Source organism: Prunus avium, chromosome 3 (assembly GCF_965620075.1).
Source record: "Prunus avium chromosome 3, drPruAviu1.hap1.1, whole genome shotgun sequence".
NCBI classification, from domain to species: Eukaryota; Viridiplantae; Streptophyta; class Magnoliopsida; order Rosales; family Rosaceae; genus Prunus; species Prunus avium.
In genome coordinates this window covers 37684643-37752299 of record NC_142286.1, presented here as the reverse complement: position 1 = coordinate 37752299, position 67657 = coordinate 37684643, and the positions used below count along the sequence as shown (strand labels likewise).

Genomic DNA, 67657 nt, shown 5'->3' with positions numbered 1-67657 from the left:
CTTTGATACGAATCATTTTCCCAATTAATTTCACCTTAATCGTTTGTGGGATAGGAAACTTAACAATTCTACAAATGAAAGTTCAACAATACACACTGAGGGTTCACCCAACATTACAATTGCAGAAAAGCAATATCATCTTTAAAACACTACAATCGCGACCAAGAAGCAAATCTTTATTAGAGTTCAGATAGGGTTTTGACGTACCAGAATGAGATCAAATAGGGTTGACTGGTAATTGCGCTCGGCGCCGATCTTGAACTCAACAAGATAGCGATCGTAATGCTCTTCATCTTGAACCAGAAGACCTTGGAGTTGCCGGTGAAGGCTGGAGGGATGAGCAGCTTGAGAATTCCATCGCTGGTGAAGGTTGTGGTCGTCGTTGCTGCGGGGAGAGAGAGAGAGAGAGAGATCTAATCTGATTATAAAAAAAGAGTGCTGCTAAACGAACCCTAAAATTAACTGAGTACACCCTACAATCTAAGTACACCCTAATGTTTAAATTAAAATGTAAAATTAACTAAGTACACCCTATTTAACTACCAAAAATACCCATGGTACACCCTCTTTAATTTTTAATCTTTTAAAGTATTTAAAATAAACAAATAAAGTAAAATAATAATAAAATAATATTTTAACAAAACTCTCTCTCTCTCTCTCTCCTGCTTCTTCTTCTTCTTCCTCTTTTATCTCTCTCCTGTGCGACCACCACCACCTGGTTTGTGTTATTGATTGTTTAAGTTTTATGCATACAAAAATCAACTGGGATCAATACACTTCTCATGGATTCCGAGTTGTATGTTAAAAATTAAGTCAATTTGTTTGAAGGCATGGGTTCAAAAGCTCAAGTAGTAAAATAAAGATTTTAATTCTTAATTAAATATATTGTCTTCAATCTTTCGAGAGAGGTGTGGGTTTTCAATCTAATTTAGGGAGATTTGGTAGTTTGGGAATTTGGGGACAGCATATCTCAACTCGTCTCAGAGTGGGGTGGGTCGGGAAGGAGAGAGAGCTTTTTTTCTCTTTTTAAAATTTTATTTTATTTTTTGGTTTTAGATTAAAATTAAAGAGTTGACCATAGTTATAACAATGGACATGCGTCAAGTCTTAAGGATGGTGTACATATTGGGGTACACAATTCAATATATCCTTTTTGGTCATTTTATATTAGGGTAAATTAGTAATTCAATAAATAGTTTGATAGTAGGGTGTACTCAGTTAATTTTAGGGTTCGTTTAGCAGCACTCTAAAAAAAAAGGGAAACCAATGAATCTTTTAAACAAAAAGGGTATAATTGTCTTTTTAATGACTAATGTAAGGTGGGTCAACAAATCTGGTCTTCCTCTTTGGCCTAATCCAAAATAACAATTCTTTTCTAGGTATTAAAACCCAAACCAAAATATCAAATGTCTTAAATACTAATAAGTAAAGTTATCTATGTCTAATACCTAATTTTCCTTAATAATTAAAACATAACTACTAAATAAAGTAATTAAAAAAGAGAAATTCATATTATGATATTTCAAGGGTATATCAGTGCGGCTATACGTTTAAAATATTGTGTTTAAGGAGCCTTACCAAAAGAAATTTATGTCCAAAGTGCTAAATTGAATCAATAAACCTGTAATCATGAAAATACTCTAGTAATTCGCTGACTCACTTGAGAAGTTATTTTATTGTTTGTGTACAGATCCACGTGACATGTTGAAGTGATTTATCAAAATTTTCTCAAATTATTATAAGTCATGCACAATAGTTATAAAATCCAAACTTTACACAAAAAAGAAGGAACAATAAGATTAAAAAAATGGTAGCCAAAGGTGGTTGATGTGGTAGATCCAAAGATTCATACGAAGATGAATCCGTTCTCTTAGAAAGTTTTGAAATGTACTTGTAACAACTAAACTTGGAACATTTGAAGAATAAGTTACGATGCATAGAGTCCAAACAGGGATGTGAGGCCACTGTGGGTAGAGCCAGTTTGCAGGAATTTACAACCACATGAAGAGAGAAATCATTGTTCATATATAGATCTCTGAACATTGGCATGCCCCCAAAAGGTTTTCTCAAACACATGTAGAGAAATCGTCCTTGTCCTTGAAGGATTCATAGACAGAGTCCATCAAACATAAGAAAAAGGACTCGAATGATTCTGGCAAGAAAATCATATATAGGAATTGCTTCTCTATATATGAATATGATACTAATGATTCGATGTAGTAAAGAGACGAAAAGTTTCACTAAGTTTCAATTCTTGTTTTCAATTTTCTTTTCCAATTGTGTTGGGTGTAGTATTGATGTTGTAATTAATCATCTAATAAACGACTGCCAAGACAGGTCAAATCATATTAGTGAACACAAACTCTACTGTTTCCGATGGCATTAGACATGAGAGATAGAAGAGCAAGAACTACGGTATGAACTCCGATTTTTGTTTTCTTTTTTCATATGGTTAATTGAATCCATATATATTTGTTTCAATGTTGTTATTTGTGATCTTATATACGAAGTAAAGTTCATAGTATAGATATTGGTCTCATACGGGCTTTTGGCTATCCTTGAATGATTTAGGTCAATATAACGTCTGAATTTTAACTTGCATAATACTTGATCTTTTAAAAATATACTAAAAATTAAAATTTGTTGCATTCTATGAGTAACTATCAAACTTGTCTTAAAAAACTCTAAACCCTAAATATTTCTATGTCTCTCTTTGATGTTCTATCGTTGTTTCTCACGATCAGGTGAATCGACATGCCGTGATTGACAAACTTGACCTTTATAAAGAAGACGTAGCTGTTAGATTTAAGGAATTTCAAGTATCAGTCAAGACGACACTATCAACGAAACAAATACGTAAATTCTTAAAAGCTAATGGCCAAGACTTGTCTGGCTCTAATGATGCTCTTCTCCGAAGATGGTTAGGTCGATTTTTAATTCCTAGACACGATGATGAAGTAACTAAGTTTCTTTGTGACTTGTTTAATTTTACAACTTATAATTGTTTGTTGCAGCCAAGACTTGTTGTTCTATGGACCATTAGGGAAATGCCCAGTTTGCAATGGCAATAATTTGAAGTTCACTGGATATTATTGTGAGTGTGCCACTTGCATCTATCGCTCAAGGTATCCACCAATGAAACGAGGGCCCATCAAGTACCCTATTAGCATCATATGAAGCAAATGAACCCTCATTTCAACCCTCATTTCGACCCTCCTTATGTGGTGAATATACTTCAAATCTCATCCATATATTCATCCCCTATTCTTCACATTTGATTATATGTCTGATCAAATTATGAGTTCCCTCTGTGTGGTGTTTATATATATAACTTTGTGTGTGTGTGTGTGTTTTTTTGTGCAGGAAGATCAAGGGTTCTTCGGCCGTTTATGGCCTGAATTTATTCCCCAACATGATCCATATCGCCCGGTGGGTATAACATACTCTAACATCTTTGCTTGCATATGTAATCCACCTGAATTAATAATTTGGAATGAAATGAGATGATTTATTATTTATATTGGTTTATTGCAGGCGGGTAACCGAGTGGAAATGACACTAACTACATATCAAGACGAGGTGGAGATCAATGGCCTGAGGATGAAGAAGAGAACTTTTTGGATCTATGTAATGGTACTTGTGCTAACGGGTTTCTTTGTGGTCAAACTTTGGTCCAAATTGTCCACAGAATGAAGATACCCCAAAACTCTTCGTATATATCACTAAACAAGTTGAACCTATTGACAATCTTGGTTCAAGTTTATTAAAATATATTGATTTTTCCTTGCACTATTTTACTATTTTCAATTTTTCCAAGGCGATAGAAATGAATAAATTATAGCTTTTCCCAAATTTGATGTTTGCTCATGTACGAAATTGTTTTACACACCTAAAAAAATCCTTGGGATTGAATTGAACACACACTTTTTGAGCATTTTCAAGTTTCTTTTTGAATTTTGAAGACACATTTGTTTCGTATTGGGGTGTGTGTGAGTTGATTACTCTTGTGAATGGAGGTTTCATTTGTTTCATCTTGTATTTCAATATCTCAAGAAAAGCAACTGATCTTTTACCAAAGTTGAAAGCACTATATAGAACATAGAGGTGAAGTGATTTTGGCAGCGCGGAGATATCAAGGCTCAGAAAAAAGCTGTTGCACGCTTGGAGATGGAATTATGTAAAACCTAGAAAGATAACGAGATGGATCATAAACTTGCACAAAAACAAATGGAAAACGACATGCAATACGTGATGGAACGGTCAGAATGACTCAGCTGAATGAGATCGACGGGTGCGATAGAGTAAGTTCTGTCCGGGTTTGCGCAACCCGATGGGTCGACGTGCGGATTCTTATCCGGGTCTGATCCTCCTCAGCGTTGCGTCAGTGTCTTGCTCCAATCACGTCATGCCACGTCAGATGCAAAAATATTGACTCCAAGGAGTTTCGAACCCTTGGCCTCTTCGGTGCGAGTGAAAAAGACTCACACCACTGAAGTAACAAACACTCTTGTGCTTTTTTATGAATAAAATAATCAGTATATTTATTTGCTTTCTAGTTATTTTAAAATACCCCAACACATCTTCATCTTTTATGCCTTTTTCTCCTTTAACCTATCTAGGGGTGTAAATTGGATTGGAAAATCCGATTCCGACTGTAAATAACATTAGAAATTTAGTAAAAAACCCAAAAAAAACAATCTCCTCTCAAACACACCCAAAATATTTTTAAAATGGCAGAAGAGCCCCTTATTTTAAACATTAAAGACATGCAAGTCCTAAGCCTCTCTCCTTCACCAAAGACCGAAGCAACATGTGAAATCCTTGTCTTTTTTCCACCAGCAGCACAGTAACAGTGTCAGCAGTAGCAACAACAATGCAGCACTAAGCACAACAGGAGCAAAAGTTTTTGATGAAATCTATAACCAGATAGCATTATAAATTGAAGCAAAAGACAACGACAATGCATACTGGAATAGCTTAGGAGAATAAGAGCTACACAATATAGATAACATGTTGGAAGCTTATACTCCACGTGAAGCCCTCACGATAAAAGAAGCATCAACATCATCATCTCACGTGAAGAGACCATCTCAAGCAAAAAGATGTAGCATCAGTCCAAAGTAAGGGAATCCAAACTCCTTGGCTCCATACGGCATCATCTGAAAAGAAGAAATAGAAAGGTTCCATAGGCAATATAAAAATGAGTAAGGGCATTATTGTCCAAACACTAGAATTTTGGGCCTATTTATAAATAGTTGTCTCATTTTGGGTTTATTTATAAGTTTCCCAAATAACATAGGATATAAATCCAAACTACTATAGGAAATAAATCTCAATTACAATAGGACTAAGGCCCCATTTGGGATTGTTTTTTTTCGCCAAAAACCTCCTTCACTTTAAAGTTAAGCAGTTTAAGGTGTTTGGAAAAAAGAAAATATCCCGATTATTTTAAAAGAAATGGCCTTTTGACAGTAGCTTTTAAAAGCAGGCTCTGGGTTGTTTTTCAAAGCTGCTTTCAAAAGAAGTAGAGATGAACATTTAATGAATTTTTTTAATTCCCAAAATACCATCATTCGTTTTGTTGGCATCAAATCTGAACAGATAGAGATGAGTGCAACTTACAAGTGGGATGGACGATCGAGAGATCGATTGGATGTTGGATGCCGATTCTTCCTGTCCTTGGATGCCGATCCTGAATAGAAAGAAGTCGGGACTCGTAAGGTCTATGGAACCGGTGTGGAACCAGCCTAAGACCCTCCGATGCCGAGGTGAGTTTGTTGTTTTAAGAGCTCTTGCTGTTGACCATATAGAAGTATAAAAGTCAAGCTGAAAAGTCTTACCCCTTTGTTGATGCTGAAGGGGTGTATTTATAGAGGGCATTTGGGATGCTTGTGGTGTTCATTTCCGATGTGGGACTCGTGGGAGGGCCCTGTGAGGTTGACACGAGTCCTTAGATATTTTGGGCGGGTGCTTCAAGGCTGATTATGTACAATCGGTATGGGGTGCCGATTGTAGACGAGCTGGGCCTGTATCGGTTGTTTGCAGCTTTGAGACAATGTCATCGGTAGCCGATGCCGATTGTTCGAGGCCTTGGGTACTTGGGTGAGCTTCTCTGATCCACGTGTCGTTGTATGAGTGGAGGGTCAGATATGGTACAAACAGTAGTCCCCCAAGTTGCCGATTGAGAAGCTTCTCGGTTGGGGACTTGAATATGTCTTCGGCATTCTGACCCGGGCTCGATGGTCTCATTGTTGCCGATGGTGGTATGTAGTCCCCCAAGTGCCCGAGCGAGCGAGCTTGGAAAGAGACGGCATGATGTGCCGATGGCCGAAGGCTGAAGCTGATGGCTGAAGCTGATGGCCGAAGGCGGATGGCCGAAGGCTGATGGCCGAAGCTGATGGCCGAAGCTGATGGCCGAAGGCTGATGGCCGAAGGCTGATGGCCGAAGCTGATGGCCGACGCTGATGGCTTTGAGAAAAGGCGCTGGAGAAGTGTCTCCTAGAAGGTGCCGTTCGGCATGGCTGAAGCTGATGGCCGTTGGCTGATGGCCGAAGGCTGAAGTTGATGGCCGAAGCTGATGGCCGAAGGCTGATGGCCGAAGCTGATGGCCGAAGGCTGATGGCCGAAGCTGATGGCTTTGAGAAAAGGCGCTGGAGAAGTGTCTCCTAGAAGGTGCCGTTCGGCATGGCTGAAGCTGATGCTGAAGGCTGATGGCCGAAGGCTGAAGCTGATGGCCGATGGCCGAAGGCTGAAGCTGATGGCTGAAGCTGATGGCCGAAGCTGATGGCCGAAGCTGATGGCTTTGAGAAAAGGCGCTGGAGAAGTGTCTCCTAGAAGGTGCCGTTCGGCATGGCTGAAGCTGATGCTGAAGGCTGATGCTGAATCATTGGGGGGATGTGAAGACATCGCACGCGCCGAATGATGATGGGTGCCGAAGGCCAAAGGCAGATGCCGAATCATTGGGGGGATGTGAAGACATCGCACGCGCCGAATGATGATGGGTGCCGAAGGCCAAAGGCAGATGCTGAATCATTGGGGGGATGTGAAGACATCGCACGCGCCAAATGATGATGGGTGCCGAAGGCCGATGGTAAATGCCGAATCATTGGGGGGATGTGAAAACATCGCACGCGCCGAATGATGATGGGTGCCGAAGGCCAAAGGCAGATGCCGAATCATTGGGGGGATGTGAAGACATCGCACACGCCGAATGATGCAAAGGCGCCGTAGGCCGAAGGCAGATACCGAATCATTGGGGGGATGTGAAGACATCGCACACGCCGAATGATGCAAGGGCGCCGTAAGCCGAAGGCAGATACCGAATCATTGGGGGGATGTGAAGACATCGCACGCGCCGAATGATGCAAGGGCGCCGAAGGCCGAAGGCAGATACCGAATCATTGGGGGGATGTGAAGACATCGCACGCGCCGAATGATGCAAGGGCGCCGAAGGCCGAAGGCAGATACCGAATCATTGGGGGGATGTGAAGACATCGCACACGCCGAATGATGCAAAGGCGCCGTAGGCCGAAGGCAGATGCCGGATCATTGGGGGGATGTGAAGACATCGCACGCGCCGAATGATGCAAAGGCGCCGAAGGCCGATGGCAGATACCGAATCATTGGGGGGATGTGAAGACATCGCACACGCCGAATGATGCAAGGGCGCCGAAGGCCGAAGGCAGATACCGAATCATTGGGGGGATGTGAAGACATCGCACACGCCGAATGATGCAAAGGCGCCGTAGGCCGAAGGCAGATGCCGGATCATTGGGGGGATGTGAAGACATCGCACGCGCCGAATGATGCAAGGGCGCCGAAGGCCGATTGTAGGAGGTGCCGAGGGCATGGCTCAAAAGGGTGCCGAGAGCACTCGTGAAGGAGAACGACATAGCGTTTTGTGTCGTTTCCCACAGACGGCGCCAATCTGTTGGCATCAAATCTGAACAGATAGAGATGAGTGCAACTTACAAGTGGGATGGACGATCGAGAGATCGATTGGATGTTGGATGCCGATTCTTCCTGTCCTTGGATGCCGATCCTGAATAGAAAGAAGTCGGGACTCGTAAGGTCTATGGAACCGGTGTGGAACCAGCCTAAGACCCTCCGATGCCGAAGTAAGTTTGTTGTTTTAAGAGCTCTTGCTGTTGACCATATAGAAGTATAAAAGTCAAGCTGAAAAGTCTTACCCCTTTGTTGATGGTGAAGGGGTGTATTTATAGAGGGCATTTGGGATGCTTGTGGTGTTCATTTCCGATGTGGGACTCGTGGGAGGGCCCTGTGAGGTTGACACGAGTCCTTAGATATTTTGGGCGGGTGCTTCAAGGCTGATTATGTACAATCGGTATGGGGTGCCGATTGTAGACGAGCTGGGCCTGTATCGGTTGTTTGCAGCTTTGAGACAATGTCATCGGTAGCCGATGCCGATTGTTCGAGGCCTTGGGTACTTGGGTGAGCTTCTCTGATCCACGTGTCGTTGTATGAGTGGAGGGTCAGATATGGTACAAACACGTTTTAAAAAATGACACCACCTCCACTTTCACATCCAACTCCACCACTTGCACCACCACATTCACTACCTCCACAACCACCGCCACCACATCCTCTTCCTCCTCATCCTCCACCACCACCACCACAACCACCACCTCCTCCTTCACCTCCACCTCCACCTCCACCTCCACCTCCACCTCCACAACGACCGCCACCACCACCACCACCACCACAACCACCACCTCCTCCAAAACCTCCAAAATCCACCACCACCTCCACAACCAACATCACCACCACCTCCACCACCACCACCACCACATCCTCCTCCTCATCCTCCGCCACCACCACCTCATCCACCACCTCCACCACCACCTCCTCCTCCACCACCACCACCACCTCCTCCTCCAAAACCTCCAAATCCACCACCACCTCCACAACCAACATCACCACCACCTCCACCACCACCTCCTCCTCCTCCAAAACCTCCAAATCCACCACCACCTCCACAACCAACACCACCACCACCACCATGCTGCCACTGCCACCACCACCACCACCTCCACAATCGCCATCCCCACCACCACCAACTCCACCTTCATCACCACCACCACCTCCACTCCATCACTACAACTACCACCATGCTGCCACTGCCACCACCACCACCTCCACAACCGCCATCCCCACAACCACCAACTCCACCTTCATCACTACCACCACCTCCACTCCATCACTACAACTACCACCACATGATTAGTACATAACACTTTTAACATCATGTCTATTTTAGTCATTATTCATAGTTACAACAATTTTATATTAAAATTTACCAAACGCTTTTACACTGCTTTTTGTACTAACAGCACTTTAAAAATATTGTTTACCAAACATGGAGCTGTTTTACTTTACAGCTAATTATTTTCAAAGCACAGCAGAAACAACTTTTTTTAAAAGTAACAGCAATCCCAAACTAGGCCTAAATGAATAAGTAAGTAATCAAAATCCTAACATATGAAGGAATCAAAATCCTAACTAAATACGGACTCGTCAACATGTGCCGTCCAAGCTCGAGGGAGTAAACTGCGTTGAAGCTATGGCCTTTATTTTATGGAAAAGAAAAAACCCAGTCGATTGATTTTGATATATAAATATGAAGTTTCCCAGCAATCGCTTGAACAAACTGGAAGATTTGTTTTATAGTTGGGTCATGAATAAATTCTAAAAAGCTTCTCCAGAATCCCAATCCCATCCCATGTGCTGATATGCTTTTGCTTTCATTTTTCTCACGCCAATTGTAGCTAGAATTTCAAACCCATTCAACCTATAATTTAACAAGCACTTGGTTTGGCTTATTTAATTGTCAGTTTCAGGTCATGCATATCTCAACCATCTGAAAAAAATGAAATGAAATAAAAAAGTGGACAGACAATATACAATTAATTATATATAATGAAAGAGACATCTTAGTTTATTAAACAACGGGCTAATTTAATTGTGCATGCATATATCCACTTTCTTTTTCTGCAATATGCTCGTGCATGTCACGCGCTCTGTGCACTTTCATATTAGCAGAACAGATCCACTTCCTTCATCTTTTATTCATTTTGTTGCGCACTTATATTAGTTATTGGGGAGAATTTAGCTTCATGTCGTTTTGCTGTAATGCTGCTTCTTGTCTTAACGTTTTGTGGTTTGGTTCTAGCTGATTCTTTCAAGTTTCAAGACCAAAACATGGGATCCGATTATGCATCACTTAAAATACGGATGAGGAGCAGATGTGAGTTAGGGAGTTGGTTAAGACAATGTATCGATCCGACCTCTTGTACACGAGTTCGATTTCTCCTTTTTGTACATTTAAAATTGTTAGACTATCTCGTTGTTTAGAAGGAAAAAAAAATGGATAAGAGAATATACCATTCGTTCTTACCATAATTTGTACCGTGATATGCTAAATCTCCAAAAAGCTTTAAGTAAAAGTTAATCAAAGACCAAACTTTAAATAATCACATATTTATATTAATACTTGTCATCTAAACTTTTACACACTTGTCACCGAAGCAATGCACTTTGCTATACAAACATCACTGCATTTACTCATGCTACAAAATATTTAGGGCTGTTTGATAACCATTTCAATTTTAGTTTTTATTTTTTATTTTTTTGTGCTAGAGTATAGAGGAAAAAGAGGGAGAATGGAAGTAAGAATGAGAGTGGAGATGGGATTGAGAGGGAAAATGAGAGGAGAGAATGGGAGAGAGGAGTAACAAAAGTGAAAACAAAAATTTATTTCAAATTGTTTTCACTTTCAAGTTTTTGTTTTCACTTTTGTTACTCCTCCCTCTCATCGTCTCTCTCAATCTCATCCTTACTTCCATTCTCACTCTCATTTTCCTCTATACTCTAACACAAAAAATGAAAATGAAAAACTAAAATTGAAATGATTATCAAACATGGTTTTAAGTATTGTCCATCTATAAGCTACTCTAATTTCAAAAGTTCAAAGCTAAAACGCATCATATATAGTGTTGTTCCACTCTAGAGAGACCAGTAAAGAACGCATCATATATTCTAATTATTAGTTGCAACGATTCATTTGTTATACAAAATTTAAAAAGTAGAAGAAAATTAAATTTGGATTGTTTTTTCTGAAAGCAATCCATCATGCGCCACGTTGCAATGAAATTGCCATGGCAACATCTTTTATTACATAGATTATTACGTGAGTTCTAAGCCTCAAGTATCCTAATTATAGGTGGAGAATTCTTTTCATGGAAATTGATTGTCACTCAAATTACTTTTCCTTCTCCCTTTTACAAATCTGCGCAGCTGATATGAATCTTAGCTTGCTTGCACTATCCTTTTCGTGTTTGGTGTAAAAATCATAAAAATTAAAAATTAAATAAGATTAAATAATAAAAAAAAGTGGCAAAAGCATCTCCATCTCCATCTCCATCTCCATATATTCAAGTTAGGTTCATGTCACTTACAATTTACAATTAGGGTTCAAGTCTTATCCATCTCTTCACGGCTCTAATAAACTACACAACTTTTAGAAAAAGCTCAGCACTGCTTATAACAAAATGTAGGTGCCCTATTGCTCAACAAAGAGTATATGATTCAGTGCCCCACCCTCCAAAAATATATATATTTCTTATATATAGCTAGGGCTATATATCTATCAACCTTGAACCCCCCAGGTCAATGAATGGTGGATCTCTCTCTCTCTCTCTCTCTCTCTCTCTCTCTCTCTCTCTCTCTTATAAAGCAGGTATGATATAAAGTTTTCTTATTAAGTTTGGTGCAAGCATTGACGTAGAGGTGTTGCTATTTCATTAAGGCCTCCAAAAACAGGTAAAATCAGACTTGTGACTGTGACTGTGTGAGTGAGGCATAGTAAAAGAGCAGAAGAAAAGGTAGGGAAACAAAAGCAGCTGTATGAAGCTGTAAACCATATAATTATGCACAAGAGGCAGACAATCTGTTTGGTTGGGTCATATCCAATTGTCATATTAATAAACATGAGTTACATGTGTGCCCATGTGGCCCACGCCAATACATGCAACATTGAAATACATTATAATCCTTTTATTTCATCAATAAAATGAAGACTTTGTATTCTTAGTTAATCATAATTACATGTTGAATCAATCCTTAATTACATGTTAACACACGTGATGCTGCGGTTTCCCCTGCCTGAGCTTAGACCAAGATGATCAAATTCCATGGAAATGTGTTGACTCATAAACGCAAGGAAGTCAACATCATTAAACTACTACGATCCCACTAATTATAAAATTATAAAAAATAATGAGATTGGAGTTGTAAAACTATGGGACTTACAATTCGAGGGGTAGAATATATATTCAATATATCCCGGGCCCGTTTATGGAAAGAGTTTTCAAACAGTAATGTCGTTTTTTTATTCAACAATTGTCGTTATTTTTATGTAAAAAAATGTACATACGTCATAGATGATACATACATCGAATAAAGAAGATTAAACCAAGGAAGTAATAGAGGTATATATTTTTTCTGTTAGGAAATATTATTTTGGTAACCTTTTCATAAAAGGGATAGATAACATTTTACTACTACGAAAAAATATTTATTTGTCACTAAAGTAATAGAAAATGCTAATAAGTATTTATCTTAAAACTAAAAATAAAAAGATGAATATGGTAAGCCGAATCCTAGCAATGCGTAATTAGCAATAGGAGGCTAATATTAACAGCGAATTCATATTTCAAAGGAAGAATATTTTCTAGAAAATATGAATCTTGTAAACAGGAAACAGAGAGCGACAACCAGAAGAAGACACGAAACAAAAACAGAGGAACAGAGGAAGTAATTAATGATTAATTAAAAAGAATCTGTGAATCCGGATTTTTATGAAGGAAGGAGACAGACGTGGAAGTAAGTTAATGACAAGTATATTGGCAACCTCTGCTCCATTCTCTCTCTCTCTCTCTTTCTCTGAGTCTCTGCTTTTTGGCCACCGAAATCTCGGACGCTATTTGCTAAACTCAAGGACAATAATACGAACAGCAAGCAAGAAGGAAAGAAGGAAAGAAAGAGCTCAAGCCCACCACCAACCCCTTCTCTCTGAAAAACACTTGTACTAATTTTATTTATAAATCAAAACCCTTCCTCATCATCCTCCTTATCATTTATCTCCTTCTTGTTCTTCCATTGATATTTAAAGGGTTTTTACTTATTATTATTTTTAAGTTATCCAAGCTTCAAAAGGAAGAGCAGCGAGTTCTAACATCAGACCCGGATCCGACATTGTCGGACCCATCCGCCCCATCTCATTCTCACTCTGCTTTTGCCCCATACTGGGTTTGGCTCTGTTTCTTGTTTCAGAGAGAGGGAGTTGAAGATACCATTCTGGCAATAAGGTAAGGCTGCGGCTTTTGACGATCTCTATCTATTTTTTGGTCATTGATTGCGTTAGATTTTCTGGCTTTTTGTCCAAAGTTTCCAATATTTAGTTTCATCTGTAAAGGCTCTCACTTTCCATATACTGCCTACATTTTTTTCTCAAAATTTTTTTGGGGACGTTTGCTTATCACAAGTTAGTAAATTTCATGGGATTCGTAATGGGATTGTGCTCTTTGGTTTCGAATTCATTTAGTTCTGTGATGCTAACTCTTTGTTGTCTGTTTTGATTTGTTTCATTTTCGTTCGTTGAGTTTTGTGTGTTCCTTGTTGTATTTCTTTCATTGCTTCTTCTTTCAAACGAAATGTCATATTTTTACACTTTTTATTGTCCTATTGATGGGAACGAATTCCTTTTCTCTTTTTAAAAACATTTAATTGTTATTATGGTTGCTTGCAATCCTATTCATTTGTCTTCTTTTACATCGTTGGAAGTGGGCCCTCTGCCGTTTCTTCTACCGTTTGCAATTTTAATATCTCTTTGGAAGTTAAAACAGGAGCTTCCTTGAAACTCAAAGGGTGCTATTCTTCTCTCTCTCCCCCCCTTCCCTTTATATTTATGTGTCTGTCAGTTTGGAAATTTATGAAAGAGATTGAGAATTGTTTTCTGGGTATGTAATTCTGAATATTTTTTTATATAGAATTTAAGCTCTGAAATTTCTGTCTTTCTTATTTATATAGCAGTGAGCTAATAGAATTTGCTTGATATGATATTGCTTAGTTAGCAGGGATATTCTTTTGAATTTTTCTGTTTCATATAACTTGTGAAATTTTCTCTGTTATTATTTATGTTCCAATTCTCAGATTAGATCAATTGTTTCAATGTTACTATTATGTGTCTTTTACTGTTTGCCTTTATTCAAATGAAATGTGAGCTAACAATGAAGATGTATTACTATAGTAGGATCCTAACTACTTGATCTAATATCATAGTAACATTTCATGACATATTAAGTTGGTAGCTGTTTATCTAAGAATTTATAATGATATTTTGAGTATAGTGATGAATAAGGGGGGAAAATATTGTTCAAGCCTCATCATATTCCTGAAGGTCATCAATTAAAATCACATTTGGAGTTTTCTTTTCTCATCCCTCCTTATTGAGTGATAGAAGTCTTCTGCAAAGAGGAGTTGTTAGATTTTACGGCCAAATGTGTCTTCTTATCTTAAACAGTGGCATTGATGGTATTTGTTTCTCTTACATCCTCACACCTATTATTTCTGCTTCTTCATGGAGCTAGAGAAGAAAAAAGATGACTTTTGTAGCCAATAGCAAGTACAGAGACTAAGGTTTGTTGAGTTGTTCTTGAGGTGGTTGTACTATCTTTTTGTTTTCTGGTCATGTTTATGTTCTAGTGAGCCAGAACTAAAGATTTGGGGCTTAAGATAGATAAGTGGCTTATCTATGGGACTGGGAAAGAGACAGCTCACTTTGTTTGAGAAAGTTTGAATCAGACATTTGATTTTTATGATGATTGCACAAATTTCATCTACAACTTGATTGAATAACTAGTGTAGTGCTTCAAGTTACCAGTCGTTTCTAACCAAGGTGCTTTCTGATAGTGTCACCATACTCATTAAACATAGAGACCTCTGTGTGTCATCCGTTTGATTCTAATAATTTCCAAGTGTTAAGTTGGTTAACTGGCCGAGCATTTGAGCCATCAATTACTGAAACAGTCTCATGATGAAAGAATTGATTGCGTTCTCATGATTATTTGTGATCATAGAAACTGCTTTTCAGAAATCCTTTATTCTTCTCTGATGTATTTTGTTTCAGTTATTCATTGTAGGCACACAAGTAGGAGGACTCGATGAAGGCATCGTTGTAGTTGGGACTTGCATGATTTAAAAGCTACAATGGGTGGTTGCATGTCAACCCCATCCAAAACAATTAAATCACGGAAAAAACACAGTCAACGGGTCATCAAACGCCATAGAAAGGCAACCTGCTCTGCTTCAGATGGTACCAAGAAAAGAAATACCAGTTTCAACAAAATATATAGTGATGCAGGAGCTCGCGTGAGTGACTATGCTGTCAGTGAGTTTGTTCATGTGGACTTTGAGAATGGTGCAACAACTACTCACAGAAGATCTAAGGTTTCTAATTCAACATTCCATCTCACCCAGCTACAATGGAACCACAGTCAATATGATGCAAATGGTGTGTGCTCTCTTTCATCAGATTTCAACTATCTTTCAATTTCAACCAATAGTGCTGACAAGAAAATTCATAGCTCTTGAATCTCATATTTTGAAAGTTATTCGTTTGCAGTAATTTGCCAAGAGGAAGCTTGGTTTGACTCAGTGAGTATTTTGGAGTCTGATTCGGATGATGATTTTATCAGTATACATGGAGGTATTGGCCATCAGCCTGTACCTACATATTACAGAATGAAAGCCTAGTGGTCTTGTTTGATTGCAAAACGTCATTTCTACTGAAGTAATTTTTCTTGAGTTGCTTATTGGAAAAGGATTTTGTTTTGTTTTCTTAATTTTCTTCTTTTATTCTACAGATGGTTTTCCATTAGCAAGCAATCCAATTGGGAATATCTCAAGTGGCCAAGTACTTCAGTACGAAAGATCTGCTCGCTTTGTTGATAATGGGTGTAAGTATGAAGAATACCAAAGCTATATGAAAATAGATGGAGGTAAATCAGATAAAATCACAGGCAAAGATGAACGCAGGGAATCAAATCGGTTTTCACTTATTAGTACCCAGGGCTATGAGCTTTCACGCTTAGGGAAGGGTGATGAAGTTTGTAGTAAGAGGAAGAATATATTAGATCACTCTTATGGAAGCTTTAAAGGACTTAGAGAGGATGGACGTGATTCTAATGAAAAAATTCAAGACAATGCCCTGAAATCCGGCTTATCTCGATTGGCACCTTCTGTAAGTTTCAACGATAAGATTCTAAGTGCACAGAGTTTGGTTCCGCAGTCCCAGAGAAAGCCATCAGCAGTGTTCAGGCTTTCTTTTAAAAGGAGATCCTGTGATGCAGAAGAAACCATTGAAGAATGTAAGTATTCAAATAGTTCAATTTTCTTTGAATAGAAAGAAAACTTAGGATATTGGGATTGATGTACATGTATATTACTGAACATTTCAATGATATATCCACAGGTCAATCAAAAAGGTTTCTGTATCGGCCTAGACCAGGATATATCATTCCATGTTGTAGAGTAGAGAAGCCGACTTCAGGATCTTGGTCTGAGATTCCACCCTCAACTTTTAAACTCCGTGGCGAGAACTATTTCAAGTATGACTTTGGTTTTTTCTTTTGTCAAAACCAGCCTGAACTAAATTTAGACATTTGCAACTAATTACTCTGTTTTGCCTTACTAATGATAATATTATTTTCTGTTGGTCTACCATCTAGAGATAAACGAAAGTCACCTGCTTCGAACTACAGTCCATATACTCCAATAGGTGTTGATGTGTTTGTATGCCCCAAAAAGATACATCACATTGCCCAGCATCTTGAGCTTCCCAATGTGAAAGCAAACGGAAAAGTGCCTCCACTCCTCATTGTAAACATACAGGTATTTTTTTTTAGAATTGATTTATCTTGTTATGTTTTGTTTGTTATATTTTTGGCAATATCTAATGATATTGCTCTGCGCCTGTTGCAGTTGCCTAGTTATCCTGCTGCAATGTTTCTTGGTGATAGTGATGGAGAGGGGATGAGTCTTGTAATGTATTTCAAAGTTTCTGAGAATTTTGATAAAGACATCTCTCCTCAATTCCAGGACAGCATCAAGGTAACTTCATTTTGTATGCAACTTCATCCATTTGGATAGGCATGTACTTTATTCTGATTTACTCTCCTTGATGGAAATGTGATCTTATGTTCTATTGGAACACTCACTCTCTTGATATATTTGAATGATGCTTCAGAAAATGGTTGATGATGAGACGGAAAAAGTTAAAGGATTTGCAAAGGACTCCACTGTACCTTTTAGAGAAAGACTAAAGATCTTGGCTGGGGTGGTAAATCCTGAGGATCTCGGTCTGAGTTCTACTGAGAAGAAGCTTGTACATGCATATAATGACAAACCAGTTCTTTCACGCCCCCAGCACAATTTTTACAAGGTAAACATTGAACATTTATGTTGCTGAGTGTTAAGATGATGAAGCCTAAAAACCATGTTGTTTGACTTTATCAAGCTCTCTCACATGCAGGGTCCTAACTACTTTGAGATTGATCTGGACATTCATAGCTTCAGCTACATATCAAGGAAGGGTCTCGAATCGTTTCGAGAACGTCTAAAAAACGGAATACTGGATTTCGGTTTAACTATCCAGGTAACCAGAAATCTTGTTATATTTTTCTCTTGGTTTGGCAGAAAACTGTGTTCATGATCTGACTATCGGGTTTGCTTGTTGTAGGCACAAAAACAGGAAGAGTTGCCAGAGCAAGTGCTGTGTTGTATGAGACTGAACAAGATAGATTTTGTAGATCATGGCCAAATTCCCGGTCTAGTGACCCTTGATGATGAATGAATCATGATCAAGATGCATGCAGGGCATGACGTGAAATTGGTGATCAAGAGATGCCCCTTCTGTAAATCAAAGAAAAGAAGATCTTTATACCCCATGAAAGTGTTCCTTTATACCCGTTTCTATAATCATGATTAGCGTTGTACAATTAAATTAAAGGGTATATTACTGGTGATAATCTGCTTAGGATTTAGGAGTGTTACTTACTAGGACTAGGTTTAATATCGGAATCACTTGTACTACTCTATAATTTCTCCAATATAATAATGTGGTTACATATCAACGGAGATGGTACTTATATTGCATTTTATCTTATATTCGGAAAAATAAAATCACATTCCAAATTTGAATTCAGGACAAAACACGATGGTGACCAAAAATACATTTTTATCCTATGTTATATGGTTCATATAGTTCATACATACCCAACCAGATCACCGATAAATAATTGAACAAATGCATAAGAAATCATATTATAATTTCTTGATAATTTTCGTTTGGTTTTTAAGAATATAATTTCTTGATCTTTTTATTTATCTCACATGTTTTAAAATTTAAATTACCATTTTCCACCCCATTACAATTTCAGTTGATAAAAACTCATAAATTAGAAACATTTAAAAAAATAAGAAAAAACATTTTTATCTTGCAATATGCAAGGGCATATAAGGAAATTTGATTGATTTATTTATTTCCGAAAAAGAAAAAACAGAGATTAGGGTTATGAGGGTATAAATAAAAGAGCGGAAGACGCAGGCAGAAGAAAAGTGCCCGAGGCCGAGCGCTCCCCTCTTAAGGAAGAGGCGGCGTGGTATTCCACGGGAGAGGTTTTAATCGTGGCGCACGTTAGTGCGTTGGGCACACATTAACAACCAACTTCTTACTTTAAGGGTTGCGTTTGGGGCTCCATGGCCGCTCTGCTGCTCTAGTTTTTGCAGCATCAGCGATCTGTTTGCCCTACATTATTTCTTCGCCTTTTTTTCTTTTTCAAAACCAAATTTCTGGCTTCTGAATCTATAAACATTATTTAAATTTGTTTTTTTTTAATTCCCTCTTTGTTTTTGTTTTCCCCTATGCGATCTGAGTTCATCGACCATGGTCTCATATTTTAATTGCCCATAAATTATTTCTCTTTTTTATTTTTATTTGTTTTGGCTTGAGTTTCCTTTTTATTTTTCGTAATTTCTTCACCCATTTATGAATAGCTTTTTTTAATTATGAATTTGAGTATAGAAAAATTGTCCATCCGTAATTAATAATTTTTTAAAAAATATTGTTGATGATAAATTAAGATAAATGTGGAAATAAGAATCACAAATAACACCTATAAAACTTAATAATATTTTAAAACTTTTCTGTTGATAATGTGCCACTATGGTTAGGTTACCCAAAAAAAAAAATCAAATTGAAAAAATAATTAATTAATTAATTTAACACCTATAAAGGGCGAAATGGTCAGCTAAGTGATCAGAGGCGAGCTGTGTAGCTTATGAAAAAGTGATTTGGGTTGCCAAACGTTTGCTGCATTGTGTATGGTGTTGTTGTACATCTGTATAAATTTTATGCCTTTTCTCTGTTTATGATGATACAAAGGGTTTGAGGTGCCCAGCAGAAATTTGTCATTTGAGCTCCAATTATACTCGAGGGTTGATGATGAACTTGATTCAACAAGCATTGCCAGCTCTTGCACCATTTCTCTGCACATATATAAGTTCCATGCACGACACATTCGCCTTTTCCGTGGCATACGCTGCATAATAAAACTATTTGTACCACATTTGCCAGCTACGTATCTCGTATCTCATAAAGCCACTTGTAATGCCTGGGGTTCTACCTCTGAAACAAATATGACGAGTAATGTGATAAGTAATATGGTACATGTGTACCTCTTTAAGCTCTACCATGATCAAGACTTGTCTGCGTACCTCTTTCAAACCTTGATCTGCGAGCTGCATGGCGTATATGGCTTTCATTCCTCCGCAAGTGTTCATCCACTCTACACGGTTGGGAAAATAGCGGCCCCGAATACTCAATTACATGCTTCTCTTCATCAATGGAATCCTAATACATTGTTAAAGGATAAGTCATAAAAAGAGCGTTTTGGGTAAATCGTATCAAAGATGATGACTGTGTCCTTGGTCCTTACCATGTCGTTTCCTGTATCTTCTGATTCATCTGCCCTGCAAAGTTCAGATGTATCGAAAGTTCTGAGCTTCCGCATTGCAATCTTGGAAGTTCCATTCCCTTGTCTGGTAAAGTCAAATGCACTCTTTGCAAAATTTGTATCCAGTGCACTGAATTGGCTTTTAGACCCATCTGAAACTGCGGATTTTGTACCATCCTCATTTCGCCTTTTTGCCCATGTAAAGCCACTTGCTGCTGAGATTTGTGCACCAGAAGATAATGTACTATCTCCCTGGGATGTGTTCAACTCGCAATTCTCTGAAACTGTATCGAACGACGGTTTTAGAGACTCTCGGCGCAGAAGACCTCCTTTTGCCCTCAAGATAAGTGGGTTGCTACGAGCAGATTGAGTATTATCATCTTGCTCATCCTGCACAGTCAAGGATAAATCATTCAGTTAAAACTGGCTTGCTTCTTGCTTCTTCCTTCTATAACACAAAAACACAGATACACATGCATGAATAGAGATAGAGAAACACCTCTTTTGGTGCTAACTTAGCGGAATTATTTGACTCTTGCAAGGTCTTACGAACTCTCCTTGGCTTCCTTGATGTCTCTCGAGCTCGAATACCAGGCCTTTTCCTGACAACACAAGTTATTCAACACAATTAAGTTGTCAGAGAATGTAGAAATGCAGTCATCTAAGTACCCCATAATTAACTGCAGCATTAAAGCATTGTCTTAATGTATGAAGTATTATACATTTGAATCCGGTTCTCAGTAAACTTCATGACTCAAAACAGAAATACCTGAGTCCTATAGATAGATCTGAACCACAACCTCAATTGAAATGTTTATGAATGAAGAATTTACCTTTGCGAGTCTTCACGACTTTTGGCATCCATTTCTTTGGTAGGAGGATACTTAGGCAAATGAGAGGGATCACATGCATAAGGCCTTGTTCTGAAGTACTGGAGGAAAATATCCATGATAAAGAATTGAATCAGCAAAGTTAGAACTTCTGTTAGCTTTAAGAATGTCTCTTTAAACAATGTCCAAAGGATTTGCCATGTACAACTACTTAGGAAAGCTAACTTGTGCCAATGTTTTGAGCTCTATATTGAAATTCAGAATTTTTGCATTGAAGAAGATGTTTCTACAGAGATCATGTTTTCATAACCATTACCTCAGCCATAAGGGCAGAGGAGGCAGTCCCGCGCTTGTAAGGTTCTACTGAAAGAAGATTTTCTAGCATGTCCACTGCAGTTGTCGGAAATTCTGTACACCTCTCCCTAAGAGAACTCTCATAAGAATACTGAGGTTTAAACATGGTTGCATGAGGAAGCTTTGACGCTTTCCAGTATTCTTCTGGTGGAGAGCCACAAAGCTTGAAAATTTTGTGTAATTGTTCAACCTGTAAAATGAGAGGGTGGTTGTTAACTTCATCTGTCAGATAAGTACAATCTCGAAGTATCATAGTCCCTTGGAAATTAAATAAAACAGCATGAGAGTCTGTTAAGTGCTAGAAACTGAGACGCTAGTTATTAACTTCATCTTGAATTCTAAATGCCATATTGCTTATGAGGATTGTATATTAGCATACAATAAGGCAAAGGTTTTATAAATACATAAACAGAGGAGCATTGTGCTTACCTCAGTTCTCCCTTTAAGGATAGGCTTCCCAAGAAAAAGTTCTGCGAATACACAGCCGACACTCCATAGATCCACAGATACTCCATACTCTGTTGCCCCCATCAGAAGCTCAGGTGGACGATACCACAAGGTCACCACACGACTGGTCAGCGGTTGCTTGTTCTTGGAGTTAACGACATTCGCCAATCCAAAATCTCCCAACTTTAGAATCCCGTCATTGTTTACCAAAATATTTGATGCTTTGATGTCTCGATGCATAATGCCTCTTAAATGACAGTGCTCGACTGCAGATAATAGCTGCCTCATATAACATTTAATCTACAGAAACAAAATTGAACCAAAATTATTGACTTGTATGGTAGAGAAAAAGAAGAATGTTTTGACAAAGTTGTCTACTTGTACTGCAGAAAATGCTTTGATAACAAATACTGTTTCTGCAAAACTTGCTAAAGGAAAGGAATTAAGCAAGAATCTAACCTGCATATCACTGAATTTGATGTCAGAACTAGCTACTAGTCCAGCAAGATCGTGTTCCATGTACTCAAATACGAGGTATATGCTACTCGATGATTGAGATGTTATTATCCCCTCCAATTTCATGATGTTTGGATGATCAAGCCTACGAAGAATCATAATTTCTCGTGCCATAAACCTAATGCTCTCCGGCTGATAATTGTCAAAACGCACTTTCTTGAGTGCAAGAATCCTCCCTGTTTCAACTTGGCGTGCTCGAAACACGCTGCTGTACGTACCTTGTCCAATCTAAATGCACACAAGCAATTGGAAAGAACTATTGTCAAAAATCAATAAACTGTAAGCAAATGCAAGATTCAAAACAATGTGGGCAGAGAATCAGCTATATATAGCACATTTCAAAAACTAACATGCATGTGAGGCCATAATCATAATGATTCACTTGGTATTGAATTACACCAAAACAAAAATCTCATTGCAAGATTTTGAAGACTTGTACATTTAAACAAACTAAAGATGGGAACTTTCAATTTGAATTGAATCAATCAGATAGCCAATTCATTGGCAAATATTGGATGTAGAAAACATCAGCCTGGAATCTAATGTGATAGTTGTACAAAAAAAGAAGCAAAAGAACAGAGCATGAGTTGCCAAAGGTGTTACCTTCTCCAACTTCTCATAAGAATCAGCTTGGAGGGGGACCCAGCCATAAATGGCTTCACCGGCAGCGGCGCTGAGCCAGGAGGGCCAACCGGCGGCGACTTGCTCAGCCTCCAAAGACGATCGATTAGAAAAACCCAACCGGAAGCTAAAACCGCTGCCTTTCCCGCCATTATGACTATTGTGACTATTATAACTATTTAGAGACCCCTCCTTCTCCTTCTTTGGCTTCTTCAACTGAATCAACTCTCTGCTCCGATCCTCCGACTTGTCCTGATGTTGAATGTCCTTCTTACTGTTGGTTTTCTTAAATTCGGAAGAATTTGAATTAGACTTAGATTTTGATTTGGATTTGGATCGGTTGATTTTGCTGTTGTTATTGGTGGTGGTGGCGCCGCTGTTCTTCAGGGAAGAAGAAGAAGGCTCCAGAACGACGGAGCCATTGTAGGCCACGGCGGCCGAGTACTCGAAACAAGGAGACTCCGAGGCAGCCGCCCGCTTCGAGCTGATGCAACCCATTCACCGCCGCCAAATCCCGCCAGCATCGATCGATCGGAAAAATGTGGGGTGGCGGAAGATCGACGGCCGAGATCGGGAGATGGGTCGATAAAGGGAGGTTACTCCTACAGCATTACGAGCTCAAAAATGGGTTTGCATACGAAGCCAAAATTGGGGGAGGGACAATAATGGGAGGCTTAAGCCCTCGGGAGAAAACAGAGTCGCCATTTTTGGGTGGTTTTTTAGGTGTTTCCAATGAGTCCTCGGTTTTTGCGAAATGTGCGGGAGGATTATGAGGATGCAATGACCAACGGTCCGCAACCAAAGGAGGACAATTACAGAAAGAGAAAGAGACGACGACAGACAACAACATTGATTTCTACATATACATGCGTGGGTCCTAACCTGTTTCTTCATCTTTCTCTTTCTTTGTGTCTTTTTTGCTTTGCTCTCATTTTTATTTTATATTTTTTTTGGTTTTGTAATTTTACAAAAAAGGAAAAGATGGGATGTTGGTTGTTCTGTTTTTATTTTCTACCATTTGTTGCTTTCATGGTTTGGTGTTTGGTTGGACAAATGGACACAGTCGCACAGAGACACTGAGAAACAGGGAGAGAGAAAGAGAGAAACTAAGAAACTTTAAAGAGAGAAAGCGAGTGAGTTGTGGAGTTTGTGTCATGACTGTCATTCATGGGGTGAGAGGTGAGGGTGGTGATGGTGGTTGCAGGCCAACTGCCCAACAGCCCCACTGCACTGCATGATTGTATATCCAGAAACAGAGTAGATATTATTAGTTTTTTGGAACCCTCCCCTGTTTTTTTGTACATGCTATTCATTTTGGATCTTCGGCTCCACTTTAGACTGAAAAAAGTAATAAACAAATAAATAAAAAAGGCCCCACCTTCCTAATCCACATCAAATTGTTTCTGTATAATATAGCTCTCTGTTACCGATTCAATGAACTCAGTTTATGTTTGATATAAACTTTGGACCAAAGTACATTTGGATAAAGAACTTTGGTATGTCGGTCATTGTTCCTCCAAACAACTGGTCAACATTTTGTTTGAAGGCTGCGCTAAATTTATGAGTTGGGGTGTCACAACAATTTCTAAAATTAGTCGTTTCTTTTCTCAATTATGCAAATATGTGCTACGCAGTGTTTTAAAAGAGGCTGAAGTATACGAAGAAGAACACAAGACACTTGATCCGTTTGATATACAAGTAAATTAGAGCTCGTTTAAGAGTGATTTTGGTCGTTTGGGAGTGATTTTGGGAGGAACAAAATCACTTATGGCGATAAAAACCACCCCCATATTTCTCCATATAATCACTTTAAATAGTTTTAAAGTGATTTTATGAAGAAATACATGAGAAGTGATTTTCTCCATAATCGCTTAAAATCACTTCAAATGATTATTTGCCTATTTAAAATCACTCCTAAACAAGTAGTTAGAGCTATTAATTTTAAATCTTTCTTTGTTGCTTCCAAATGCATGGTTGTAAACTTTTGTGATATGGTTTTCGAAACAAACATGACGATGCAATTAAAACTTGGATCTCTAACCAAATCATGGAAACCAAACTTATTCGATATGTGAAGCCACATCTTCAATGTGCAGGCAGTCAACATACAAACAAAGATCATATGGCAGATGAGTTGGCCCGCCTCCTCAACTTTTTGCTTTGTGCCAGTCATAAAACAGCCCACATAGGCATGTACCCAAAAGTAAAAACAGCACATAAACGCAGAGAAGTAATAAACAGGATGAAGAACAGCCAGTCAGCCAGCCTTGCTTTGTGCCGGTCAAAAAACAGCCCACGAAAAGAAGCCCACATAAGCAGAAATAAACAAGACTAAGAATATATTAAAAGTAAATTTATACATGAGTAGGTATACTTGTATTCCCATTTCAGTGTGAAATAATTCTATACGACCCTATTTCTGCATTCAAATTTACAAATCATGTAGGGCCTACAGCAAAACTTTCTGCATTTTATCAAAACAGATCACACACCAGCAACAATCACCACGCAAAAACCTCTCTAGGCCTTTCTTTATTTTCTGTATTCATTCATTTTGCACAATGTTAGTTGGTTGGACTTGACTGCTCACCTTTACTTCCATAATCAATTTCAGCGGAGCATTTTACACAAAGATTTGCTCTTCTTTTAGCTGTAGAAGTACTGGTCTCTGGTCATTGTTTCCAAATTCTCTCCCTTTAAGAAGGGGATGCTTCTCTGCCACAACCGCCAGTGGTTTTAACTGTGATACATTGTTATTGGCTGTGTTGTGGCTGCTGTTTCTAGCTGCTGGAACATCATGGTTATGTTTCCCCTCGTATGTAGTGATGACAGCTTTGGGGTCAGTGGAAGCTCTCTCAACATGCTTACGGACATTGCACCCCGCATAAGTGCATTTGTAATAGCTTCTGTTAACGCACTTGTATCAGAAACGATGCTCATAATAAGGAAACCATATCTCAAGTAGAAAGAAAAATATTAGAGAATAAATTATTCACATATTGTTTAAAGGTATGCTAGGCAAGTGACTCTCTAAGATCAGAAAGTAATTGTTCCTTAATTAATGGCTTGCTCCACATCAGTAATCGAGAGTTTATCCCACACCTCAAAAGTTAATTTCTAAGTCCAATGGTTCATGATTTTACCTCCATCTATCAAATAGGATACACAATAAAAGAAAGTGTGAAGAATTTTTAGAAAACTTTATATCCTTTTTTAACTGGGGCCAAAAATGATGCCATCCTAATGCTTAATTTATAGGATCTTAAATATAAACATGTCAGAAACAATTTAGAGAAACCATCCTAATTCCATTTGCATAATGCAATCAGTAGAACTGAAAATAAGCAAAGATTCATATGGAGAAAGTTTCCACCTTGGATGAGGATTCCCTTTGACCACCTTCTGTCCATACTTGCGCCACCTGTAGCCATCATCTAGAAGATCGACTTCACTCCTTGTTTGCACAATGATTTTTGGTTCTGTCACTGTCTTGTGTGACAAAGCTACCTCAGATGCCCCAACATCTATGTTCCTGCACTCCCAGACAAGGAGATTTTAACGTTAAGACGAAACAGAGGAGAAAGTATCCTGTGATTACATGAAATGATTGGTTTTGAAAATACCTTCTCTTTGGATTTGGTTCATCAGCATCCCCCTCTTCTCTAATTTCCCCATCGCGTAGCTCTTCACTGTCACTTGCCCCTGGTAACTGTCCAGGAGCAGCTTGAGTAGATTCTTGATGCCTCTCGGGCATTGAGTGAGAAGCTATATTTTCACTAGACCCGTTTGAATCTCCAACCAATCTTTGTAATCCATTTTCAGGCCTAGGCTGCGAATGCAAGTGTCCATTCAGATCACCACCATCTTTTCCACGTTTAGGTTGAGGGGCTTCATGGTTATGCTGCCCTTTGTATATAATCTCAGTTATTTCGCCATTAGGAGAACGCTCCACTTTCTTTTTGACAGGGCAATTCAGATGTGTGCATTTGTAGTAACTTCGAGGATACTCACTGCCCTTAACCTGCTTCTGCCCATATTTCCGCCAGTTGTAGCAATCATCTGCAGGCCTATCAGTGGCCACAGATGAAGGTTGGTATTTCCTATCAGAATGAGAGGCCTCGGATGATTGCCTCATGGAACTTCTATGGTCAGATGTTGAAGGTAATGTCTGCTGTTGAGATGCTTCATTGGGCATTATGGATGGATGATATGCCTGTGGCTCTGTGGGAGCTCCTACTGACGAAGGTTGATATTCAGCTTGCATATGCATACGAGATTGGGCTAGTGCAGTAACCTGCGCCAAGGCCTGCTGGTGTGATATTCCAAATGGACTCTGCACCAATATGAGGAAAAATTCATGAATACCTGATGCTAATACAAGTCATCCAACTTCAGAAATCATACTATATTGCATAGAAAGACAATATGGTACGAAGCACCAATAACAACATATGTTCCATATGGTCTGTCGCCAATACATCAATATATTGAATGGCTTAGTTATGTAGATCACCTCTTTATCAGCTTCAAGGTTCTATATGTTTAACCATAGTTGAAGGAGCCTTTAACAAATGTTACACGATGCCGAGTAGAAAAGATACTTACCTAAGCAAAATTTTGACTTTTGACAATATGTAACCTGTAATAGGGGCATGCACATACACACACATGACACAACAAACTAAACAAATTCGTCCACCAAAATTGGTCACGATTGTATCTTTAAAGTCCCATGCTACCCATGTGTCCTTTTTATATGAGACACATCATAGTTAGCAATCCTTAATCGGGGATTCTAACCACAGAGCAAGAATAAACTTATGACCGGAGTGAAATAATACAAACTAGGACCAACACTCAGGGAAAATAGGCATTAATTTTGTTGCGGCTATAAATGCACGATTTTCACACAGTTTTTGTGAATGGCAGAACCTGAGGGCCTGATTTGTTGTTGGATGGTAGTTGATTTCTTCAAACTTTCCTTGTATACAATATAATTATGTGAAGAAATCCATCATTTCTTCAAACTTTCCTTGTATACAACACAATTTTGGGAAGAAATTCATTATTTTGCATGGGGTATCAGGAAGGGCCAGCCATTATCATCAAAACAAAATTGTTGTAAAGAAAGCACCTTTGACCAGCCCATCATTGAGTAATAGCTTCTGTTAATACTCAACAACCACCCCAATCATATCCTCAACCCACAAATGTACACCCTTTGAGCACAAGAAGCATTCCACAAGTACAAAAGAAGCACCTTTGACCAACCCATGTTCACAAAATCACACAAGTACATAACCATTGATCAACAGTTACTAATCAAACACACACAAATACCGAAAAAACAGAGCACACCCAGTATTAAATATAGCAGTTGGAGAGCTTTTGTAAACTTACCGTAGGTGAAAAGAAGCCAGGTGAGTTAAGCAACCCAGAGGGACTCAATCCAGGTGGAACAGTGAACAATGGCGACCGAGCCACCATCAAATTCATAGGCCTACTCTGCTTAAACCCAGAATTGTTCTCACCGCCATTTTCAGAGCCTCCTTCTAATTGGGCCGAACCATCAACTGGGTTTTCGTTAAATTGGATTGGCCTTGTGGAACCCATAGGCGAGCCCATGGCTCCGGCCAGGAGCTGAGAGAAGGACCTGTACTCTGAGTCAGGGTATGTGTCGGGGAAGAAGCTTGAGACCAGGGTCATCGGACCCGGGCTGGCTCCAGATCCGCCGCTGAAAAGGGCCTCGGCGGAAGGCCTCGGTGGCAGTGTTATGACTGGTCTTTGCGGTTGGGGTGATGCTGAAACTGAGACTCTCTCAGAGTCTTGGTTTTTGGCCATTGATGCTATATCAAGGAAGCACCTTTTTTCTCTGTCTCTGTCCGAAACCCTCTGTTTTATCTATCTCTCTGTAACTCTCAGTTTTTCTCTCTCTATTCCCGTGTTTCTTCTGCAACTGGTTTGTGTTGTGTTGCTTGGTTTTGCTCTTCAGAAAATTAGTTGGGTTTTTGGTGGTTTCGTGCTATCCTGAATTTTCAAGTGGAAAGTCCACGGAGCAGAAAATTGACAATGACAATTTTCTTTGTTTTTAAATTTTTTTAAATTTTTTTTAAATTCTTTTTGCTTTGTAATGTTTTTATTTAGAGGCTGTTTAGTTAATTCCAAATGGCAAATTGCTCCAAAGTGAAATTCAGACAGAGACAGATAGACATATAGATGGGACTTTAATCTTTGTTTGCCCTTCATGACCGGCATCTGGGTCATGACAAGGGATGCCCAACACAACGAAACATTAACGCAATAGACTCTGTCTATGGATGTTAAGCTTAGCTACTCTTTGCCTTTAACCACTCCTTTTTATTGTTTTTTCTTTTCTATAATAGGAACTCCTTGTATTGTTTGTGACTATCCAACTATGATTGATAAGTGAATTGTTCCCATTTTGAAACCCATACTTAAAGAAAATCAAACAATATAACTCGCAATCGCTTCTAATTTTGAATATGTGACAAACTTATACCGAAAATAAAACTTTGCATTCTAATTAATTAACATGTATATGTGATGTGAGATTGTGAAAATCTCGATGTATTATAGTTGAATTTGAAATAAGACAATTTGAATGAAATTAATCCAAAAAAAAGGAAAGGAAGATGGGTTTTTAAAATTAGAACGCGTTCATGATTCGATTCTTGTAATAAAAAAAAATTTTGAGAGATAAAAAATAAAAAAACAAAAAAAAAACAGTGAAACCAGTTATAATACGTGGAGAGAGATGCTATCGTGGCAAACAGGGACGATATAGTAAAACACCATTAAATGGTAATAAATCGCATGTAACACGCAGTTTTGTGAAAACTCAGCAACTGAGGGGCCCACGAAAGAAAATCCCGCATCAAGGTGCCGTGTGGTCCTTACAAATTTAGAATTTATTAGCTTTTTTGGCCGGAAAAAGATTTATTATTAGCCAAGCCTCCAAATTTAACTAAAAACGAGCCATCATCCACTCTAATCATCATCAATTCTGCTGGGACCCAACGGTTGTGATTATCCACAGCCAGAAAAATATTAACGGGAAAAGTATGAGATATTTCCCAGCTTTAATTTTTATATTGTCTGTCCAAATTAAATATTTTAATTTAATCTTTATCACCTCCTTCAGCACGCTCCACCTTTTTCTTTTCTTTTTTCTCTTTTTTTTTGGGTTGTATATACAGCCCACGATCATTCTTGTTTTGGCAGCCTATGCAAGCAACCGACAAAGGTTCTGACTTTAGGACATTTAATTATGAAAAATATAATTAGTAAAAGTGTTACACGGTACGTTTCCACATTTAAATTATATTTTTTCAGGTTATGCATAATTGTCAAAATATTATTCCATCAATTTATTTTTTTCAACTCAGAAGATGAATGAAGTGCAGAACATGAAAGTAAAAGAACATTCTAGTAGTCTTATATTGACAGCATAATAAAATAGACATTTACACTCTTGTTGACGTACGCAAGCTCTCAAATGTATGGAAACTTGATAAAGGTCAATTACCAAAAAACAGCTGGTGCTTGCTTGCAATGTTTGTTTTTGTTTACTATATAATGGTTTAAATTACAATGAATACGAACGATAGTCTAAACTACAATGATCTGCAAATTAAGGCCATTTTTTACTATTCACGGCATGTCGGGGCTTGCAATGTTTGTTTTATTTATATATTTTTTCCTAGTTCTATGGTTTCTTCAGATGCCAGCTCCAAACTGAGATATTAATAGCCCAAGAAGAAAGGTGGGAGAGTAGTTGTATTAATTTGATTTTGGTTGTGGTGGTTGTGGGGGGCACGTATCACATACATACATAGTCTTGTGCTATTTAAGCAGCAAGGGACATGATTGATTCATCTCCACCAAGTTTGTGCTAGTCATATTACAAATTAGTGAATTTCCGACATGAAGGGCCCAGACAAACTGAAAAAATTGACAACTTATATTTTTCTATAAAGCCTTTATTGCAATTCTGGTTGCGGAAATTCCCAACTTCTAACTTTTTTCAATGAGGGAATGGAAGTGATTTGCTGCATTCTGCAACTAGATTTTTCTTCTAAAACTGTCTTTAATTTTAATCTGAAATTACATACAAGAACAATATACACTTGTTCAACAACAATGGAAGTTATGGGACCTTACATTTCCTATATTTCCAATGTCCAGGAAAGAAAAATTTGGCCTGACTAGTCCCAAGACTCTCTCAACTAGTTCAAGGCTTCAAGAAAGTACAAACTGGCGCATCAAATGGGGTTATGTAGAACTGTGCAAAACCATGGATAGAAATATCCATTTCCCTCTGAAAAATTATATCTACAATGATGATGGAGTGCTCACATTCTTGTCTCATAGAAGTATGTTGTCGAGACCGCCAAACCTTCAACATCGTAAGTGCGAACCAGTCTCTGTCTCTTTCCAGGGCCCTCAAGCCAACAGAACTCCAAATGGAATGACACGGATTCTGCAACATTCTTTCCTACATCACATGGGCATCCCATGTACATACCTCCAGGCAAGAGAGTCATCTGGTAACCTCCAGCAAAGGTAACCAAATTGTCTGACTTGATACCCGTCCACGGCACAGTAGTGGTAACATCACCCGCAGCAGAGGTGGAAGTGATGCCCTGATATTATTTATGAACAGAAATTAGGGAAAATGAAAAGAGGAAGTAAAAGACTGATGCTTGAACAAAACATAAACCAACAATAATATGTATACAGTCCTTCCATTTTTCCTTTTTGGGAAATGAGTTCTTAGATCATCTAAATTTATATCAATGAGGCAAATCGGTTTAACATTCCCTGTTGTCTCGAAAAAGATTTGCTTCGAGTGGAAGATACCTGAATAATTTGGCCCTTATCATCCATCTCAAGTGATGTTACTGTATCAGCTTCAGCCATTGTTGATCCATACACACCACTTCGTTTTGTTATGGAATGACCTTTCCACTTACCAAGAAATGGAACAATCCTGTCTTTGTTTTCCTGAGTCCAATTTAAAAAAACATAATATAAGATACTGCACTCAGAAAGTAAAAATGTAATGCTAGTAAAAATAAAAAATTCCTCACTACTAGTTTTCTTTGTGAAATTTACCATATTATTGTCGAGGGAAGGAGGAAGAAGCACTCCATCTCCTCTTTCCTCAAGGAAGATGAGAAGCATTTCGACAATGCCTTTTGGGTCCATGATATGGAATGCTCTTACTCGCATATCTTTCTCTAGTGAATACAGACAACTCTCACATACAATAGAAGGCCGACGGGAAGGAAGCTTTAGATTTCTACACAATGAAGACAAATTGAAGAGACCAAGTAGTTTTAGTGTTAGTGAAACCCTTTTAGTTAGAAAAGCAATGGAGCTCCACCAATGATCATGAAAGAAAAGAAACAAAAATAGCTCAGACAAAATAATAAGAAACACCAGTGGACAAGAAATATGTGTATACACCAATTGCTACAATCCCACTGTTTAAGTTTTATCATAGAATCATGAAGAACATCTTTTGAGGGAGGAACCACTCACTTTGGTGAGTCTTCACCAGTGTCGTCTTCCCCAAGAACCCCTTGTCTTAGCACAGTTTCTAGCATGCCAGCGGTCTGGTACCTAAGAGAAAATGCTTTCTCATTGGCGAAGAATCCAATCTGCAGACTAATCACAATGGATATTCAACAGAAAACAATTGATCACAAAAACTAAGCTATAAACTATTTCACCAAGGGAAAATGATCTCCAGACACTGGTAAAACCTCACCTGTTGATATTTGTCCACAGTGAACATGTTGGTTTCTTTAATTCTGTATTCTGCCCATTCCAGCTCATCATCATCATATCCAGAAACAGATGTGCTTGATGAAGCTTGTTCAATATATAATCTACAAAGCATGACAGCATCAAGCCGTTTAGAATGGCAAAGCAAAAGTATGTGTTAGAATCAATAATATACCAAAGTTTATAAATGAATGACACTTGACACAATCAAAATATTTTATATTACATAAACAAATTTATTATTTTTTCTAATCCCTAATCTTTCCTTTTATCTTTTAGACTTTTACTTTTTAAATGTAATAAGTGGACCTGAAACTTACGTTTGAATGAGACTGATGAATTCATCTTCCCCGTAAGAGCTAGCTGACAGCTTCGTATTCACTTTATGCAGTAGATTCCCAACAGCATCAAATTGCTACAAAATCACTCAAACTAATAAATAATCTGAAATCACACAACCCACCCAGGCGCCCAGACCCGCCTAGCGCCTAGGCGGCCGCCTAGGCCGATTCTTCGAACACTTAATTCATCTGTTTGACTACCCAGAAAATGTAGGAGAAAGGAGATAAAACAGAGCAAAAAGACAAATTCAATCTCTCATTACCAAACCCAGAAAACCAATAACTCAACGAATAGAGCTAACTACATGCATTTTTCTCAGAAAGTTAAATAATTTGCCATCTTGACAAACACAACATAAAACAAAAGACTGAATTTCTCTACTTTTCTTGCATTTACTTAGCCATAGCAACCATATTTAACTCAAATTTTGTAGTGCAAACTAGATACTTACAAAGAAGGAGCCATTCCACTTGCCCAAGTTGAGGTTAACGAAGCGGCGAAGATTGTCAATGCTCATGGCTTCGTCACTGAGCTTTTGAGCTTCATCTTGTTCTGTGGTGGACGAGGAGGAGTTGGTAGCTCGGATTCTGGGACTCCGAAGTGTAAAATTGGAGTGAGAAAACGGGTCTGGGCTGTAAAGTTTTGTGGTAAAGAGTTGGATTTTGTTGAGGTTTGATGGGTTGGGAATGGGCGGCAGTGAAAGCGAACAGCAGTAAGTGGAAGCCATGTAAGCAAAGGCAAGGAGGAGTTCCGAGGAAGTGTGAGGAGCTCAGAGCAGAGAAGAAGCTGATCTGTTTTATCTTATCTCGCAATGGGTTATTAAAGATATTTCAAAGGCCCAACTTCAGAGGCCTATTTCAAACCAAGGTTAACTTACGATCAGTCTACTTTCCAAACCCAACAAAGTCGTCCAATAAAGCCATTTAAAAAAAGTTGCTGATTTTTCTACTCCCTTTTTGTTCATCACTTACACTCAATTTCGTTTTTTAATACTTTTTATTGTAACATAAAAAGAAGTGTAAGTCGACAAAAAAAATTAGTGGGAACATACAATTTTTGGACTACATTTAGCTCTACGACTGGAAATGACCTTATAAGCCCAAGCTAGATAACATGTGAGTGAGTAGCCTGCTGAACTTCCATGAATGAAGTTGAGGTCAATGAAGGGTCATTTATAGTTCGGGTTGGGCCAGTGCTTGTGGGAAATGACCCTTCAATTTCATTTCACTGCTCACTCCTTGTATTCGCTTCTTGCTCAAATTCCTATGCACTCCTCTCTACGCCAACGAGCTCTTCGTTTTCCTTTTCCATACTCTGAGCTCACAAACTATCTAGCTAAACAATTATGAACCATAACAAACAATCATAACTCGAATCAGTCACATCTCATAGCTCAATCCATAATAGGTGTCCATCGATCTAGATCTCATGCTACACGACCCCACTATTTTGCTTTCATTTTTTCAGTAGAATATGTATGAATTGCTTTTGAAACTATATGATCCTAACTAAAATTTTAAGTATGATCTGCATATATTATGTGATTTCTTAGCTCCAGACACTAATTGAACAAATGAAATTGTAGGTATCCATCAGTATACTGTTTTCCTTTCATTTTTTGAGTAGAATATGTATGAATTTCCTTTGAAATTAGATGATCCCAAGTGAAATTGTATATGTATGATATGCATATATTGTGTGATTTCTTACCTCCAGACACTAATTGAACACGTGATTAGTTCGTGGGCGGTCAAAGGACTATGAGTTTTTCTCATAGAAGGCTTCTTTTGATAGTTGGGATGTGATGCGGTTCTCTTTCTGGGTCTACTGTGTTGGTGTTTAGTTGATTTTTTTTTTTGTTCTTGTAACGGTCTTTTGTGGTCTGGATCGGACTCTCTTATTAGTCTTTGGCATGTGTAGTACTCTTTTCTACAATGGGGTTTGTCCCAAGTAGTTTCCTAGGAAGGTTTTAATGAGTCTTTGAGTTTTTTTTTCTAAAAAAACCATATTATAATGTTTCTTTATAATAGTAATGCTATAAATGGGGATTGCTATAAATTATAATATGTATATATATATAACAATGATTGAACAAAAGTGTTGTATTTTGGTTTTATTTAATTAAATGTGTTCATGCATGGATCACACCCAAAGCTTAAGCAACTAGTGTTGCCAGCGTGAAACAGAATACAGAAGACTGGAATATGCAAGGCCTTTGGTTTCTTGAAAGACCTTGAATCGCTGACAATGCCTAGCATCAAATCTCTCGCATATGTCATGGAGCAGATTTTCAAAAACTGCAACAATTACTTCAGGAAACTAAAGATCATGGGTACTTGCCAGATTCTGGAAAGCTTTGCCCCGAAGCTAGTTGCATATCTTCCAACAGCCTCCGGTTCACAAAGCTCATGACGCTTTGATCATTATATTGGACGGCTTACAACACCTGGAAGTCCTAAACACATCACATTTTACTTGTGATTGAAGTCCCTCCGCCTCCTGAGTCTAAAAGAATTCCTCCTAATCCTAGAAGGATACTTGAAAAGCTCGACCAGATAATTCTTGACAAGGCTTCTCAGTTGCGAAAATTCATAACATGCATGCATGTCCATCGCACAATGTGCCGAATGACCAAAAATGAGAGGGGAATCTTGGGATGACATGAATATGGAGTATGGCTATGGAAAGAGGATGAGGTGTACTCCCTTAATTGCTATTTGATTACAGCATGAGCAATACAGGATCATATGAGACTAATTAGTTAAAAGCTGCCCTACCATGAAATGTAATAACGCTAAAAACACAGAGAGAGAGAGTGAGAGAGAGAGAGAGAGTTGTTAGGGATGTGGAAATCAAACTTCATATCAATAAGATCCAATCTGTTCCCCAATATCCTTGTACTCATCATTGGTTATGCCCCCAACATCATCCTCATCTTGATGATATTCAGGCTTCACACGCCGAACAGGGATTGTAACAGAGTACACTGTGCCTAGGTCTTCATCTGTTGAGACACTAAGTTGGACATTATCCTGTGACTCTATTTCCACGAAATCGGATAGAGCACCAACAATGTTGCTCACAATCTTCTCCTTGGCGTCATCAGTTACTGCGCATCGATCAGAGAAGAGGATCATCTGCAACCGCTGCTTGGCAATCTTTGCATTAGAATTCCTTCTTGTCGATGGTGAAGGGAACACTATCTTCCATGCCAAGTTTAAACGCTCAAAAAAGCTCATGTTTATAGCATGGAGGAGAAAGCCCTCTGTTTCCTGCCTTAAAGGTCCGGGAAAGGGTTCACTGTTTTCTGCAATCCCAAATGGTTGGCTACAGTGGCACTTAGACTTGTAGCCTTCCAGATTTAAGGACGTTTGGATCATCATCCGTAAACTACCTCCTCCATTAAAACCCTTCAGTGTTACCTGAAATATGAATAGTTGCATAAAATCAAATTCCTGCAATTGAAGCCCTAGGCAGCATTAGATATTAGACATGAATGTTCATTAATCTATAATATCATAGAATTCAGTAAAAGCATCACAAAACTCAATGAAAGAAAGAACTAGGAGCTAAGCATTACTCTCCTAAGTCTTAAACCCCGGTTGAGGCATTCTTTAAATGGAATCTGAAAAATTAGTCAAATCCAAATTTCTAAAATCTACTTGACAGAAGGGAAGGGAACTCAAAATCAATAGGTAAAATATTCACAGCACAACCACATAATGAAAGCTTTAACAAATTTGCCGGAGATTACTAGAACTACTACTTTCAGTATTAATTTTATTACATTGACAGACAAACAACAAGCGGAACTGAGAAATACACCAAAACAACCCCAGCAGGCATAGAAAACCAAATTTTCAACCAGATTTGCAAATGGCCAGCAATGCATGAGAAAATTGGAGCTAACTCGTGAGACCCAGTTGGATAATGCATGAAATTTGAAATCTTTTGCAGCATGCCCTGGAGGGTTGGAGAGAGCTTCACAGATAGTGGTGCAAGATAAAAGGGAAAATGCAAACCTTGGAGGGCTTGAGAGAGCTTCCCAGAGAGTGGTGCTTAAAAGGGCAATAACCCAATATTGCAGAGATCCCCAATTCACCAGAAATCGCCATTTATCTTCAGAAATTATATGAACTGGGTTTTGTTTCTCTCACAGCTGAAGAGTGTGGTGTTCAGGGCTTGGGTGTTAAAACAGTCGAAACGGAAGAGAGGGAAACTCGCCGAGGTTATTCTTGTAATTTTCTATATACATTTCGGTACTTTAGGCATGACAAATTTCCATTTTGACGATTTTGCCCTTATAGATTGCTGACTGTTCAAGGACACTTCTACACTTTTGTCACGGGGGCACATGTGAGGAAATTCTCTTTCTTTTTTTCGTCTAAATATTAAAACTTTAGAGAATTGATATTTGACATTTCCAAAAAAGTTATTGTGCAATCCTCCTCTTCTTTTATAAAAACACAAAAGAGGAGTGCATAATCACTTTTTTGAAGTGTGGATAATAATTTTAAATTTTTTAAATCGTAATTACGTAATTAAATATTCAATAATCCACAATTTATATAAATTGTCTAAAAATGTTGTTGATTTTGAATTGATAAACACCCCTACTCGGCAATTTACAAGGACAAAATTGCCCAAATTAATTAAGCGATATATAGATAAGGTATTATATCACTTATCAGCCTGCATATATTATATGAATTCCGAAATCAGATAAACATTTACTTGATCAATATATAAACCATATCCAATTCCTTTTCAAGAAGCAACAATTGACATTCACAACCATTCAAATCTTACCAAATGCTACTACTACTTGTATGACAATAATGATCCACTCTTATACATATGATTTAAAGAGATCAACGTCCCACATTAAAGGTAGGCTTAGGGAAATCACAGTAGCGGATAGAAATATGAACATTTGAGCTGAGGGTAAGGAATTAGGAGAAGCAGCATTTGTAGATGGAGCAAGTGCTGGAGCAGGCGGGAGCTGCTTCTGATCTTGGAGGGCAACCAGAGCCAGTCTCATGCCGTGGAAGCAGTAGCCTCCGCCGGAGAGGAAGTAATAGGGCCTGTCCTCCGTTAGTTGATACACATCTCGGCCGCCCCGGGTTATGTTCTTCATGAAGCCTTTGTCATTGCAGCTTTCAAAGCTGCTCTTGTTCACCTCCAGCACATTGTAATACCGCTCGTCAAAATTGAATACTTGCAAACACAAGATGAACAAAGTCAGTCACTTTATTTTCATTTTTATTATATGTTTTAAGAAAAATAAAAAGGCAAAATGCAAGAGAAGAAGACATGACTCCCAAGTATTAATAGCTAAGATAAGCCAAAAAAATCAGGTTACTTGGCAAGTTGGGCAAAAAAGGCTACGAAAGGGAAAATTATACTAAAACCGCCACATTAATAAATATTTATTGTCTCGATTAAGACTCATAACAAGTTCACATTTTATACTAAAACTACCACGTTAATAAATGTTTATTGTATCGATTAAGACTCATAACAAGTTCACATTAATAACTCTTTCAAACGTTTAAACTATCGTTTGTATAAATAAAAAAGTTTGATGTAATCAAAATTCAAACTAAACCAACCTCTCTAATAAATCAGTGTTGCACAGCTAATTTATCAAAACGCAACGCTCTTATTTATGCTTTGTGAAATGTACGTATTTTTAAAATTCCAACCACAGGAAAATGTTGAATTTAAATGTATGAGAAACTACATAATTAGATTATAGACGGTCCAAAAATAAGAAAGAAAAGAGAAAGAGAAGGAGGTGATTATATAAAAATTAGAAACGTACTGAGCCATTCGCCGACGTAAAAGTGCTCATTGGCGGACCACTCGGTGTAATTCACGTTCGTGTTCCATCCTTGTGCGCCTCCCACCTTATGCAGCACGCCGTTTGCAGACGTCATGAGCCACCCCACCGTAATCGCCGTGATCACCACCGCACCCCATCTAAACCCTGCTAAGCTGCAACTGTAATTGCTCCTCATCACCATTTTCATTGCTAATTTCTCTCTAATTAAGTTTAAGTTCTTGTTTGGCTGATGGTATTTGTAGAGGGAGGGAGGGAAGGTTCAGATTCAGCAGCCTCGAGAGAAACGTGTAGTCTTCTTCTCTTTAGCTCAAGCTACGAGGACATGAATCAGATATCTCTACTGGCGCAGAAGGGCGTTTTGGTGTTATCAATGACGTGGCAGGAGGGGATTGGTTGGAAAAATGAGTTTACGGTTGGTTGGTGGGGTCCAGCTCAACTCCCATCCTATGAAGAATATGTTTCAGACTGAGTGAGTGTGAGTGCGTTGGCGTAACTGGTTCAGTGAAGAACAAGGCTTCTAAAAGCAAGCCACGTGCTACTCGCTACTTGTCACTGTAAAATAAATAAATAAAGCACCAAACAGATTCGCAAGAATTTGATTTTACATTCAACAGTAAGTAAATAAAGCAATAAAAATAAAGCCGGCCAAAAATTTAAAGAAAAAAGCAAGAAAATAAAGCATAAGATAGAGAGAGGCTCTCATATGCTCTGATACCAAAACTTCCAAAACAAAATAAAGGAATGAAAAGAATAATCCTTAGCTTTACTATATGGTTCGGATGAGGAGGGATTTGTCACTGACACCCAAGAGCTTTCTTTGCACACCCGAAGAGTTCTAATTGAGTTGAATTTGGTTTAGTTAAACCAAAATTAGGAGATCAAACTTTACTTAACTTCCTACTGTGAATCCACCATAAGAGATTAGTGAGAGAATTTCCATCATCAAAACCCTTCAAGCTCCTAATCTTCTCCAAAGCACCTTCTTTATCATAGATCCCTTGAACACAATGCACAAACCCTTTCCACCCTTCACCGACTCCCTCTCCTTCCCTATGGAGAGTTGGCAACGTCCAATTCACAACTTCCCTAGCAAAGCCAACATCAGAAAACAAAACCTCAGTGATGGGCGAAATGGGTAGCATTTGAATTCCAAGCCTGATCTCTACCAAAGTCCACTGTCTCTCTTGGTTGACCACACAACTCCCACCATCCTATTTTCCCTTGTGAAATCTTTCTCATAAATTTTGTTGCCTCCCTCTCTTACATGCCACCACATTTGAGCTGCCTGAATTTCCAACGCGGCAAGCATTGATCCGGTGGCCTCAAGTTGAGTGTCTCCGTAGGCCTTCCCCATCATAGCAGCTGAGTAGTAGGCATTTACTGCCTCACTTGTGCTCTCTTGGTTCCTCCCGTCGGCAAATTCGGTTAAGCCTCCTGCCCATGAGTGCAGTTTGTATAGATCAAAGGATCTCAGACGCGGATAAAGCAAATTTGATAGCTTGCCCTTGTTAATAAAATCCTCCACAAGGGAATATGCTTGGGGCTTGTACTTGGCCCCCCATGCAGGCTCAATCTTTGCAAGCACTGAAACACCATAAACAAAGTACCCCAGATGGAAATGGTGATCATTATAAATTCCAAATCCAAAATCTGCTCCAGAATCAGTTGATCCTTGTTTAGTAATAAGTCCACCCCATTTTGCATCATACAAAAAACCATTGTCACTAAAAGTACCCTCCAACCATGGCTCAATTGTCTCAATCAAGAATTTCTTAATTGATGGAATCACATCAAGACAAGCCACCTCCTCAGCAATCAAAGCCAATCTTGCTGCTCTAGCAATCAATTTCCCATAAAAATATGAAGATGTAGTTGTTATTTCTGCTGAGTTTAGAGCCTCAACGTCCCGACGAAGGGCAGATATAATTTCAGAGTAAAAATTTTCTTTGATGCCTCCAACTGAATGCCAAGTGATTGGAACAGGCTTTGGTTGTAACACCCATGAATCACCAACAATACCAACCAGATCACCATCAATGCTTTTGTACTTAAAATCCTTCAAAACAGTAGCATGAGATAGGAGCTGCAGATGGAGAGGATGAGCTAGCATAAGCAAATCTCCAGGTCCATTATTTTCCCATTTATATCCCAAAGTATACGGCTTTCCAAGCACGGCTGCACCAGAAGTCGGATAACAAGTACTGAACTGGTCAAGAATTGCTTCAGATTTTGGATCAGAATCCGGCAATACCGCAACTCGAACAATCCCAGAAAACTCACCAAACGTTAAGGTTGATGTGGTGCTGTCAGTCAAGCCAATTGGGGAGGAGGTGTATATTAGCCATGTCTGATTGTTTTCGAGCTTGATGGTGACCTTGGTGTTTGAGTCACTTGATAATGATGATGAGGAGGAGAGAATTGTATAATTGGTTGATATGGAAACCGCAGTGGGGGTATAAACAAAGCATGTGACAAAGGGACTTCCGCGGACGAGAAAGAAGCGGAGGTGGGAGGAGGGAAAGTCTAAAGTAACACTGAGATCATTGAAGTCGGATATTACATGGTGGTGGTTGTTATTCGGATCTTGGAAGGTGCTGGTTTGTGAGGCAGAGATGGTGAGGTCAGGTGTGAAGGGTTGAGATATGAATGCTGAGGTGTAGGAGAGAGATGGGTAAGAGAGAGATAGAGAGGAGGATGCTGATCTGATGGTGTAGGGGTGGAAGTACTCAGGCTGGTCCCCATTCTTGAGAGCAAAGTTTTGGAAGAAAGAGTTGGTGGGGAGTGGGGTTGTGAGGAGGTTCGGGGTGAAAAAGTTCGAAGGCTCGGGCAGGACTGTGGATTGAGTTGCTGGGAAGAGGAAAGGGGCGGGGGTGCCCTGTGGGATCAAGAGAGTAAAACAGACTATGGAGAGGATGAGAGCAAGAGAATTGAGCATCCTTGCCATGATGACGCCTTTGGTAAATTTGTTTTGAATTAGTCTGGAGTTTATTACTGTAAGTTAGAAAAACTCTCGTCTAAAACTCAGTCATTAACTTACAGATCGTTAATTACCTAAAAAAATGTAAATACTAAGACCAAGTTCAATGGTGCTACATGCATCTTTAATCAAATGTCGTTTCCTCTCCCCCTCTCTTTAATCAAATGTCGTTTCCTAAATCAGTGGCCTAATTTTTCTAACAAACATAGGGAAGCAAGTAGAAAAGGCACATGCAGCTCCATGCTTAAAGGGCCACCACATAAACTACAATTGATTTCAACAACTCACTATGACTTCAGTAATCAACGCATGTAAATACTCCAATAAATAAAAGTATTCAAAGTCATCAACTAACTCAATCAAAAAACTTTTTCTCCAATTTCTGATCAACTACACCAAGGTGAAATTAAAAACAACACCAATAAATCACAAACCCCAAAAACCAAAAGAAATTAAATCGAATGTAAAGTAGAAGGCAGCTCAATTTCCCTCACAAATTAATTGCTTAGCTTATAGCTAGAAGAAATGTCTAGTTTTGATTTGGATATCCTCACTGTTTTGTGATTGTGACATCTCCATCAATGCTAGCTCAAGTTATCAGCACTCTCAGCACTTAACAGAACCGAACCAATGCATCCCACATTGCACCAATGGCAAAAACGGCAGGTAAAACAAATTGGGATCTGTAAGCAGGTGTTAGAGCACTGCTCTTGCTCTTCAATGGGGCAGCTGAGGGAGGTGGAGGCGGGTTTTCGACTTTAACCGCAAGCTTCATGCCACCATAGCAGAACCCGTTGCCACTTATGAAATAGTAGTGCCTGGTCACATTCAGTGGAACCACATCTCTTCCAGCTCCAGTAGTCCAGTTGTGAAGGGGATGATCAGCATTGCATGACACATAGTCTGTCTGGTTCACCTCTAGAACATTCATTTGGTTCCTATCATAAACAAAAACTGGAAGAAAAGGAAGAAAAAAAACAGAATTACCAACTAGCTATATAGTAGCAAATTAATCTTTGGTGCTTATTTAAAATTCAACAGTCCAATGACATGAAAAGATACCAAGATTCCATCTTTGAAGTTTTCACATACAATAGTATGTACTTCTACCTTTTAAGAACTAACCAAAAGATACACTAAAATATGAAAGTAAATTGTTGTATAAGAAACATAAAATAAGACGGTGACCCCTTCCTCACACCAAAAGCTAAGAGGAAAGCAATAGAAAAAAGTTGCAGATCTGAATCAGCCAGGATGATACATGGAAAATACTAAAACATCAAACTAAAAAGAAAACCTTGTATACTATGGGATTTGAGGGTAATAGAGAAACACACTAACTCGCATTCAATGACATGAATAACCAATTTTTTTTTTTCTTTCCTTTCTTCTTTCCTACATGCATCATTTCAGTAGGCAAAACTGAGTTCTAACATAAGCTTTAAACATCAATAAACAAGATTCAGAACAACTATTTGGTAATCTGATAAATTCAAACTCTCTGTAACAAATTTGAACAAAGTAACTATTTTTCAAGGAATCAATTTTGCATAAGAAGACTAAAAGCAAAACCCATTAAGCAATTTCCAGATCTAAATTACTCAGCTGCAACATCAACCAAAATTGAGCTAAAAATAGAAACTTTGAGCTATGAATGACTAACAGAGAACAGAGAATAATAACAGAAGAAAATGAAGAAGTTAGTATGCAAAATGGATCTGAGAAAAGAGGAGCTTACAGAGCCAATCTCCATTGTAGAAGTGTTGGCCTTGAGCCCAGATAGTATAGTTTACATTGCTGGTCCACCCCTTGCTCCCTCCTCCCACTATAAATCGAGTAGCTGATACTTCCGGAACCATCACCAGCACAAAGCACAAGAGCACCACAAGCACCATAGCTGAGCCAGACCCAACCCCTCTTCTCAGTCCCTCCATTGCTCTCTTTCTCGCAGAGTCTAGCGGTTGCTCTGGAACACTCTGTCTGTCTAATAAGGCTCTCTGCTTTTTGGGCCTTTATGTTTCTTGCGTAGTTTGTTTTTGAGCTTATTATAAAGAAGAGGTTCACTTTTCAGATCTACAACTGCCATCGGCTACCTATCCTGATTATTTGGGTTACTATATAGAAATATTATACTCTTATTTTGAACTTGTATTAATATAAAATTTAGCAGAAAATAAAAAATGTTAAGGCTGTGGCTTTTCATAACACAACCTAAATCTCATTGTTAGTCATTAAAAAAGATTTAAGTGTTCTAGGATTACAGCGTTCAACCAGGTCAATGTGACAAACTTCTCCTCTCTAACTGTGGCATTGTGCTTCGTCTTTTTTGATACATGTGATATTGAAAAAGGGGAGAATCGAACTTAGGATCTCAGATACTTATTTTTACTTTTTAATTATGCTGTAAGTTAAATCCTAAACAAAAGACTGAAACTCTGCTTGAAATACATAAAATTCACTTCTTTTTATCTTTTGTGTTTGAGCCAGAGTTACTTGTGGGTTATAGATTTCTTAATAAACCAAACACTGAGAGAAGCAAAATTTGAAGACCCAAATTGTAACCAGTGCTGCAAGACACGCCTAAAACACCATATGCCACATGAAACAAGTCTTTCTACCAGTGATTAATAAGTAAAAGAAATGTGTAACAAAAAAAAGAGAGTAAAGAAATGGCCTTTTTTCTTGTGGGCTTATGCTAATAAATTTGCTAGGTTTGAAAATGGTTTGGGTGGGAAAGGGGAAAAAGTTAAAAAAAAGGCCACAATCAGTAGTGTCTTTCCATGTTTGACGATGATTGTAGTTTGTGGGATCATTATAATGACATGTTAGCATAAAACACACAAGTTTTCCCAAAAGTTGAACAATTTTAGGCACAATCTAATGGCTGTCTATCGATTATCAAATCTATTCAAGTTTGTGGACCAAGCAAAGATCAACCATCAAGAAGGCAAATCTATTTAGGGTTATGATAGGTGTCGTTGGCACGCTATAAAACATGTGGCCTTTTCAGATAAAGCACGCTACCCAAATCCAATCCAGCTGCTTTGGCTGTACAGGGTTTTGTTTTTTAAATCTTATTTTATAGTTTTTTAATAAATAGGGCAAGCTGGAACTTCAACAGCAAAACGTTGTGGTTGGGTTTCCATACCCGAGTCCTTCTATAGCGAGTTTCTGATCTAAGGAATATTAGATGAAATTCTATTTCTTAAACATTAAATTAAACTAACCAATTTGATCAAACGGTAAAAACTAAGGCCTCATCGCTATAGAATTCTACATCCATATCCAACATTTTGGGCCAAGATACTTTACATTCAAGACTTTCAAGTTGAGGTGGGCTTGAGCTTGCAATACTATATATACACTGCATACGGCCTGTGCTTATTATAAATCAATATTTAATCATACAATACAACAATAACATGTCTTAAGCATCCACATAAAGTAGAAAATTACAGATAGCAGCATCTAAGCAAAACACAAATTTCTGTACGTCAATAAGAATGAATAGATATTGAAGACAAGCTTTCTCAGTCCAGCCTTCTTAACAAGTATTCAACTTGAACTTCCTTTGTCATTGGCATGATCCAATCCCCATATAAATCTGCAACCAAGGTCGGTTGTATCTTATAAACCAGGTCGGTTTTCTCTTTTTCCTCTTTGTACAAGGTCACCTCTTGCCCATAAGTTTTGGCCTTCATTTCTACCCTCTTTATGATTGCCTCCTCGACCGTTGGATATGTCAACAAAGCCATCACCTTCTCCCTGTTCTGAAAAATCAAACACCACCAGCATAAGGAAAACTGACTCAGCTCGCGAAACATTCAAAACTGCTTATGACAGTGGCATGCAGCAAATGCATTCATGAACATGTACCTGTTCGATAATGGCAGCTTCATAGGACTTTGGATTGGATCGAAACTTACACTCTGCTACAAATTTACCATAGTGGATTCTCTTTGACAGAGCCTGCCATCATCATAGGACACCCCCAGTCAGCATTATGCTACTTAAAAAACTACTTTCGATTAATTACTGAATCTATTAGAGAGGAGCAATACGGGACTACTAAGGTCAAGAGCAAAAATCACATGCATAAAAAAGGTTATTGCATATTTTGTCTTCCAAATTGAACTAGAAATGTATTGTGATGGGATATATCAGGTAAAATGAATACCTGCAAGCACATTGTATCACAAACAGCAGTTGATCCAAAATTACCATCATCTCCTTCCTTCACCAGTCTTGGAAGAATATCTCTGAAGTACATTTCCCAAACTTTGTGATTTATATTAATTGAATTGGCAATGGGATGTAGTACCTGTTTGCAAGTCGGACGTATACGTAATTATATCTCCAAAATGAAAGGGGTTAAAACTCATACAAAACAAGAGCAAAAACTGGTGCTACCACACAGGAAAGGTTTTACAAATAGGGCAGATTCAGAGATTGGGGAGATAAAAAGAAAGACTTCAACTTGCAGGGCTAAATCCTTGTAGTGAATTCTCAGTTAAACAATGACCCACAAGTAATTGTTTCTTTTACTGTTATGCATCAGTGTTAGATTTTTACATTTCAAAATTTCGAGTAGAATCATGTTGTTCTGAATAAATTTTGTACTTCAAACAGATACACATGATTGACTACCATTTTAAATTGATCTAATAATGGTAAAGAACAAGTATCTCTAAAATAGTGTCAGGTAAACTGTTTTTGAGTATCTCTAAAATAATGGTATACGCCATGCAAATTTCTGTGACCATGTTGAAAACACCAGCTAAAGAAAGGAAAAAAAAACCCTGCTGAGCACAATTTTTTCAATCACAATTAACCCATCCAAGTACGTTATTTACAAGAACTATTTCAAATGTGTTTCCTAGTTTGGCCCTTAAGTAAAGATATCCACAAGCTTGGACATAACCAACCTTATTGTTCCTAATGAATGCATGTTATATTTTACCTGAGGGTAGTGCAGAGGTGGCAACACTGGTTCAGGTAGGACATCCGGAAAGAAAGGGTGCTCATCAGGACTGCTGTATCTACCAACCTAATTGCAACGCAAAGTCAATAAGAAAGCCAGCAATAATACTTTCTTCAATTATTCTTAGTGTTCATATTAAGGTTTAACATACCTGACCATGAAGTTTTTCTGTTTCTTGAAGAATGTATTCTACCAAGGAGCCGTGGAACCCGGCCATAGGGAAAGCATTGGAGTCATAAGTAGGCATATTATGACAATATTGAGCTCTCTCTAAAAGGCCAAAAATTATGCTATCCTCCTGCCGGATTAATGAATGTCTTATACCTTCTAGGATTAAATTATCAGTTTCATCCACCCTCTTCTTTGTAGCAAATGATCTACATAAATTGGCAGCCTAGTGTTAGAATCGGGCCATAGTAAACTGAAAGCAAGATGCTTTTTAACCCATCCAATAATGATAATCAATAATATGCATTTATATGATGACCAATGGAGTTGAGTGGCTAGAAGCATACTTTTCCATGCAGATGCATCTATAAACATATGCAGCAAGACATGCCAGAAATCATAACAATTTGGCCTAACATAATTATTTGAAGTACTTTGAACTTCAGGACTTCATGATATTTCTCATGGTTAGATCGAAGACGAATTAATCCAAAAGTACTTTGACTGTATTACAAAATAAATAATAAGCTAAGCTGCCATTCCTAAAAAAGAACCGCTCTGACTTCATAGTATCTGTGAATTATTATTGAATCCTAGACTTGCATACAATCATACATTTGAAGAAATCATGTTATGCATTTCATTTGGGAATATATTAAATTATTAGAAAATTTAATCAGCAGTCAATACAGTTTAAATGAATTGGAGTACTGGGCAATCGGCATAATTGCATACATGTTATGTGCACAACAAAATAAAGCATGGCCATTTCCAAAAACAGATGAACAGTACAAAAGCAGAAGACTTGAAGAGCAGAAAATATAGAGACGTCTCTTGAAAACAGAATAATCCATAGATCCATAAAGGGTCAACAAACTATATTGTGAAGACCAAAATTTTTAGAGAAAAGGGTTGCCGTATTTGTACCCAATGGAAGTTGCAGAAGCCTGAACAGATAAAGTTCCTTTCTTTGGTAAGCCTGAATTGAGGCAGGTAAAGCTGTTAGATTGCATTGCTTTCAATGGCAATATGTGATTGATTCTTGAATTAGAAGCATGGGGAACTGAAAGAGTGGCAGGAGAGGAGGCCATTAACAGCTTAGCCTCCATTGAAAACAGAGAGAAAGAACAACACAAAAGAAAGAGAGATGATGATTCAGAAAACCAGGCCAAAATCAAAAGAGAAAAGAAAGAATGAAGGTGTTGGAAATCTGATGCGGGAAGGGGGTAGGTGTAGAGGTTGAATTGGTGGGTAGGTTGAAGAGGCGCACGCGCCCAAGAAAAATATGACCGATTCTCCTTGCGTGTAGTGCTTTGAGACTTTTGCCTTTAATTGTTCTGTTTGATGTCACAGGATGTGGGGCACCTAAGCTTTGAGTCTGTGATTGCCTGTGGTTGCGTAGATAGAATCGTAGTGCAGAACAAAACAAATAATGTTTCTCACCAACCCAATGGCTCGCACAGTTCTTCCTTTATTTTAAATGTGGAACATATTCTAGTGACAATTTGAGAATAGCAAGAACTAGGTTCACATGGGGTAGTTTAAGAAAAATAACAAAACAACAAGGTTCATGGGCTCTCCACCTTCATCCCTAAACTCTTATTATAAGACCATTCTGAGCTCAACAACTCTTTATACATATAATATTGACTGTTCACTTGGGTGTTCATTCTTTGTTTTCTTTATTGACTCGACATTTGCTTTACCTATGAGTTTAGTAGTGAAACAATCGATTAAGTAGAATATTAGGTAAGGTCACTAGGACTGAGATTATTGTTTGAGTGTTTTCTAGATGGAAATGTGTGGTGGGAATGAACTGACCAATTTTTTGGTCAAGAATGGAAGGCAATTTGGCAAGTAAAATATTGAATGAAGTCCGAAAGTAATTAGTCCTTGTAATATAACACACTAGGACATAACCTAATGGGCCAACAAATTTTCTTTTAATGATCTCTACTTCAATCCATCAAAAATAGTAAATAGTAATTGACAAAAATATTTATACATATTTTCACCTGTCCTTATATAACCAAAATTTATACTCCCATAAGTAATATTTGAACATTATTATTTATACATTTTTTTTTTTTAAATGAAAATATTCTGAACTACTTTAATGTACGGAGAGGAGGATCGAACTCGTGTGCAAGAGGGCATGCACACTGACCTTGACCAACTAGCCAACTAACCTAATTCATATTTGCGAAAAACCAATTTGTTTAGATGAAAGCAAATTTGAGTGAATCTAGAAACTAGGCTGCAGCTCATCCTTCTTTAGCTTTTATTGGGTTGAGAACATAAATTGGGTCCGCTTAGGCCTTCTCCAACCCATGAGGGGCTAAACTCAAATTTTCCCCCTCCAAAAAGTGACTATTTGGGTTTTGCCCGGACTCAAATCGTTTTTTCTCCCAACCCTCCAGACTCAAATTTTAATTCCGCAACTTTATTAAATTGTTTAAGAATGGTTTAAGTCTAATTTTTTTTTTTATGGAAAACTTTTCTTCATTAATCTTTTTAAAAGAACGTCATAATTTAATTTTTTGAACAATTTGACTTAAAAAAAATTGAAATTCCATAAATTTAATTTTATTCCAAAAGTAAACACACAACATTAAAAAAAGAAACACACACAAGATAATTGAAACATAATTTAATTTCTTGTACTCACAACCGACTACTAACCCACCGTGTTTGGTGTCATCAAACATAAAGGAAAAGATGGTCTTGCCACGGTTATCCATTGAAAGCTTCAAATGATATGAAAAATATGAGAATGAATAAGATGATGTGCTTGAAATGATATCAAAAGTATGAGAATGAAAGGAGATTGATGAGATTGACAAAGGAAAAATAAATTGAGAAATAGATAAAATATTTTTGGTAGATTATTTGAGAAATGGATGGGTATTTATAGAGTTTGGAGTGAGTTTTGGAGTTGGATATGATCTAGATTAATTTAAAATATTATTTTGACCGTTGAATTTAAATTTCAGCCTTTGGATCTTTTTTTTTTACTGTTAAAATATCATAGATTTAATCCCCATCATTGATTTAAGTTATATGTACATACAAAAAAAAAATAAACAAACAAACAACAACATTATTCAAAGGCTTTTTATCACAGAACATCCTTGACGTTTGCGAAACTATCAGATTGCATCCTTAAAGTTTTTTTGTCTCACTTATGGTTCCTAACGTTAATATAGGTGTTCTTAAATAGTCCCTCTGTCAAAAAAACTGTTAAATCTAGGGATATAATCGTCAAATCAATCCAAAATTATAAAAAATATTTTTTTTTTATTTCTTTCCCTTCTCTCTTTCTTTCTTCTTCTTCTTTCTCCCTTTCTTTTCTTCTTCTTCTTTCTCTCCGCCATCGCCTGATTCTTCTTCTTTCTTCTTATTCTTTCTCTCCGCCTGATAGGTTATATATATGAGAAAAAACATATCCGTGGTTGTGGTTTGGTTTATATCTCTCAATATTCTTCTTGCTCTCTGCCTGATAGCATGTTCAGACCCTAGTGGTTGTGGTTTGGTTTATATCTCTCAGTGCTTCTTCTTTCTTTGTTTCTTCTTCCTCACAACAATCAAACTAAAATAAAAATAAAAATGAAGAGAGATCACCGCGATACCTGCACGGATCAAAATAGTTCCAAGGGCGAATACTCGTCGTCCACATCCTCAGTGCTGAATGGCAAGGCCAAAATTTGGGAACAAGACCAAGATGGCGGCGGCAGCATTGATGAGTTGCTTGCCGTTTTGGGTTACAAGGTTCGGGCCTCAGACATGGCAGAGGTGGCGGAATAGCTCGAGCAGCTGGAGATGGTCATGGGCTTTGCTCAGGAAGATGGGATTTCTCAGCTTTCTGATGCAGTCCACTACAACCCATCTGATCTCTCTGGCTGGGTTTAGAGCATGCTCTCTGAGTTCAATACGGTTGATGGGTCAGCAATCGACGACCCACTTTTTGTTGCAGCTGATTCTTCCTCAATCACCTCCATACATTTCTCCAATTCCCACCAGAGGCGCCAAGGGCAATGCGCTCACTAGGCTTAAAGAAGAAGAATCTAGCGAAGAGAGAAGAAGAAGAAAAGAAAGGGAGAAAGAAGAAGAAGAAAGAAAGAGAGAAGGGAAAGAAATAAAAATATATATATATTTTATAATTTTGGATTGATATGACAATTATATCCCTGGATTTAACAATTTTTTTGACAGAGGGACTATATAAGAGCACTTATATTAACGTTAGGGACCATAAGTGATACAAAAAAACTTTAAGGATGCAATCTGATAGTTTCGCAAACGTCAGGGACGTTTTGTGATAAAAAGCCTTATTCAAATGTTGGATTCCAATGGCAACTCCATGGGACAGTGACAAGTGGCGCAAAGAGAAGACAAAAGGCATATGCAAATTTGGAGGTGGGGTTCAGGTCAGAATCTTTGCACATGGGGGTGGGTTTGAGATGCAGGTGGGCTCCACAAAAAGGATTTGGGTCCAGGTAATAAGTGGACTGGTATTTGGGTCTAAATTTGAGTTTTTCAAAATTTTGGATCCTTCATTTTGTTGGGTTGAGAGAGGTTTTGGGGGATATTTTGGGTTTAGGTCCTTGGGTTGGAGATGGCCTTAGAGCACCTCCACCCCAAAAGGCAAGGGCAAGGCAAACGCAAGGTAAGGTTTGATACTATTCACATGAATAGTGGCAGCCTTACCTTTTTTGGTTCCACCCCAAAGGGCAAGGGCAAAAACTATTCACTTTACTTTATTTACTTTTTTTTTTCATGCTTAAACCATTAATTTTGATAAGCTTTCTTTATTAAATAAAATGGAAACAATACAACAAATTAATACAAATGGAAAGTTGTAGAAAAATATGAGTGGAAAGTAAAAAATATTGGAAGGAGAAGAGTTGCATGAAGAGTTAGTGTGAAAAGTGAATAAAATAGTTAGGTATTTATAGGGAAAAAATCCAGAATTGTTTGGTATTTTTTAAAATTTATTTTCGAATTTTTTACCGTCGGATTTCTGGACAAAAACCGATCGAACATCCGGAAAGCGCCACGTGGCGTCAGTGTAAAAAAATTGATTTCACCTCGCTGACATCAGCGCCTTCGGGCTAGAGCCCCGTCAAGAATTGCCCTTGGGCTTGCCCGGGCTGGTGGGCCCCAGGGCTTGCCCAGGCTTCAGGCTGCGCGCTGGAGGGGTAACCTGGGCTTGTGGGGCCTGTTGCCAGGGTTTGGGTCTAGCGGTGGAGGTGCTCTCCTCAAATCTCAAAACAAGCAAAGAGCCGCACGCACTCTGTCACTCTGTCTCAGTCTCATCCTTCTTTCCCGCAAACCAGAATAACTGCCATGCCTTCTCCAAACTGAAAAACCCAACCTTTCTAAAATCTCTTCTCTGCCATGCAGATGTGTGTACCAGTTCGATCCCCGTCATGGGTTTCTAGACGGAGACTCTTAGACCAAAAACTCTCAGACCTCCACAGATGCACAAACCTAAGCCACATCAAGCAAGTCCACGCCCAAATTCTCAAAGCCAATCTCCACCAGGACCTCCACACAGCGCCCAAGCTCATTGCCGCCTTCTCTCTCTGTCGCCAAATGGCGCTTGCCGTCAACGTTTTCAATCAAGTTCAAGACCCCAATGTCCATTTGTACAATACTCTCATCAGAGCTCACATTCAGAACGCTCAGACCACACAGGCCTTCGCAACTTTCTTTGATATGCAGCTCAATGGGGTTTATCCGGACAACTTTACTTACCCATTTCTCTTGAAAGCGTGTTCGGGCAGACCTTGGTTTCCTGTGGTTCAAATGATTCATACCAGCATCGAGAAATTTGGATTTTGTTTGGATATCTTTGTGCCCAACTCGCTCATTGATACTTATTCCAAGTGTGGGTTGCTTGGTGTTAGTGAGGCAAAGAAGGTGTTTATGTTGATGGGTGAGAGAGACATTGTGTCTTGGAATTCTATGATTGGTGGGCTGGCAAAAACGGGGGAGTTGGGTGAAGCTCGCCGCTTGTTCGATGAAATGCCTGACAAAGATGCTGTTAGCTGGAATACGATATTGGATGGGTATGCGAAGGCGGGGCAAATGAATGAAGCCTTTGAGCTGTTTGAAAGAATGCCCCAGAGGAATGTTGTGTCTTGGTCGACTCTGGTTTCGGGTTATAGCAAAGCCGGGGATATGGGTATGGCTAGAATGATGTTTGATAAGATGCCCTTCAGGAACTTGGTTCCTTGGACTATCATTATTTCTGGGTATGCTGAAAAGGGGCTCGCAAAGGAGGCGATTATGCTATATGATCAAATGGAGGAAGCTGGATTGAAGCCTGATAATGGGGCAATTATTAGTATCCTGGCTGCTTGTGCAGAGTCTGGTTTGATTGGATTGGGTAGGAAAGTTCATGCCTCTATTGAGAGGACTAGATTCAAGTGTAGTACTCCTGTGTCCAATGCATTGCTTGATATGTATGCAAAGTGTGGTATGTTGGATGAAGCATCTAGAGTCTTTCATGGGATAGCAAAGAAAGACTTGGTATCTTGGAATGCCATGCTCCAAGGGTTAGCCATGCATGGACATGGTGATAAAGCGCTTCAGCTTTTCTCTAGAATGGTAAAAGCTGGGTTTTTGCCAGATAAAGTTACCTTCATTGGTGTCTTATGTGCTTGTACACATGCCGGCTTTGTGGAGGAGGGCCTTCAAGCCTTCCATACTATGGAGAGAGAGTATGGGATTGTACCGGAAATTGAGCATTACGGTTGTATGATTGATCTTTTGGGTCGTGGGGGGTGTCTCAGGGAAGCTTTTAGGTTTGTGCATAGCATGCCAATGGAACCGAATGTTGTTATATGGGGCACCCTTTTGGGGGCATGCCGGATGCATAATGATCCAGAATTGGCACAGGAGGTGCTTGATCACTTGGTTAAGTTAGACCCATCAGACACAGGAAATTTCTCCATGTTGTCAAATATCTATGCTGCAGCTGGTGATTGGGCAAATGTTGCTAATGTGAGGCTGCAAATGAGAAACACAGGAGTCCAGAAACCTTCAGGGGCCAGTAGCATCGAGGTCGGTGATGAGGTCCATGAATTTACAGTGTTTGATAAATTACACCCTAAATCCGGTGAAATATATCAGATGATTGAGAGACTACGTCAGGACTTCAAGCAATCGGATATGTCATCAAGGAGTATTAGCAATGGGATAAGTGGATGAACTGCCAGAGATGGTAATTATTTGGTGACGATCAGCTAACTCAAACTTGGCCAGAAACACTTCTGCAAGCCTCATAATAGAAGAGATTCTAGAGAGAAACTTCTCACCAATGTTCTTACATTATAAAAGTGTATACTTGTTGATAAATAGAAGGGGATCGATTGTATTTTGTTGCTTCAGCGTTTCAGTGTATGCATTTGACTTCTAACAATTGTCAAGGCCATTCATTCTTTATCAGTGAGATAATAAGGTTATTACTGTCTTGCACTGATCATGCTGGCTTATTTGGTTGTAAGTTGTAACTCAACCTTAAATTTCTTAATGAAACTATTGTTTTCTTAAACAAAGAAAACCCAAACTAACTGTGTTCTTGTAAGTTGTATCTTAAATTCACAGATCAAAGTCAGTTTGCTTCAGAGTTTGGGGAACAAAGTGCTCAACAAATAACTGGGTACGAGTATGACACGTCATCCAAAAGGGTTTGGTTGATCTCAGATAGCCATTACCCACAAAGAAGGAGGAGGTCCTCGTCCTTTTGTGCCATGTGTAAAGTCATATCCAATAGCCCATGCTTTGGAAGCTTTAGAAAGTAACATCCAACATGGATTGGGATGGGATAGGACTAATGGGATTGGATCGAACACCACCATGTGGTGCACATTTATTCTTACTCACTGTATATATCAGTGTGATCTGCTCTTTAATTCCTTGCCATCTTTGAAGCTTTGATCTGCCATCAAAACTCAAAAGAAAGAAGCTAAGCTAGAAGAACCCATCATCATGGAAGCTTGTTTCCTTGCCTCAAATTCCTTCACCTCAAATTCCATCAAAACTCCATTTCACCGCAAAAGAGTTGGCATTCCATCTTCAATAACATGTAAGTTTTCCTATTCCTTTTATTTCAAGCAGGGAACAATGTCTGCTCTTCTTACATTTGCTAATGGGTTGCTTTCTGTCAAATGATAGGTTGCCGCATGGACTCATCTCCACCGTCCAACGATGATAGCAAACCTTCCATTGATACCGATTGGCGATCATTCAGAGCAAAACTGGTAGCTGCAGAAAAATCATCAAAGTCCAAAAAGCCCACTTCCTTACTTGTTGACCTTGACACTGTGGTTGATGCTCCTCAGCCCATCACTGTTGGTGACAAATGGGCTCACACAATCCATGAGCCTGAAAAGGGCTGCCTACTTCTTGCCACCGAAAAGCTTGACGGGGTCCATATTTTCGAGCGAACAGTCATTTTGGTCTTATCCACTGGGCCTTTGGGCCCATCCGGCATCATACTCAACCGGCCGTCCCTTATGTCGATCAAGGAGACACGATCCACAGCGCTTGATGTTGCGGGCACGTTCTCGGATAGGCCGTTATTCTTTGGTGGGCCTTTGGAGGAGGGGCTGTTCTTGGTGGGGCCCAAAGGGGGAGATGATGTGGTTGGGAGGAGTGGTGTTTTTGATGAGGTGATGAAGGGATTGTATTATGGGACAAAGGAAAGTGTGGGTTGTGCAGCTGAAATGGTGAAAAGGAATATGGTTGGGCTTGGGGAGTTCAGGTTCTTTGATGGGTATTGTGGATGGGAGAAAGAGCAATTGAAAGATGAAATAAGAGCCGGATATTGGACTGTAGCAGCTTGTAGCCCAAGTGTAATTGATTTGAGGAGTGTGGGAAGTGTTGGGCTGTGGGAGAAGGTCCTTGGTCTTATGGGCCGTAGGAAGGTTCGGTGAGATCTATCTGTTGTGGCTTTTATATTAGAAGAATATGTAAAATTTGTAAGGAAAATACAATTAGATCCATCTGTCGTGGCTTTTCATTTCTCCCATGTATATGGACGATTGAGTACAATTCGTGTTCTTATTAATAATCTAATGACAGAAACGGTAAGATATCTAATGTGATATAAAAGGCAATATAGATCCCCCGCAACCCTTCATCTCCACCGAAGAATTTGGTGAAAAGCTTATATTGCTTACTTGTTTAGACTGTAGAAGACTGCGGCACTTGTACAGCCTTGCATCAAAAAATAAGGCACCTGGTGGAGATGATTTAGGACAATAAGCTTGAAGTTCTTTCCCGGCACCACAAACAACCTTTGACACGTTATTCATGCCCTATTAGTAAATACACTTGTTGAATCCACTATGCTCTCATGTACACTTTGTTTAGCATATCACTAAATGCTAATGTCCAAAGAGGTTGTTATATAATCTACGACTAAGAATACCACTTCACCAAGAGAGTCAATTAGAAATTGATATGATCACTGGTGGACTAGTCCTTCTAAAAGACTCAAAAACTCTTCCTTGGGGGACAGTCTTCATATGTCGATATGCTGCCATGCTCATCCTGAAATCAGTTTTCAAGAAATGGGTTGAAAGGAGACCATACATTGCTACCTAAGGGGCGGAACTACCTACAAGACTACATTGGGCTAGGTAACTTTTTGAAGAATATTTTTTTAACCAATTATAGGCCATGTTGTTTTTGAAGAAAAACAAAATTAAACCTATATAACTCATCAACTTGCCATTCCCATTTGTGGTTGGGGCTCTTGTTTGTGGTCTTTTTGGCGGTTTCCCCGCTATTTCTATGATGACATCTTTTAAGATAAAAAAAAAACCTACAACACGTTAATAGGGAAATATTATTTTTCCAAAGTCTGTTTTGTGGTCTTTTTGGTGGTTTCCCCATTTTTGCATTTAATCTGCATTTGTTTTATGCTAAATTTATTGAAAATTAGTTCATAGGGTTATGAACTAATGCGGTTTTATATGATTTAATGTATACTTTTATTTCTAAAAAAATATAAAAAATTGTAAGTTAAAAAATATCATTATATTTTAAGCTAGATATTTTATAGCCGACCCATTCAAAAATTCCTAGTTCCACACCCAAAGTAAGAAACATAAGAAGTTCAAGAAAACTAGGCAAAAGTTTTGTAAGAACATGATATCTTTATGGATGAACTAGAGCAAAAAAATAAAAATAAAAATTCAAGTCACCTATCAAACCCAAATTGGTACATGGTCTATAATTAGATCGATAAAAACATACTCTAGTCATCTGTGAAACCTCGTATTTTTTAATATGTACCCTTTAGGGTACTCTACAATTTTTTTTCTCAATGATCCAAATCATCTATTTTTTAGATCTTCATTCATAGATCATCCTTACAAAAAATTAGACAAATCGGAAACCGTTTCGATATCCAATTGTGTCCTACAAAATCAACGAACAACGGTGCATCAAGAAAGTACTCGAATTTCAATAACACAATTGAGTGGTCAAATGATATCGGATTCAAGTGATTTTTTCTAGAGATGATCTTTGAATGAGTATCTACAAAATAGACGGTTTGGATTAGTGAAATACAATCTGGAATGGGGCCTACAAAGGGTGTTCCTCAAATAAGAATTTGAGGCATCCCTCAATGGAAGCTCTCTGTATATATATTTGTTGTATGGCAAGCCACGTGAATCTAGCTATTAACTAGTATAGCCTATCAAATCTTATTGCATGGCTTTAACTATATCAATTCATTTCAGCCTTATTTAATATTTATTTTATATATATATATATTTATACACTTTACAAAAGCATTTAGAAAGGTTTTTTTTGCTTACTAAGCTTTCTGTTAAAGATTGATGTGTTGCAAATATAGAGTCCTCAAATCCAGTTAAAGCATGAGGTAGGATATGTTGGCAGGAGGTGTAAGCACAGTAGATATTCTCATATATATAAACTTAATTAGAGAGTGCTCACTAAGCGCTCTACAAAGCCAACACATAAGGCTATTTGGGGTGGCAGATTACTTTCAAGTCACCCAAGTAGTCTAGGAACCTATAGACTAGTTGTGTGGCACAATATTAAGCTTTCATCTATATATTTGCCGACTTTAACTTCCTATAAATAGCACCACCTAATATTCCTTGTATCATAGGTTCTTCAAATTGCTTTAGTTTCCTAAAAATAGTAGATAAAGAAAAAAAAAGAGTGAGAACTAAAGTGTGGTGAGATTTTGGAGAAGCTCAAAGTGTTTAGACTTGTGACTGGGAGTTATACAATGCATGGTATGAGACATGCAGATTTGCTTAACCTATTATATAGATTAACGGGTTGGGTAGAATTGAAGTTCATTCATGCATTGCATAAATTGTACATTATAAATCTCACTAATTACATAAGACATAGGACCCCTACTGAGCATGTAGTGCTCACCCCTTATTGAATCTATTGCAAGTTTTGAATCTGAAGTTTAGTTTGTGATGAGGAAACAAGAAGAACGAGTTGTGGATAGTTTTGGATGTTTTGTTAAAAGTCAGTTACTTTCCTGTTATTTTGCTTGCAAAATAACAATGTAAATTACTCTAGTTTAAATAAAAGTTTATGTTCAATTCTCATGTTTCTTGATATTTAAATTTTTAGTTTTAGTTTTTCTTTTACCTCACACTCCCAATAAAAAATAAAAATAAAAATAAAAATTGGGGTGTGACATCATATGTCCATCCTCCTCCCAGTTAAGAGAAACAACAGAAACAACATAGGATTTTAAGGGCCCATTTGGTATCCTACTTGGATCCAATTTGTAAATGCCAATGAGTACATGGTCATCCAGGCTAATGCAACCATGGAGAACACGAGGATCATCCCGTACTCACTTCCGGATCATCCCGTACTCACCTTCGGATCATCCCGAGGCTTGTCCCAAGATTGTCGTAAGCCTGGTTGTGGAACTTTTTCATGCAATTTCAAAGGATGATGGGTGGCTAAATTTGATGTGCTTTAATCATACCTACAATTTTGAGAGATATCTAGTGCAATATCAAACATTCTCGCATACCATCCTCTACAATCCAAACTCTTCTCATCAACCTGCCCTTCTCTACTAGGGATCAGAATACATCAACCGCGTGGTTTGTATGGTGACGACCAGCGGCGGACCCAGGAATTTTTCAGCGGAGGAGCAATTTTTAAAAGCTAAGAGCTCAAAAAAAAAAAAAAAAAACCTAAACATCCTTATCATTTAAACAATACTAATGTTATTCATAATTAATTTAAAAAATAATATTACAATTAACCTACAAAATAAGGGTTTGATGAATTTGGGTGATGTGAGAAATTGGTCTTTTATAAAGAGAATTCTCAATCCTATTCAAATAAGGAATTCCCAAAACCCAATTGAATAAAGAGAACTCCCAATTAAAACCCAATTATGTAAGAAATTATAGTAGCCCAATTAAAACCCAATTATAGAAGGCATTATAGAAGCCTTAGAAAAGCCCACGAAATGGCCCAGCAGCTTCCTTATTTTTTCCTATTTTTTTTTTAAAAAAAACCCTGGTCCAAAACGACGTCGTTTTGGCCAGGTTAAATATAAAAAAAAAGCAGCGTCATTTAAACAGCATGGTCCAAAACTACGTCGTTTTGGCTAGGCTTCGTTAAAAAAAAACAAGGTTGCGCGCGCTGCGCGCAAGAACCAGCAGTGCAGCGCAGAGTTGGTTTGTGCATTTCGTCGAACAGATTGTGTGCATATCTGGTCTGAAGCAGAGGTGCAACACCAGAGGCTGTAATGGATTTTTCCGGCGACCGGAGGTGCAGGTGCACCTCCTTGCGCCTACACAGGTCCGCCACTGGTGAGGACATCCGCTAAGGCTAATGAAGTCGCAAGGCGAAGAGATGCAATGATGATACTATATTTTGTAAACCACACTATAAACACCTCCGAGTACGTGATCATCCAAGCTGGGGTAGCGGTGGAGAACACAAATCAGAACCTTGTATACCACCTCTCTAATAGAAGTGGAGCCCACCAATACAATGAGGCTCACCTTTATTAGAGAGGTGGTACACAATGGATCCCGAGCCTCTGCATTTAGGCCCCCTGTATTTACCCGCATTTCGTTAAATCTAAGCCACTCAAAAAATTTAACCATCCTACACACGACACATCATCAAATATTAAGCGAATTATTTTATTTTATTTTATATTTAAATTTCTCAAAACTCATGTTAACATTGTAATTAACATGGTTGAGGATTTTGTTTAATGCGTTTCCTCCTCTTTGCAGTGAGCTTTTTTTGGGCAAATTGCAGTAAGGCAATTGAATGTTTAGAGATCCTTGAGATTAGGGATATATGCTAACTATGTAATTGGCTAGTGTCGATTGTCTCTCTTCCTTCTTTCATCATGTCCTTATGCGTGTATTTAAATTTTTAATATCTTCATCTCGATTTGGGGTTTACACTGGTGGCATGCATGACAAATCAGTTTACAATTCTCTACAAGAGATTGACATATGACATTATCATCACTGATTAATCTTATCCCCAGCGCCATGGGTCTGCTCAAAACCTTCTATAATATAAAGCCTATTAGTTCTTGCAATAAGAGGAAAAAAAAAAAAAAAAAGAGCACGCATACGATAAAAGGGGGAAGAAGCGCATAAAAGAAAAAACCCAAACGACGTTATAACGTTAGGGTTAACCTTTTTTTTTTTTGGTTAATTAAAAAAATGATTTACAATTTGATGATGTGTCTTGTGTTGGATGGTTAGATTATTTGAGTGTCTTAGATTTAACGAAATGCGGGAACTAAATACAGAGGCTCGGAATCTGTACACAATGTGGTATATAAATATAGTATAATTAGCATTTTTGTGATAATATTGTGTACAAATAAATAAATAAATAAATAAATAAAAGAATAAAATGTAAGGAAATAACATTGAAATTCATTCCCCTAGTATTTTTGTTCCACTGTTTGAGTCTTTGAGTCTTTTGAGTTGACCTATAATAAAACCCCAATAATATCAGAATAAAGAAAAACGCCAATCAGATTTGGACAAAAACAAACAAAAGCAATCATCCAAAAAGCAATCTAATTTCTTTCTTTGCATATAAGTGCGAAATATTTAATATATAACAGCGTACTTTTCAATTTTCTTTCTCATATTTTGGAAGTCTTAAACATCGAAAAACATGATCTACGCGCCTTTCAACGCACGTAGTCAAAACCCCCGACCACCTCAGACCTCGAACGTCATGACGTACTTACGTGGCGGGACATGAAACCGCGCGTGAGTGTGACACTCCGAGGAAGATAAACTGAAGTAAAGTGACAGCTACTTTCGGAAACTGTTAGGTTGTTGCTTCAGTGAACCCAGGTGTCTCCATCTTTTTAAGTACTTTCCGAATATAAATATTTTTGTACCCAAAAAGCATGGAAGGTGGAGAGAATCTAGAAAATGTGAAAAAGAAAAAGGTTAAAAAAATGGCCATATCTTTCACATCCTCAAAAACCCAGAAAGGAAAAGTAATAATTAAATGGGGAAGAAAATCATTGGAGCAAAAGCCATAGGCGAGAAGCAAGGTATATAGAATAAATGGAGAGGGGCAGACCACAAGTTGACAAATTTGAAGTCATTGTTCTTTGAACAAGTCATTTGTTGTTGTTGTTTTGCTTCTCTCTCTCTCTCTCTCTCTCTCTCTCTGTGTCTGTGGGGGAGATTAAAAAGGAAAGATCTTTTTTCTCTAGTTTTGGGGTGATGTGGGATCCCTCTATTTTCTCACCCTCAGATTCTGCAGCAGCAGATCTGAATTGCAGTATATTCTCTTGTCTGGAGATAATAATCTTCTAAGTTTTGTTCTGATTGTTCAATGGCAGCAAACAAGTGCCCCACTTTGTTGTTTGTGTTCTGGTTCGTGGGCTTCTTGGGTTGTTCTGACTTGTTTTGTTCACTCAGTCTTCTGTATTGCGGCTGTGGATTAGGATGGAGCTCGATTGGTTTCTTCTAGGTCGCTGCCAGTTTTTGGAAATTTCGGTGAATTTGTAGGGAGATAAAGCTTGTAGGAGGATCACCATATGAGGTAATTTTTAGATTTCAATTCTGTGTGGCTTCTTTAATGGTGTTGTTTATTTCTCTCTGGTCTATTTATTTTCTTGCTTACTACTTTGTAGTGTTGATTTAATCTTCAGCCAGTAATTAACGTCTGATTTGGGAAATTGGTTTTATCCACTCTTTTTTCAGTCTTTCATGTTTATATCCTGAGAATAAATTGTGGATGTGTTCATTTCTTCAATCAAGCAAGCTTTAGCGACTACAGTGGCAGCCAAATTTCTTCAATCAACAACCCATAGTCTTACCCAGTGCAACTTTAGATAGTTGATTTGATTTAGATTTTTAGTTAATAAGATGTAGGACTTCGTGAGGGAAAAATGTGCCTTCTTTGAACTGAAAAGTTCTAGTGCTGTAATTTTTTTCCATGTCTGAAACAAGTGAACTTTTTTAGTTCGACAACAAAGAAAAGGAAAGTTCTTTAGTTAATCATGTTTCACTTTGGTTTTTGTTTTGACTCCCGATTAAGTTTTGTCAGCAGATTAAGTAATAATTTAGTTTTCTGTAAATCTATTTCTTTCGTGAATTTCTTCAGTGAACTGACTGTATCTCTGCTTCTGCTATTTTTCCATCTAGGCTCAGATTTTGGACTGCATGATTTGATGGACTAGTTAAACGCGTGTATTTATTCTTTATCCATAAGATGTACCATCATATTTCGAATTTTAAAATGGTAACTTTGAGCTGCATGTAGCTTAAGATGATAAATTCTTTCCTTTCAAGAAACTTAGATGGACAGGCAAGGGATGTTGGGTTCAAGATGTGCTAACGTGGAACTATGATTAATGATATCACTACAGATGAATTGCAATTTCCAAAATTATGTCTTAAAAACAGCTGACAAAGATTTATGCTTTCTCAGTTGATTAGTTTTCTGGTATCGCATATGGCTGAACTATTATTGATGTCTTCTAGAAAAATTTATATTGCTTTGAAATCTTGTCGGAATTAGTGAGTTGCCTCAAGTTTCAGTGTGCAATCTGTCTACTCTGATACTCCTTTGATATTTATTACTTTTTTTTTTGTTCAACTATTACTTCTTTCTATGTATAAACTGATTTGGCAATGCGTCTGAATTAATTGCAGGAATGGGAACTGAAGTACAGTCAAAGATGTATCTACCAGGATATTATTCCGTACAGAAACTAAGTAGCAATGTTGTTGGCCATGGTAGCTGGTCCCTACTCCATGAGAACAAAAATTTGAAGAATGGGCAACAATATGAATTATTCTTGACAAGGCCGATTATGGATGGATTTCATGGACGCGATAAGGAACAAATGAGGCAAACTATACTGAAGCATGAGTCAGTATTCAGGCATCAGGTGTATATTCTAGAACCTAAATCTGTTGAGCTCTAAAGTGTGATTATGACTATAGCTTTTATTACAGTATTAAGAAATATCAGACAACAATGGTTTTATATTGGTAAAAAAGTGTCAAACTTTGAGTACTCAAAATTGTTTGCTAATATTTGAACACCTTTATGTGTGATTTCTCATTCAGCTCAATGAACTCCATCGTCTTTACGAAAGGCAAAAGGACTTGATGAACGAGATCAAAAGCAAAGAACTACTCAAACATCAAAAAGTAGCAGGGACATCACTATCAACTTTCTCTTCCTCTGGCTTTCCAAATGAAGATGAAAGAAACAGTAGGCATAATTCTAATTTACCCTTGGTTGATTCCAGCTTTGGTAGACCATGTACATCGAGTACTGGCATCAGCCAATCTCCTTGTAATTCTATTGGAAAAACCCTGCAAACCAGTGGTGGCCCCAGTGAAAGTAGAGTCAGGATGAAGGACCACGAATCTCCGGATTCCAGAGGGAAGAAGCCTCGGAGAAGATTGTTCAATCTTGAACTTCCAGCCGATGAATACATCAGTGATGGAGAAGAACCAGAAGGAGTTTTCATGGGGTCAGGTACAGAAAATTATCCTCCTAACAGAAAAATTGAGGTTACTCAGGCAAGAGATGATATTTTATCCAATCACATTGGTGAAACATCCGGCTATAACAATGTTTTGCATATAGAAAGAAGCAGTGGTTTGACTGATCTGAATGAACCTATTGAGATAGACAAAGTGTCCACTTCAACTTCTGTCTTTAAGTTTGGCAATGACTTCAGCTCCAAAGAGGAGATAAAAAGGCAGGTTCTATCTGCAAATGCCTACAAAGGTGTCTGGCCTTTTGCAAAGAAATTCCCTGAAAACCCACAAACGGGGATGGATGGAAGAGTTAGTAATCTGCATTTAAAGAACGAAAGGCACCAAAAAGAGTGGTCAACAAATGCTCTCAAGGCTGGTAAGGAACTAGTTATTTAACTTCTTTTTTTATTTCTGAAATGTCTTCTCTCTAAGATTCATTATTACAGAAGAAACGCTCTAAGCTTATTTCATAATTGGTTTAACTAAATAAACAATATCACCAAGGCTACTAGTTGAGCATCTTTACTCCATTGTTTACTTTACTGCTAATAAAGCACAAGAGTATAAAAGCTTACAAATCGTTTGGTTTATTTCAGAACAAACAAGAAGTTTTTCTGGTGGAAGGTTTGGTCTTCAAGACTTTAATAAGCCATGTGAATCATCAGAAACTAAAGCTAGGATAGTCTGTGAGCCTGCTAAGTTTTTCCCGTCTGATCAGAATAAAATGGAGAAGCAAAGAAAAAGGACAATATTTGGTATAGAAATTTTTGAAAGAGATATCAATTCATCTGCTAAGCCTTTGCAGTCTGATGTGACCATTTCCGAGTCATCTCCTAACTGGACAAAACCTCCAATTAGCTTGAGCCAGAACTTAATATTAGCTCAAGGAAACACTTCCTTGAATACCTCACAATCTGATAAGACTTCGATCATGTTGCAGCAAAGCACTGAAGTTATCAGGGACAGATTGCTTGTAGATTGTAATTCGATACCATCAACTCCCAGTCTAAAAGCTGAAGTGTCGCACCAAAATGGTGTATGCTTTCATGCAAAATCGGATACCAATGAACTACAAGCTTCTCACCCCTCAATCAGCCTTGCTTTCCCAAATGAAGACAGCAACTGCAATTTTGCGAACCAAACTGATTTAAGAAAGGGCCCCAATCAAAGTCCTGTTCAGGATTGCTCATCGTTAATGGATGGCCATGATGCTGAGAATTGGAGAGTTGAAATAGGCGATTGGATGAAGACTAGGAAGACTTTTGCTCTTCCCATGTTTGACAAGGTTTCTTTTCCTTATCCTTGTTCATCCTCAAAATCTGGTGGTCTTGCTTCTGCAGTTGATAATGGCTACACCGTTAGAATTGAATCAGCTAAAAGTAACGTGGTTCAGGATCCTGTGTCACACATGTGTACAGTGCAACTGAAAGCAGATGGTCCGGTTCTAGAAAAGAGATTGTTTGATGCCAATGCTGATTCAAGACACCAAATAGATTTAAATAGATGTTATACTGAAGAAGAAACTGAAATGACTGCCGCCTCTCCAATTATGAGAACTGAAACTGTGATTGATTTGGAGGCACCAGTGATAATTGAATCAGATATAGATGGGGAACATTCTATGCAAAGCAAATGTAAGGAACCTCTTGACTTACCTCATGAGGGCCTTCTCAGAGTTGCAGCTGAGGCTCTAGTTGCCATCTCATCATCCCAAGGTCATGATATGCAGAACAGTACTGCACATCATCTTCAAGAAAGTGCCACTTGTCACGAAACAGATGCTTCAGAAAATGACTCCCTTCTTTGGTTTGCAGAATTAATTTCTTCACATGAAGGAAATATTGACAATGATAAAGTGGCAGAAGTTAAGGGGACTGCCTGTGATGAAGATGATGTGATAGATTTCTTTGAGCACATGACATTAAATTTGGTGGAAACCAAGGTAGAGAAGTACTGCTATGTGCCTCCAAATCAAGAGAACCCGAGAGAAGAACTGCTGCTTCCTAAACGTCCACGAAGAGGTCAGGCGAGGAGGGGCAGACAACGAAAGGATTTCCAGAGAGATGTACTTCCCGGTCTTGTTTCTTTGTCAAGAAATGAGGTGACGGAGGATTTTCAATTAATTGAAGGGTTGATTAGAGAAAGTGGAGGCAGTTGGCAGTCAAGTTTGACTCAGAGAAATGCCGGTAAGAGTGGTAAGGGAAGGGGGAGGAAGCGTATGGGAACTGCTGCTCCCTCTACTACTGTAGCTGTAGTTAGCCAGCCCCAGATTGAAGAACCGAAATGCAAGGAGCTGCAGGGACTTGAGGAAAGAAGTCTAACAGGTTGGGGTAAGAGGACAAGGCGTCCACCAAGGCAAAGATATAGTTCTCCTGTTCCTAAAAGATAAGTGGGGGGAGCCGTCCTGTCCATAGAGATTCGGAAAGGCATTAAAGTTTTAGAGCTAACATGCATGGATCTTCCCTCGGGTTTTCTAAGCCGTGGAGTTGTAATTGTATGTATTATGCCAAATTTGAGCCATCCTTAGTTTCATTTCCTGTATTCTGAGTGAACTTGTACGATTAATCAGAATAAGTTTACAGAAGAATTTGTCGAACTGAAAACGAGTAACATAACTGCATGAGCAAAGCAAAGCCTATAGAGCTGTTTAGGTACTTTCAATAGTCGGAAAAATATTTTTCCATCTTTTCTTTTCTGAACCTCGTCTTGGATCCACCGACTCAGTGTGGTGAAAGTGTAAACTCACTGCAGTGTTTGACTTGAGACATAACACTTCGTCAACAGAGAAACGATATACAAAAAGAACCACACAAAAAAAAAAGGGTGTTTCACTATTATGCCCAATATAAGGACCCAAATTATAAATTTTTATACTTCCAAGTCCAAATTAAGGCTATGCAGGGTATAATTTTTCGAAACATATGTTTACCTTCTGTTTGCATACACAACAGTTACTCTGATTAATCTATTAAGACAACCTCATCATTGTCGTCATATAATAAACTTATATGTCCAACGCTAGCTATTTCTTTGCGCGTCCTAGGCATATAAGTACACTCAAACTTTCATCTAAATCATATCCTCTGATCAAATTCTTACTGTTTGTACAAGAAAAAGGGTTTGATAAAACCAATATGTAAGTACAAAACATAATAAATATATAATGTACGTATCTAAATTGTAATAACATTAGAATTATTGGACCATCTAATGCTAATTAATTGATTAGGAAGAAAGATTACAAGTTCAGAGCTTTTTACAGAAATTTGTTTTTTTTGTAGAAACGTGTAACTCCATTTAACAGGGAAAAAACTCAAAGAGTACAACAAGATGGAAACTAAAAACAAGAAGGATAATTCTACTAACAGACGGGAGCCAATTTAAATTCTCTGTTTTCTGTAGACGTTGCCTATACGCTCACAAAACTCAGAAATGAACAATCTGCTGATGTGGCTTATTATAAGTGGTTGGATTAACTTTTGTCCTTGGTTTGACGGTTCTAAAGTGCGAAAACATACAGAACGCTTCTCATCAATTGCTTCCATTTTTTAATATTAGCAAAGCATGATCCAATATTCCAGTGAGAGGGATAAATACAGAGAGAAAAGGGTGTCATATTTTCTTTGGATAATTTTGT

At 38.3% G+C, this 67657-nt stretch overlaps 11 protein-coding genes and 2 pseudogenes across 14 annotated transcripts; 5 read left to right on the top strand and 8 right to left on the bottom strand.

The window, feature by feature from the left end:
- Nucleotides 1-12867: 12867 nt before the first annotated feature.
- LOC110755587 (DUF1336 family protein (DUF1336)) lies at nt 12868-18209 on the top strand. 2 transcript variants are annotated; one of them, XM_021956816.2, is made up of 10 exons: nt 12868-13385; nt 15206-15589; nt 15701-15784; nt 15942-16445; nt 16550-16685; nt 16806-16968; nt 17059-17187; nt 17324-17518; nt 17609-17731; nt 17816-18209. In XM_021956816.2, exons 2-10 carry the CDS (start codon nt 15286-15288, stop codon nt 17927-17929), a joined length of 1752 nt encoding a protein of 583 aa, XP_021812508.2. In that variant the 5' UTR covers nt 12868-13385; nt 15206-15285; the 3' UTR covers nt 17930-18209. The 2 variants fall into 2 exon arrangements, with proteins under 2 accessions (XP_021812508.2, XP_021812509.2); XM_021956817.2 differs by lacking the exon at nt 12868-13385 and adding an exon at nt 13914-14036.
- A 1200-nt stretch (nt 18210-19409) lies between these two features.
- LOC110755552 (cyclin-dependent kinase C-2 C-like) lies at nt 19410-23688 on the bottom strand. The gene is made up of 9 exons (XM_021956780.2): nt 22841-23688; nt 22181-22465; nt 21704-22021; nt 21237-21464; nt 20924-21021; nt 20590-20692; nt 20073-20480; nt 19852-19987; nt 19410-19762 (listed from the first exon to the last, which is right to left on the bottom strand). The coding sequence occupies exons 1-9, from the start codon at nt 23354-23356 to the stop codon at nt 19728-19730; spliced, it is 2127 nt and encodes a 708-aa protein (XP_021812472.1). The 5' UTR covers nt 23357-23688; the 3' UTR covers nt 19410-19727.
- Nucleotides 23689-25170: 1482 nt separating this feature from the next.
- LOC110755553 (putative WRKY transcription factor 3) lies at nt 25171-28861 on the bottom strand. Its single transcript, XM_021956781.2, has 4 exons — nt 28259-28861; nt 26482-27191; nt 26232-26390; nt 25171-25764 (listed from the first exon to the last, which is right to left on the bottom strand). The coding sequence occupies exons 1-4, from the start codon at nt 28697-28699 to the stop codon at nt 25482-25484; spliced, it is 1593 nt and encodes a 530-aa protein (XP_021812473.1). The 5' UTR covers nt 28700-28861; the 3' UTR covers nt 25171-25481.
- Nucleotides 28862-30945: 2084 nt separating this feature from the next.
- Nucleotides 30946-33814, bottom strand: LOC110755565 (glutamate NMDA receptor subunit epsilon-1, putative (DUF3598)). The gene is made up of 7 exons (XM_021956794.2): nt 33462-33814; nt 32989-33083; nt 32652-32772; nt 32423-32541; nt 31994-32180; nt 31739-31882; nt 30946-31521 (listed from the first exon to the last, which is right to left on the bottom strand). Exons 1-7 carry the CDS (start codon nt 33735-33737, stop codon nt 31231-31233), a joined length of 1233 nt encoding a protein of 410 aa, XP_021812486.1. The 5' UTR covers nt 33738-33814; the 3' UTR covers nt 30946-31230.
- A 1329-nt stretch (nt 33815-35143) lies between these two features.
- LOC148296093 (F-box/LRR-repeat protein At3g48880 pseudogene) lies at nt 35144-35742 on the top strand (annotated as a pseudogene).
- Nucleotides 35225-37224, bottom strand: LOC110755564 (cell division topological specificity factor homolog, chloroplastic-like). Of its 2 annotated transcripts, none has more exons than XM_088251081.1 (2): nt 37033-37224; nt 35225-36465 (listed from the first exon to the last, which is right to left on the bottom strand). In XM_088251081.1, the coding sequence occupies exons 1-2, from the start codon at nt 37123-37125 to the stop codon at nt 35875-35877; spliced, it is 684 nt and encodes a 227-aa protein (XP_088107207.1). In that variant the 5' UTR covers nt 37126-37224; the 3' UTR covers nt 35225-35874. The 2 variants fall into 2 exon arrangements, with proteins under 2 accessions (XP_088107207.1, XP_088107208.1); XM_088251082.1 differs by having other exon boundaries at nt 35225-36432; nt 37033-37220.
- Nucleotides 37225-37756: 532 nt separating this feature from the next.
- On the bottom strand, nt 37757-39045 carry LOC110755562 (early nodulin-like protein 20). The gene is made up of 2 exons (XM_021956791.2): nt 38835-39045; nt 37757-38227 (listed from the first exon to the last, which is right to left on the bottom strand). The coding sequence occupies exons 1-2, from the start codon at nt 39040-39042 to the stop codon at nt 37860-37862; spliced, it is 576 nt and encodes a 191-aa protein (XP_021812483.2). The 5' UTR covers nt 39043-39045; the 3' UTR covers nt 37757-37859.
- A 688-nt stretch (nt 39046-39733) lies between these two features.
- LOC110755560 (glucan endo-1,3-beta-D-glucosidase-like) lies at nt 39734-41988 on the bottom strand (annotated as a pseudogene).
- Nucleotides 41989-42126: 138 nt separating this feature from the next.
- Nucleotides 42127-43924, bottom strand: LOC110755563 (early nodulin-like protein 17). Its single transcript, XM_021956792.2, has 2 exons — nt 43571-43924; nt 42127-42786 (listed from the first exon to the last, which is right to left on the bottom strand). The coding sequence occupies exons 1-2, from the start codon at nt 43764-43766 to the stop codon at nt 42446-42448; spliced, it is 537 nt and encodes a 178-aa protein (XP_021812484.1). The 5' UTR covers nt 43767-43924; the 3' UTR covers nt 42127-42445.
- A 1266-nt stretch (nt 43925-45190) lies between these two features.
- CM1 (chorismate mutase 1) lies at nt 45191-48288 on the bottom strand. Its single transcript, XM_021956789.2, has 6 exons — nt 47909-48288; nt 46965-47190; nt 46793-46879; nt 46010-46153; nt 45709-45801; nt 45191-45602 (listed from the first exon to the last, which is right to left on the bottom strand). The coding sequence occupies exons 1-6, from the start codon at nt 48088-48090 to the stop codon at nt 45363-45365; spliced, it is 972 nt and encodes a 323-aa protein (XP_021812481.1). The 5' UTR covers nt 48091-48288; the 3' UTR covers nt 45191-45362.
- Nucleotides 48289-52211: 3923 nt separating this feature from the next.
- On the top strand, nt 52212-54423 carry LOC110755557 (Tetratricopeptide repeat (TPR)-like superfamily protein). Its single transcript, XM_021956787.2, has one exon. It carries the CDS (start codon nt 52379-52381, stop codon nt 54194-54196), a length of 1818 nt encoding a protein of 605 aa, XP_021812479.1. The 5' UTR covers nt 52212-52378; the 3' UTR covers nt 54197-54423.
- A 198-nt stretch (nt 54424-54621) lies between these two features.
- LOC110755558 (PPR containing protein (DUF179)) lies at nt 54622-56041 on the top strand. The gene is made up of 2 exons (XM_021956788.2): nt 54622-55073; nt 55163-56041. Exons 1-2 carry the CDS (start codon nt 54977-54979, stop codon nt 55921-55923), a joined length of 858 nt encoding a protein of 285 aa, XP_021812480.1. The 5' UTR covers nt 54622-54976; the 3' UTR covers nt 55924-56041.
- A 5473-nt stretch (nt 56042-61514) lies between these two features.
- On the top strand, nt 61515-66681 carry LOC110755556 (uncharacterized). Of its 2 annotated transcripts, XM_088251048.1 has the most exons (5): nt 61515-62062; nt 63178-63416; nt 63598-64015; nt 64127-64396; nt 64617-66681. In XM_088251048.1, exons 2-5 carry the CDS (start codon nt 63180-63182, stop codon nt 66407-66409), a joined length of 2718 nt encoding a protein of 905 aa, XP_088107174.1. In that variant the 5' UTR covers nt 61515-62062; nt 63178-63179; the 3' UTR covers nt 66410-66681. The 2 variants fall into 2 exon arrangements, with proteins under 2 accessions (XP_088107174.1, XP_088107173.1); XM_088251047.1 differs by having other exon boundaries at nt 63598-64396.
- The last annotated feature ends 976 nt before the right edge of the window (nt 66682-67657 follow it).

What these genes read in the sequence shown, in the direction of transcription:
- LOC110755587 (XM_021956816.2), top strand. Translation starts at nt 15,286, where the DNA reads ATGGGTGGTTGCATGTCAACCCCATCCAAAACAATTAAATCACGGAAA. An exon ending in TCCTCATTGTAAACATACAG is followed by an intron (nt 16,969 to 17,058) that starts GTATTTTTTTTT and finishes CGCCTGTTGCAG; the next exon opens with TTGCCTAGTTATCCTGCTGC. An exon ending in CCCAGCACAATTTTTACAAG is followed by an intron (nt 17,519 to 17,608) that starts GTAAACATTGAA and finishes TCTCACATGCAG; the next exon opens with GGTCCTAACTACTTTGAGAT.
- LOC110755552 (XM_021956780.2), bottom strand. Translation starts at nt 23,356, where the DNA reads ATGGGTTGCATCAGCTCGAAGCGGGCGGCTGCCTCGGAGTCTCCTTGT. An exon ending in TCCTTAAAGGGAGAACTGAG is followed by an intron (nt 21,465 to 21,703) that starts GTAAGCACAATG and finishes CTCATTTTACAG; the next exon opens with GTTGAACAATTACACAAAAT. An exon ending in CAGATCAAGGTTTGAAAGAG is followed by an intron (nt 19,763 to 19,851) that starts GTACGCAGACAA and finishes TATTTGTTTCAG; the next exon opens with AGGTAGAACCCCAGGCATTA.
- LOC110755553 (XM_021956781.2), bottom strand. Translation starts at nt 28,699, where the DNA reads ATGGCCAAAAACCAAGACTCTGAGAGAGTCTCAGTTTCAGCATCACCC. An exon ending in CTGGCTTCTTTTCACCTACG is followed by an intron (nt 27,192 to 28,258) that starts GTAAGTTTACAA and finishes ATATTGGTGCAG; the next exon opens with AGTCCATTTGGAATATCACA. An exon ending in AAAGGGAATCCTCATCCAAG is followed by an intron (nt 25,765 to 26,231) that starts GTGGAAACTTTC and finishes GTGCGTTAACAG; the next exon opens with AAGCTATTACAAATGCACTT.
- LOC110755565 (XM_021956794.2), bottom strand. Translation starts at nt 33,737, where the DNA reads ATGGCTTCCACTTACTGCTGTTCGCTTTCACTGCCGCCCATTCCCAAC. An exon ending in CTTCCCTCGACAATAATATG is followed by an intron (nt 31,883 to 31,993) that starts GTAAATTTCACA and finishes AATTGGACTCAG; the next exon opens with GAAAACAAAGACAGGATTGT. An exon ending in ATAAGGGCCAAATTATTCAG is followed by an intron (nt 31,522 to 31,738) that starts GTATCTTCCACT and finishes AAATAATATCAG; the next exon opens with GGCATCACTTCCACCTCTGC.
- LOC110755564 (XM_088251081.1), bottom strand. Translation starts at nt 37,125, where the DNA reads ATGGCGATTTCTGGTGAATTGGGGATCTCTGCAATATTGGGTTATTGC. An exon ending in GCTCTCTCAAGCCCTCCAAG is followed by an intron (nt 36,466 to 37,032) that starts GTTTGCATTTTC and finishes CTTCAATTGCAG; the next exon opens with GAATTTGATTTTATGCAACT.
- LOC110755562 (XM_021956791.2), bottom strand. Translation starts at nt 39,042, where the DNA reads ATGAAAATGGTGATGAGGAGCAATTACAGTTGCAGCTTAGCAGGGTTT. An exon ending in TTACGTCGGCGAATGGCTCA is followed by an intron (nt 38,228 to 38,834) that starts GTACGTTTCTAA and finishes TGTGTTTGCAAG; the next exon opens with TATTCAATTTTGACGAGCGG.
- LOC110755563 (XM_021956792.2), bottom strand. Translation starts at nt 43,766, where the DNA reads ATGGAGGGACTGAGAAGAGGGGTTGGGTCTGGCTCAGCTATGGTGCTT. An exon ending in CTACAATGGAGATTGGCTCT is followed by an intron (nt 42,787 to 43,570) that starts GTAAGCTCCTCT and finishes CTTTTCTTCCAG; the next exon opens with TTTTTGTTTATGATAGGAAC.
- CM1 (XM_021956789.2), bottom strand. Translation starts at nt 48,090, where the DNA reads ATGGAGGCTAAGCTGTTAATGGCCTCCTCTCCTGCCACTCTTTCAGTT. An exon ending in GTGATACAATGTGCTTGCAG is followed by an intron (nt 45,802 to 46,009) that starts GTATTCATTTTA and finishes TGATGATGGCAG; the next exon opens with GCTCTGTCAAAGAGAATCCA. An exon ending in AAGCTGCCATTATCGAACAG is followed by an intron (nt 45,603 to 45,708) that starts GTACATGTTCAT and finishes TTGATTTTTCAG; the next exon opens with AACAGGGAGAAGGTGATGGC.
- LOC110755557 (XM_021956787.2), top strand. Translation starts at nt 52,379, where the DNA reads ATGCAGATGTGTGTACCAGTTCGATCCCCGTCATGGGTTTCTAGACGG.
- LOC110755558 (XM_021956788.2), top strand. Translation starts at nt 54,977, where the DNA reads ATGGAAGCTTGTTTCCTTGCCTCAAATTCCTTCACCTCAAATTCCATC. An exon ending in CATTCCATCTTCAATAACAT is followed by an intron (nt 55,074 to 55,162) that starts GTAAGTTTTCCT and finishes GTCAAATGATAG; the next exon opens with GTTGCCGCATGGACTCATCT.
- LOC110755556 (XM_088251047.1), top strand. Translation starts at nt 63,180, where the DNA reads ATGGGAACTGAAGTACAGTCAAAGATGTATCTACCAGGATATTATTCC. An exon ending in AGTCAGTATTCAGGCATCAG is followed by an intron (nt 63,417 to 63,597) that starts GTGTATATTCTA and finishes TTTCTCATTCAG; the next exon opens with CTCAATGAACTCCATCGTCT. An exon ending in AACAAATGCTCTCAAGGCTG is followed by an intron (nt 64,397 to 64,616) that starts GTAAGGAACTAG and finishes GGTTTATTTCAG; the next exon opens with AACAAACAAGAAGTTTTTCT.